Source organism: Hakea prostrata, chromosome 3 (genome assembly GCF_041222555.1).
Source record: "Hakea prostrata isolate BN-2017 chromosome 3, UWA_Hpros_2, whole genome shotgun sequence".
Lineage (NCBI taxonomy): Eukaryota > Viridiplantae > Streptophyta > Magnoliopsida > Proteales > Proteaceae > Hakea > Hakea prostrata.
This window is the reverse complement of record NC_142602.1, coordinates 22,328,065-22,388,140: the sequence shown is the minus strand read 5'-3', so window position 1 is coordinate 22,388,140 and position 60,076 is coordinate 22,328,065. Positions and strand designations below refer to the sequence as shown.

The window sequence follows — 60,076 nt, the reverse complement described above, 5'->3', positions numbered from 1 at the left end:
TTTTATTTTTTGATAAACAGATTTTTAATTAGAAGACGGGCAAGAAAAAGCCCAATACATCCTGACAAACTCTTTTTTGATAACATGTCTAACTTATTTTCATTTTTATCAAAACCTAAATTTGTGAAAAGGTTTCTTCATCAGCATTTTTTGTTTCTTTTGATTTCTATAGGCCAAACCAAATGAAATAATAATAATAATAATAATAATAATAATAATAATAATAATAATAATAATAATAATAATAATAATAATAATAATAATAATAATAATAATAATAATAATAAAATAAGATAAAATGGAAAATAATAAAAACACTTGCAGAAGATGAATTGAATGTGGAAGAATTGTTTATTGAAGAAACCTGATCAGTGGTAGCCTCGGTGAAAGCGAATCTTGTTGTCTCTTATGTACATCGAAGTTGAAGAGCCCTAGCCATGAGTTTTTTGTTTTTTAGTATTTTTGCTGATAACTTGTCTTTATCCTGTATTCAAATGCATTCGATTCTACTTGTATTGAAAAGTACAGATGGAAATGAACTATAAAAAGCATATTAGAGTGAGGAGTTGACAATTGCAGGAAGCGAAAATACTAAAAAACACCTTGTTAGAGAAAAGATGAGGTGAGAGACAAGTGAAAGAAAATAGATAATATGCTTACTTAAGTTTGAATTTTACTTTTCATTTACGGAATAATATTTCAAAAATTGAGCAAATGACGTTAAACTCAAGAGAATCTATGCGGAGGAGGGGAGAAATAGATGAAAAGCGGCACCCTTCTCTGAGATTTTGAATGTGAAATGTTTAGAATTATAAATGATAAATAACAAGAACAAGATGAAACAAAAATTTAAAAAGCTCACCAAAAAAAAGTTTCTATGCGTTCTCTCTTTTTTCTGGAAAGAGCGTGAATTTATTTAAATTTAAATCCCGAATTTAGAACCTAAATTATCAAATTCTCATGCTTTTTCGGTGAGTTTGGATTCCCATTGATGACAATATGCTTTATTGTTATTTTTTTATTTTTTATTGTGTTTGATATTTATTTTAAATCTTCTTTTTATTTAAAGACACAAAAATTCTCCAAAATCTATTATAGACTTTTTGTTTATTACAGATTCTGGGTAAAAAAGACTTATTGTATTCATTTTGTACGAGCTACAAAAAAGTACAAATGCAAATTGAAGAAGTTGTAGTAAACATATATTATTTTTATGAAAACCTTATTTTTTTTCTCCATTTTCTTACTCCCAAACCATGTTTTCAATTTATATTATCATATTCTATCAAACTTTTTATTTTGATATGTCTAACTTATTTTTATTTTACAATTTATTTTAGTCAAAATTATCCAATAATTTATCATCTTTTTACCAAAGATTATTTTTTATATTTATATCTAAATTAAAATTTATATTTATTTCGTTTAGATAGGCAAAACAGAGAATGATAATTGATTTTCTTTTTATTTAAAAAGGAAAAAACCCTATATCTGCAAAAAGGTTTCTCATTTTTTGTTTCTTTTGATTTCTATACGCCAGACCAAATTAAATAATAATAATAAATAATATACAAATGGAAAATAATCAAAACAATTATAGGAGATGAATTGAATATGGAAGAATCATTTCTCGAAGAAACCTGATCAAGAAGGCGAATCTGGTTCTCTCTCATGGACATAGGAGTTGAAGAGCCCTGACAATGATATTTATTGCTTTTTTCAGTATTTTTGCTGATAGCTTGTCTTTATCTTGGATTCAAATGCATCCAATTCTACCTGTGTTTAGAAATTACGGATGGAAATGAACTATAAAGGCATACTAGGGTGAGGATTTGACAACCACAGGAAGTGAAAATATTGAAAAAAACCCTATTAGCGAAAATACAACGTGAGAGATAAGTGAACAAATATAGAAAATATGCTTATTGAAATTTGAATTCTTACTTCCCATTTAAGGAAGATGATTTCAAAAATTGAGTAGACAACGTTAAGGTTAAGAGGATCTATGCATAAAAGGGGATTAAAATATAAAAAACGGCACACTTCTCTAAGATTTTGAATTTGAAATGTTTTGAATAAGAAATGACAAAAAAGACGAAGAAGATGAGGTGAAATTTTGAAAAGCCCAAAAAAAATAAAATTGTTTCTATGCTTTTCCATTTTTTCTGAAAGAGCATTAAGTTATTTAAAATTTAAATCTTGAATTTAGAACCTAAATTATCAATTTCTCATGAGTTTGGATAACTTTCTCACTGACTACAATGCATGCGTTTTTTTTAACGCTTTTTTTTTTTTATATGAGGTTCATCGGGGTCAGTTTGCGTGCACCATGATTACATCATCAAGGGAGCTTTTAACCACACAATAGTGGTGGATTCACATAATTTAATCTTTGATTTATTTTATTTTTTGGAATAAAAATAAACATTATATTATAAAAAGTAAAATATATAATACATATAGAAGTTAACTATGATAAACAAATATATATATGACGATTATGGTCTGCATCAATTATCTCTCTGAGCTCATCGAAGAGGTAAGGAACCAAATAGGAAATCTCTATTTCTGTCGTAACATGACTTGCAAGATAGTTAGCAACAACTTGCAAGTTATGAACGAAAACACATTGGTCCATTGTAAAGCCCCTAAATATCTTCTAGCATATCACGAACCAACCAAGGTATATGAACAAGAAAATTAATGTGGTTGATTGCAACGAGTTGCTGATGTGCACCTTCACATCTTCATATCATCGTTTTGTGCAGTTCTTAGACCAACGATGATCGACTTTAATTCCATCCGAAGCACACTGTCGGTGATAAGCCCACTAGCTACAGCAAAGAGAACCTCGCCATGGCAATTCATCCTAAGATCCCATATCCTCTATGCGCCCTATCAAGGAGCCATCACAATTAACTGCTATCCAACATTCGGAAGATCTACCCCAAATTAAAGGCCACTCCAGAGGAAGGTAGGAGACAAACCTTGATATTCAGTATTCATGTATAGAGACTCCACAATTCTTGTGTGATAGAAAAACATCAATTCTCTAGCTCTATTTGGATCGCAGTTGAACTTTTCTTAAAAAAATCACTTACGCAAAACAAGAGGTTACGATTTCATCTCGATCACAAGTTTGGATCTAGAACGTACACTGCACAGTGGAGCAATACCGAAGCAATTTCATCAATTCTCACATGAGGGGGAGATAAATATTGAGGAATATTGTTAATGGGCCTTCCAAGTGGCAAGGCCTCCATAAAGGACGGAAAAGAATATGAGAACTTCTCAGGATCTGCCGGCTCAGCCCATGTGATTGTTTGTATGCGTAGACTGTAGAGTGTCAAATGCACGTTTTGTCTACCTTTTGAAAATTACACGTTTGGGCCACTCTGTCTCATAAACCTGCTTATTTACGCAAAGTGCCTGCCCTTCCATGGAATGGAAGTGGTCCATAAATCTCCACCAGAAACAAAGAAAACAAGAAAGAGAAGAACCCTAGACTTTCGGTTTTGGACTTTGGGACCTGTTTGCCGACTTGAGAACGAACCAACACCCATGGGTCTGGGCTTTTAAAACTTCGAGGTGGGGCCCAATCGCTGCTCGGAGCGACTCCAGATCATTTCCTTGTTTAATGCTTTTTCATCAAACATATTATGTGGGGAAAACATCCTCTATTGTGCACAACACTGCATTTTTGTACCAAATGGAAATTACTGTTGCTCTCTTATATTATAGCTTAACGACTAAAAGAATCCTACTCTTTATGAAATTAGTATTGCCACCCTTGATTCTAACAGTGTTAAGTGACCGGTTGAATATTTAATGTTTATTTTGTATTTTTTACAATTAAGAAAATCAAAGATAATATATTATTCTTATTTAGCAAAAAACTATATGAAATAATTTTACAAGTGTATTTTTATCATTTTAAATAAAAGAAAAGAAAAAAAGAACCTAAGAACTCCTAAAATTGTTAACATAAAATTAGACAATAAATAAATAAAAATTTATTGAAAGTAGAAATTTCTTAAAATTGATAACATTAAGTAAATAAAAAAAATTAAAAATCACTATTCTTATTACCAAATTGAAAAGTGCATATATAAAATTTTAAATTTTGATTAAAATAAAAATATTGTGTTAATTAAGTTTAAATTTTATCTAATTACTTAAGATAAGAATATAATTTAATATAAAATGTAAATAAATACTATAAATTTAATTTGTTATTTTAGATAATAAAATATGAGATATTTTATTTAACTGATGAAATTTAATGAAAGGGGACAATAATAATTACAGACAAAATTGAAAATTTCAAAAAATATAGAAGATACAGTGGAAATTAAATATAAAATGACAATAATAATTATTTTATCATATTTAGATGTAGCCCATTCACTAAAAAAAAATGTAGACCCCGCATAATATGTGTAATGAAAAAGCAAGCGAATAGAATGGACAATCCTGAAGAGAAAGGTGACCCAGACTCAATCGGAGCCGGGTCTCTTCTGGCCGTGCCTGCCCGCCTGCCAGCTAGGCGTTCCCAGGTTCAAGCAAAGGTTTCCACTTTTGTGATGTAATAAAATAATGATAATTATTTTTACCAAAAAGATAATAATATTGCATTTATGTCTTTATTTATTAAAGTATAAATTTATAAAAAAGACCCGAAATGGAGAGATTCGATTTCGAAAGGGGGAAGGGAGGAGGACGACGTCCCTTCACTTACAGCCATCGTCCGACGAAAGTCTACTTCGATCTTAGCCTTTTGATTCTCTCTTTCATTTTTGGATTTCAGGAACCCTACTTCTCTTCTCTGTGGATCTCAGATCGGTTCAGAGTTGCACAGCTTTAACAGTTTCTTCTCTGGATTTGTTTTCTTTTCAGGTTCGATTTGATCTATACTTGATTGCATTTTAATCTCTAGTCTGAAAGTAATTCGCGTAGATTTGGTAGGGATCTGTGAATGATTCATCGTGGTCTCTTAAAATCTCGAATTTAGTATTTTATTTGATTTAATTTCACGTATTCACTGTCCAGGTGCATTGGCTGGATTACTGAACAAAGGAAAATTTGGGAATCATTTGGTTCTATAACAAGCAAGCTTTCTGTTTCCTTTATTTTCTGATGGGAAAGAAACGATAGATATAACTGAGGACGCTTAGAGGAATATGGCTCCAGCCAGCAAATCCGACAGGAAGGCTGCCGGTGATGCAGCCTCATGGATGTTCAATGTTGTCACTTCCGTCGGGATTATTATTGTCAACAAAGCCTTGATGGCCACTTATGGTTTCAGCTTTGGTACAATTCTTCAACTCTGATTTTGTATCTAATGGTTAATTTCTGTTGCTGTCCCTGTTTCATCCTTATTAGATCAAGTTCTTAGTTGATTTAGGAAGTTGAATTTTTAGGTTGTGATTTATGAAATTATGAAATTATGTTTCATCTCACTCGTATTTGGAGCAAGTAGATTTGTCATTAAGAAGGTGGTAATTGCACTCTTTTCGTGTTGATGCCAATTAAGTTCTTATGTTTCTTACTCGCAGACATAAGATTTTGGGAAAATTGTTGTTGGCAGTAAGACAGTTGATTGTATAGAATAAGAGTGTCATCATTATTCCAGTACTTTTCCATGCCCTGGAATCCACACTGAAATGCCCAAATTAATTTTTCTTTTTCAGATCAATTTGGTCCCGCCATATGAATTGTCATTTTTTTCTTTGGCATTTATTTTTGGATTGTGAATTTATCAGAAATCTTATTACTAGACATTTTCGACCAAACCTTTTTTGCTGGTTTAGTTGGTTAAGGATTCTTCATATTTTGTAGTCAACCGTCTCAAGCTGTTAGTGGTATGCTTTAATTAATAATGTGTCTGCTTTTATATTTCTCCTGCAGCCACCACATTAACCGGTTTGCACTTTGCTACAACCACCTTGATGACCCTTGTTCTCCGTTGGCTGGGATATATCCAGCCCTCACATCTACCATTGCCCGATCTGTTAAAATTTATCATCTTCGCTAACTTCTCCATTGTTGGAATGAACGTAAGTCTGATGTGGAACTCCGTGGGATTTTATCAGGTCAGTTCCATTGCGCAATGCCTTTAGTGTGTTAATTGATTCGAATTGTTGAAATTGCCAACTAATATACGTTGTGTATTAAAAATTTGTTAGATTGCAAAATTGAGTATGATCCCTGTATCCTGCCTTCTTGAAGTTTTCCTGGACAAGATTCGATACTCTAGAGATACAAAACTTAGCATAACCGTGGTTTTGCTGGGTGTTGGAGTATGCACTGTCACTGATGTGAGTGTTAATGCTAAAGGCTTTATTGCTGCTTTTGTGGCAGTATGGAGCACTGCTCTGCAACAGTATGTAAGTTATTGCTGAAAATAAGATTATGTAATTATCTTCTACCCCTCAAATTCTCAAACTATATCTTCTATTCTCTGTCAAATGACTATGTTTATTTTGTGTGTAGTATGTACATTTCCTCCAGAGGAAGTATTCACTTGGATCTTTCAGCCTACTAGGACATACTGCACCAGCTCAGGCTGCTTCACTGCTGTTGGTGGGGCCATTTCTAGATTACTGGTTGACAAACAAAAGAATTGACGCCTATAACTATACTACAGTGTCTGTGGTAAGTACTACTTGTATGAAGAAGATAATAACTTACCATTTTGTCTTTTCATTTTCTACAAATTTGTATGTCTCTCTCTCCCCCTCTTTTTGCATGTGTTTGTCTGAAGTTTTTTTTTTGGTGGTGGGGGAACTAGCCTGAAAGTCATTTTACTCCACAATTTTAAAAATTATACACTCTCCTGTTTGACTAATGGTATAAACTTATAATTAGAAAAGAAAAGGACTTTTGACTCTGTTATATCTTTATGTATAACCCATTCCATAAGTTAGAAAACCCCATTCACTTGAAGACCTGCAACACCATCATTCTCCCTCTAACAAAGGTAAAGAATCTAATCTCTTGTCTATCTGCACAAGAGATGGAAAAAGTTAGATTGTTGGATTGTTTTTTTTTGCTATAGCTTATCACAACTCAAAATGGACTAGGCAGATAACTGGATAGTGAAGGCTCAGAAAATAATTTCTGCTATTGAACTTGAAGTGGAAGAATCCATGATGCTGACCAGTTTTTAGACCAAAGCATCCGAAGAAGCTACACATCTCCCACCAAAGAAAGAAAAATAGAAAAATACTATTGGACACTACAGAGCAGGTTAAATATGCTATTGAATAAATCGTTTTAGTGTTACTTAATATAGCAACAGGGCCTATGGAAAGGGTTCTTCCTTGTAGTACTTAAACTTCACTTGTTGGCCATCGCTTAGTTTTGGCTGTTACAGTAAGAAAATTGACATAGATACTTCTCTGTCAATCTATATGAGAGGTTTATATCTTCAGATCTCCTGACTTTTAAGGGGGAGAATGGGTAATGAATAAATTGAGTCTGTTGCTAATTGTTTTAGCTAACCTGGATAATTAAGTCCATTCAATACAAATTGCTGTTGGACCATGTACTGAATAAAATGTTCAAGATGTTTTTTAATTGCAAGCTTTGCTGATTGAAAGTTGACCTGAAGTGCTTGTTTGGATCGGAGGCATAGTCTACTGTTATCTTCTCACCAATTAGGTAAAATAGAAAATGAACCATGCCCCTGAACTAAATAAAGAGAAGTGAAAGATTAAGTGCATTGTTCACATTAACTTTTCACTTGTACTGCTTATTGGGATGTGTTTCCATTCCTTCCCCCCAAAACCAACAAAAAAAAGAAAAAAGAAAAAAGAAAAATTGAACCTTCTCACTTTAGAGTATGTCTTTTTTTTTTTGGGTAGAAAGAGTAGTCTTTTTATAGATAAGAAATTTGGTGCAGATTTGATGCAAAACCCTACTGGAGGGGTTGTCTCACACTTGAAGTCTGTTCATAGGCTTGCCAAATACAAAGTGACGTATAAAGTTAAGAAGTTGGATTCGATTTGATATGGTATGTAAGTCAAACCTGGAGGTGTGTTAGGAACTGTAAATTTTCATATGTTTTTCTTCCAGTATTTGGGCTGGAGATAAGGCTTTGATGTTTCTTCAGAAAATGTTGGGGATTGTTCTGGGATCGGTTGTAGTGTAAGCTTATTTGGTAAATGTCAAGTAGATGATTAAGGTACTAACAGATGCTCCTGAGGTCTGCTGTCATTTACTGGTGACATTCAAGCCAAGAGTCGGAGGGTGCAGCTTTGGCTGCTGTATTTTTTTCCCCCCTCAACAGAACCCTTGCGGCTTCTGTTTTTGATGGGTGAGAGGTTATGGATGGGACTTCTCCAGCTTATGAATTTAATCTGACCTTCTTCTCAGAAAGTTTGGCCCATTTAGCAAAGTAAAATCTGATGATTTCATCAACAACGGTGTCCGGCTAATGGAATTTATCACTCTAATAATTATTAATACGTAAAAAGTGGGGGAGGTATCCAAACATGGGGATGACATGATTTTCATGCTAGCTTCACTTTTCCAGTGGAGCTGTGGAGGTGCATAAAATGTAGTCCCCTTTTTTTTATTTTATTTTTTATTTTATGTAAACTACTTAATATAATACATTGTATAAAAAGTATGATAATGTGGATACAACTTGCTATGATGAAGCTCATGTTTTTTTTTCATTGAATGCATTTTACACACCGCACAACCTGACCCCAAAAAAATAAAGAACTTACATTTTCATGTGCATGTGCAAATAGTCTGAAGCTTCTAATCCAATGTGAGCAGTTTGTAAATTATTATCTTTTGATTCGGGAGTTTTAGGTATGCATAACATTTTTCTAGGTGCCTGTAGGATGTAGGATGTCTTATGGTTTGATTTCAGGGCTATGCCAGTTTGGGAGTTCAAATGACCGTACATTGTTGGAAGCCTTTAGTACCTAGTTTGCTTTAATTGTGGACTTCTCAAAGTTACTATTGTTTTTCTCCTGTAGATTGTACTATTAAAGTCCACAAAATGGATATGCATGACTTGTTGGTCGTGTTTCTAAATGGTGTTGAGCACTTCACTTTGTTATGCATAGGTGGATGGCTATGTAAGTCATTATGTGGAATGAAGTATTTCCACAGAGAAAGAAGAAAGAGTGGGATGAAGTATGCATTGTTTGTGTAATGCTTCTTTATTTTCTGTTTTCACTGCTGGATAACACCTAACGTGCTTGTATGTGAGAATTGAACATTTGCTTCTAGTACTTGACATCAAAAACTTTTCTGGTCCATGCAGATATTCATCATATTGTCATGCACAATTGCAGTAGGTACCAACCTTAGTCAATTCATCTGCATTGGCAGATTCACAGCTGTCACCTTCCAAGTCCTTGGTCACATGAAGACCATACTTGTCTTGATTTTGGGATTCATCTTCTTTGGGAAGGAAGGTCTGAATTTACAAGTTGTTCTTGGCATGGTCATAGCAGTTATGGGGATGATCTGGTATGGCAATGCATCATCTAAACCAGGAGGTAAAGAGCGTCGGTCTCTTTCTATACCTATCACTCGACCACAAAAGCATGGCGGGGTATCCGAGGCCGGTGAACTTGAAGGAAAAGCCTTGAGTTAACACTAGATGATTATTTGATTTCCATAACTTCATTTGCTTTTTGAAGGTCAGAGTTTCGGTTTCATTAAATTTTCTTTTAACATTTAAATTTTGAATCATTACTTTCCTTGATCTCGTATTCGTTCAAGTGAATGAGTACTCTTGGATAGGATGCAGATTCCTTAAAGCATTCCTTTTTGTTAAATCATTATTTATAGAAATTTATTCTCTTCCACATTTATTAGATTATATCCTGTTCTGCTTTGAACTCCCCATCTTGATATAGTATCTCTTTTGTAAGTGATGGTAAAGCATAGGTATTTTAAGAGAAAAACAATAGCAGTATATTGCTATTACTGGTTCTATGCATGTTTGTATTCTCTTACCTTCCAGCCGTTCAGGTAAGATTTATTGATTGGACATGGTAAAGGATAGGATTCCTCACTTCTTCGAAATGTTCCAAATCAATATGGTAGCTGGTGGCTTGATTAGAAATTCTAAGATGAACTTGTTCCAAGTTGGTCAATTTTGATGTCTTAAGAGTTTTCCTACATTAAATGATTTACAAAAATCAGCCAGTGGAATTTATTTCTTTTCAAATTTACTACAAATCACAACTGTTTTATGTTCAATGTTCAAACCCCGCTTCTCAAATATTTGCTTTAAATCTCTATTGAACCCAGTAACAGGAGTAACTTGAACTTGGGAATGAATCTACTGTACAAATATTTTCATGAGAACTCAGGATTCGAATTTTTTTTCACTTTAGGATGCCTTGGTATTGTAGTTTTGGGCCATTTAATTTGTTTCCTTCAGTTTCAGGGAATAATAAGAAAGTTTTACTTAGATAATAAAAAAAGAAATCCTTTTTCGTCTAACTCATGATGTCCTCTTTTGGGCTTATATTTCGTCATCCCATTCTCTGTTGCAGAATCTAGCTCAACTTCTTTTAGAGGCTATTTGGGAGGAAAAGCAATGTAAAACCCAATCCAAGGCGGTTCAATTTTAGTGCTATGCATTTAATATGCAACGAAGATTGAATTGAGTGGTGGAGGTCGAAATATCGACCACCTATTTTGTAAATATTGTTAAAAAAAAAAAAACTAAATGGATGGTTGAGATTTTGACCTCAATCACTTATTTCATTCTCACCGTACACAACTTAGTTTTGTACAATTAATTCCACAGCATTGAAGCTCTGTCCATCGAAGAACTCTTGTTGGAGCCAAAGATTATAGATGTTTAATGGACTAATTCATCTTTGGCATTTGAACTATTGAGGGCCTGAGGCACGTTGGTGAGAAAAAAACAAGTTTTTATTCTAATAATCGAATTACTATTATGCCTTTTGCTCCTCCTAATGTTCATTACTCAGTGTGGTCTGTTGACTCCTAATTTACATGATTGAGGAGTCAATGTCCTGCTGAGCTTCACCCTTGAATGACATGATGATTTGGATTATTTACGCATAGGTATGTGCTCCTTCATGCTTTCCACCACACATTAAGGGTGATGCTCACGATAGAATGAATCAAAAGTGAGATCCCTAGTGATGGAGGAGCGTGAGGGGAGCTATTCTCTGGCTCTCCCTTGACTGAGAGATGAGCTGGACTCATGTGGCCCTTGATGAAGAGATGATCTGGACTCGAGTGGGTCAGTCCTCTAGAGACGTTGTTCATAAATAAATTCATTAATCAAAAGGAAGACGAGGAGAATGAGAAGAGATATTTGCTTTCACTAAGGTGGTGTATAGACAACGAACGAGATGTTTCTACTCCATTTTTGACCGTCTTTACGATACTTCTAGTAAAATGTTTTGTTTTTTTTTTTTTTTTTTTTTAAAAAAAAAAAAAAAAAAAAAAAAAAAAAAAAAATTTGTGTGTGTTGGTGTTTCAGCGGGGGGTTTTTTTTTTTGGTAGGAAAAAACATTTTATTAAAAAGAAAAACCACGATTACAACCTACAGATAAAACATCAAATAACATAAACAACCTAATAGAAGTAGGGGGGGTGTGAACATGTAGAAAAGCATCCTGGGATAAGGCTCCTTCCTTAGCCAACACATCAGCAACAAAGTTGGCTTCCCTTGGGACATGAGTGAAGGAAATGGATGCAAATGACGCTGCCAGTATGGTGATGTCTTTGATAATTGGATAAAGTTTCCAAGGCACGTCATGGGGAAATTTTTGAATGATAGCTATCAAAGCTTGATTATCACTCTCCATCATTATTCGGGTCACTTGGAAATCTTGTGCCCATGTCATTGCCCTTCTCATTGCCAGTGCTTCCAAGGTCAGAATATCTTGTGATTTAGAACCCTGTCCAAAGGCAAATAACATTTCTCCCAAATGGTTCCCCGGCAATGCCCCCATATCCTGCTTGTTGCTGTTCCTTATAATATGAGCCATCGACATTGAGCTTGATACAATGAGGAGGAGGTGCAATCCATTTTATAACTCCGTAAGTTGGAGATGGCGTAGGAACTCGAGGCTCAGGAGAAATGTAAAATTGTAAGCCTTTCCAAATCTGGAAAGCTAGCTGTGCTGGTTGAAGAGAATTAGGCGAGGAGATTTGACTCACATAAGACTTCCAAAGAAGCCATAATGCAAGAAGAGAGCTAAGAAATATGTCTGCGCCTTCTTTCCTTAGAGCTAGAGCTACAGACTGTTCCACCACATCTTTAATGGAAGAAGCTCCAAGCAGGGCCGAGAAATGAAGATCATGCCATATTGCAGAAGCATAGTGGCATTGTAGAAAGATGTGATCCGGCGATGCCTCCATATTACCACAGAAAAGACATGCAATTGGGATATTACAACCACGCGCAGCAAGAAGATCAGCGGTTGGAAGCTTTTGATGAAGGAGTTTCCATAGAAAATGTAGGGCCCTTGGTGGAAGTGATAATTTCCAAAGGAGGCTCCATGTGTTAATCTGCCTAAAATTGTGATTTTTCTGCTGAGCACACGCTATGTTGTAGGCGGATTTCACTGTAAATTTCCCCGATGAAGTCCAGCTCCAAATGATGCGGTCCTCCATATGAAAAAGAGGAATTTGTATTGATAGTATTTTCTCCACCACTTCACTCGGCCACCATTCCTGTAAGAGAGTACGATTCCATGAGCGAGAATTGGTATTTATCAGCTCAGCTACCTTAATCGGACCTTTCCATGCTAACGGGTAACAACCCCGATCCATCAAAGTATCTCGGGATCCAATTTGCCTCGCCAAGGGTGAATACGTTCTCCATTACCCACTTGCATGAACAAACCCTTTTTCATCAGATCACGTCCCATTAGTATAGATTTCCAGCCCCAGGAATCTGTGACTTGAGGGTTAACTTCAAGAAATGAAGAGTGTTTGCAATATTTTTGTAGCATCAATCGACCCCACAGAGAAGATGGATTCTGGAGTAATTCCCATGCCTTCCGAGACAGAAGAGCTAGGTTGAAATTTTGAAGATTGCGGATGTTTAAACCGCCGGCAGATTTTGAAGCACACATAGTGTTCCAATCCACAGTATGTACATGTTGTTTATCCCCAGTTGACCAAAAGAACGATCTCATTGCTTGTTCCATACGCACTAAAGAGCTAGCCGGCATCTTAAAACAAGACATAAAGTGTGTAGGCATAGCTGCTAAAGTAGACTGTATAAGAACAAGCTTACCTGGTGCTGAGAGTAGCTTAGCTTTCCATCCTTGTAAGCGTTTATTTACCCGGTCAAGGAGTGTTAGACAGTGCTTCTTTTTCAATTTTCCGGTTAAGAGAGGAATTCCCAAATAAATATCCATCTCAGAAGTGGGAGTGATGTGAAAATGAGTGGATAATGCACGTTTCATACTCGCAGTGGTACTGCGGCTATAATGTGCCCGTGTTTTTTGTACGTTAAGCTCTTGGCCGGATGCGGAACAATAGCGCTGTATAATCTGGGCAAAAGCACGAGCTTCTGACTTAGTTGCTTGACCAAACAGAATTAGATCATCAGCAAAAGCAAGGTGCGATATCTTCTCCCCGCCCTGAGATAATGAAATACCCTTCAGTTTCCGTTGATGAACTCCTAGCTCCAAATGAGAAGATAATAACTCCGCACAAAGAATGAAAAGATATGGCGATAAAGGATCTCCCTGTCGAAGGCCTCGTGAAGGGGTAACACAATCAGCTATGGAACCATTGACGAGTAGAGAATAATTCACTGTTTTAACACAAAACATAATCCAATCAATCCACTGAGCTGGAAATCCATAGGCAACAAGAGCTTTCTGAAGAAAACTCCACTCCAGCCGATCATAAGCCTTGCTCATATCCAACTTAACCGCCATGAGTCCAGTTTTTCTATTGCGGTGTCGATGAATTTTTGTGAGAAGTTCGTGTGCAATCAAGATATTATCCTGTATGTGCCTTCCTTTAACAAATCCATTCTGTTGAAAAGAGATAAGCTGGGGTATAATATCTTTGAGCCGATTGACGAGCAGCTTGGCAATTATTTTATAACTGGTATTGCACAAGCTAATTGGCCTAAAGTGACTCACTTCCTGAGGAGCTTCTATCTTGGGGATAAGAGATATAAATGTGGAATTGTGAGCTAAAGAAAAAGTACCAGTATGATAAAACTGCTTCACCATAGCCTCCACATCAACTTTTATTACCTCCCAAGACTGCTGATAGAAAATCCCTGGATAACCATCCGGACCTGGAGATTTTAAGCCATTGAGACTGAACACTGCAGTCTTGATTTCCTCATCAGTAAAAGGGCTCACTAAACTCGCTTTTGCAGCCTCTGAGATACGATTAGATATGGGTAAGAAATAGTCATCATAGGTCATTGTCTGTGTAGACGAATATACCTGTTGAAAATGATGTTGAAATGCAGAAGCAATATCCTTAGGCTCAGATAAAGAAATACCATTTTGCATTATTTGCCTAATTTTATTTCTTGCCCGACGAACCATAGTACTTTGATGAAAGTAGCGAGTATTCCGGTCCCCTTGAAGGAGCCAATCAGCCCTTGATTTTTGCCTCCATTTTTCAAATTGCTGATGGAGGTTTAATTTGAGCATTGCCATTTGTTTTTTTTCCTCGCAATACCAAACGTTCGTTCTGTCTTCAAGAGATACAGTTTCATGCTCTGTAATAGAGGCACGGATAGCAGTCTCCTTTAGTTCAAGCCTTTTCACCGTGTTATGATTCCAAATTCGCAATACAGAAGAAAGCTGAGATAATTTTTTTGCAAAGGAATATGAAGCAGACCCCGTGACATGCATATTCCAAGCCTGCTTAAGAGTTTCAGAAAAAGATTCTTCATGAGTCCAGAAGTATTCAAACCTGAAAGGACGCGGGAGAATAGAACCAGGAGATGATATCTGAAGAAATAATGCTTTGTGATCCGAATTGGCTATAGTAATATGCAAGATACTAGCATCTGGAAACATAGCTAACCAATCTGTATTGCAAACGCCTCTGTCTAATAGCCCTTCAATGCGATGAGGGTGCCTTTGTTTGTTTGACCAAGTGTATTTATAACCAGAGGCCGGAAGTGTAAGAAGACCAAACTCAAGCATGAAGTCCTGAAAAGGCCGCAAAGCAGGTAGTGTTAGGGGTCTGCCCCCTACTCGATCTTCCACAGATAGATAAGCATTCCAATCTCCTCCCAAAAACCAAGGTTTATCAATAAAAGAGCCCATATTTTGCAGTGTTTGCCACTGATATTTTTGAATTTGTGGAAGAGAACTTAAGTAAACACACGTCAAGTACCAAAGACAGTTTGATTCACCAACTAGAAGGTGTACACACCAAGAAGAGTACCAAACAACATCAACTTTGACCTCAGCACTCCAACAAAACACAATGCCTCCAGCACGCCCTTCAGGAGGCATATGAACACACTTAGGAAACCCTAACTGATAACAAAACTTACTAACATCCACACTGACAGACTTCAATTCAGACAAAAACACAAAAGAGGGCCTTTTCTTCTTAACTACATCAATAACTTCATGTTGAATCGAGGATCGGCCAAGTCCTCGACAATTAAGCATCAAGCCATTCATTTCCCCTTGGATGACCCTTCCCGGCTGGTCATCAAAGCCTCAGTACACTTTAGAAAGTTCAGATCATCCATTGTAATCTTTTTCCTTTCGTTCTCCTCATGACAGTGCAAGCGCTGAGCCTGCATTGCAGGAAATTCCATTTTTCTTTTACAAGGTAATTCTAAAGGTGTAACAATTGATTTACCTTTAATTTTGTCCTTAGGAACTCGGACAAATGGAAATTGAGTCACTAGTTTTCTGTTGCATGGGAGGATGCTGGAGAGCTCCTTGAAAGGTATCTTGCCTTTGCTGTTTGCTTGAGGTGGATGTTTAAGATTGGCAGTCCATCGAGCAATAAGCTCAAACTCAACATTGACCTCTCCATCAACTAGATGCATGCCATCAATCTCGAAAATATGGGGGTTTAAGGCTTTGGTGGTAAAGATAAGATCAAACATCGTGGCTACAATGCCAACAGCTACCCAGCCCAATAGAGTAAACTTGATATATTCATGGACAGCAAGCAGCGTATCTCTGGTTAAAGAAATGTTATCCATAGGACGCACAGGAATTTCTAGCTTTGCAAAATCATATGCAAGTCGCTCAGATGAGAGGGGAGTAGAGGAAGAAGAAGAACGACGGGAAGAATACATAGCCTTTATTGCGTCACGAAACTTAGTGATAATCTTCAGTTTATGGTGAAAAGCTGATCCACAGTGCTCACGGACTTCAGAATCACTTAGAGTAGGTGAAGCAGTGACTGGTATCTGAAGAAGGTAAGAGATGAGTAAATATAGAAGAAGCTCACAGAAGACCTTGCTGATGAAGTTTGCAAAAGCATGCATATTGCCATTTGTCGCAGATATAGAGAAACCACATGAGACAAATAGATAAGCTGTTGCTGTAAGAGACGGGTTCACCGAGATATGAAAAACTCTTGATTGTACTGGGAAAGCTGAATATACATGGGAAAGTCCGTCTGTTGTCATCAACCAATTTTTGGTCGAATTAAGTTGACGAAGATCTCCGGCAGAAAATAGCACGAATTGGGGAAAAGATGTGAAAGAGCATGCATGCTGCTGCCGATGTGATTTCCATGTGTATTTCAGTTGACAGATAGGAAATGTAGCAGTAAAACGTATACTGTTGTTGTGCCATCCGTCATTTACCCACATAACGAGATGTTGGGATGTGATAAAACCAAACTGAGTTGAAGAAATACTGAGAGTTTGACCGATATTTATGAAAAGAAGAAGCTACTGAAGCCACTTCGCATCCATGCAGCAATTCAGATTAGATGGAAGAATACATCTGATCATATTGTCATTTCTCTCAGCTCATAGTTTTGTTGCATGCATAAAACTTTCAGCATAGCTACGCTGCAAAGGATCTTACTGATGTGATCCGAGACCTCAAGAGAAGCAAAACGTTGTGTTGAAAGACCCTTCCCAGAAATAATTTTGTCGCTCACTACTATTATGAAGAGCGGATCTGATAAAGCTTGAAGAGGATAACTGATTCCGTCACTTGCAATTGAGAGAGGTTGCATGCAGAGCGAAGAGAGGAAAAAAGAAGGAAGGAATCCTTCTAATTGATATGAGCAAGGGTCGGCTGTTGGTAGATAATCCTGAGTGGAGAAACAAAATACCGAGAAGATAGCAAGCATCCACTGAAGTAATAGAACATCATATAGGCTAACACATGGTAGCATCAGCATAATAATAACGTAGATCAGCCATGAAAAGATGAAGCCAAAGGACAACCATGATTATATAACCAAAAGGGAGATACTTGAAGCTATTGTCCAATACGTTACAGCTGAAACCCTATAAAAGTGAAGAACATGCAGCAATAAAGGAGGAGAAAGTGTAGAGTGACCTTAGTTCTTGGGCCGAAGAAATTGAGCCGCTTAAACAAACCTCAAGAAGAAGATTTGCAAGATAGAGCAGCAAGATCCTTCACCATGCATGAGAAAAGAGTAAGGCGGAAGAACCAAGGGTAGGAGTTGCAGAGCTTCTCTCTCCTCACTTCCTAAAAGATCAACCGCGATGTCTCGTTATACCTATCAATGATCCATAGAAATATTAGTACGCTCGGTTTTTAACTGTTCAATAATATTTTAATCATTCAATGTAGTACAAAAATTAAGAGATTTCATAAATTATATAATCAATAAAAATTATAATTTTCTGATTTCTAAAAAAAACTTGTATCTTATCCATAAAAACTCTTAAACATAATACAAGAGGAAAATGTTATCTATAAAAACAGTTTGGAGTGGGAAATGTGAGTAAACAAATTCAGAACTCATATTTCTGTAGCAGGTTTGTTCTTGAACTAGTTCAACATATTTTTTTTCGTCCCTCCAGGTCAACTAAGCCTAATGACTATTCACCCTTTCAAGATGTAATCTTACAATTCAGCATTATCACAACTTGGAATTTAGTGGAGAACTTTCTTCTCAGAAAGACCCAAATGATGTTTGTTCTTCCAAACCAAGATCTTCATGCCCTGAACCCTGAATCAAACTCATATCTCTGCTGGAGGACAATTGCACAACCCAGGCCTACCAAACATGTTTGAAAGGACCAACTTATTGTAGCTTGATTATATACCTGTTTCCTCCCAAAATGCCTTGTTTGTTTGAATTATCTTCATCATTGAACCTATAATATAATAAAAGATCAATGAATCAATAAAAATTATATTTTATAAAATAAACTAAAATTTTATTCTATAAGTAACTCATTAAGCAGGCGAATACAGGAAGAAGATTATCAAATGAAACAAGTGTTTCTTGTAAGTCAAGTTTAAGTTAAATCAACTTATGGGTAGAAGTTTTAAGTGGAAAATTCTCCACATGAACATTGGAATAGATCAGATTAAAGTTTGCTAGCTGCGCAACCCCAATTATGAAAGCACAACCTTTTCAGGTGGACAAGATCACGATCCTTTTTTCTTCAGCACTCATATTAACCAGGAATGATAAAAGTTATAGCAGAAGATGATGAATTTGAATCCTCAAGCTCATGATAGGAACAAAACGTTATATCCCAAATCTTCTTCTTTTTTATTTTTTTATTTTTTTTTTTTTTTATCATAGGGATAATCTAGATTGAAACACCTTGTGAAAATGTAACTCACGGTAGATCTTAACAATATATTACATGATGAACATAATGGTGAAAAGGGAAGAACTAATTGATAGATTTTGATCGAATATTCTAATTGTTTCATGTATTTAAGTTCTTGAATTCCTATTTCTTTTATTGGAAAATTAGAGAAAAATTCAATCAGAGGAAGAACTGTGTTTGAAAAAGCTATGAAAAAACTCAATTAAGAAAGGAAAAAAGAAAAAATCCTTTAGAAACAATCTCATTACAGATTAACTCTTAAAACGAATTGGTGATCTAATCTATAGAACATTTTAATTCATTTACTACATGTTTTTTTTTATTAAAAATCTTATTGTCAATTGGTCGTGAAACTTCCCATAGATATATATTAAAAAAAGAACTTATTAAAAATAAAAATCATTTTTCTTTATGATAATAAGTCCATATAATCATTAAGTGTCATCGCCACCTCTCCAAATAATTTACAAATTATTTGCTTACATATTTTTAATATAGTGGAACATATCCTCAGGATATAAGATCAATTTTAAACTAAATATTTTCACTAAATGAAATAAGATTTTTATATGCAATTTGCAAGACAACATTGCAAACTCCAAGAATCTTTTGAACTCAAGTAAGAAAGATACCCATTATATGTTTATTGGTTTCCCTCCAATTTTTCAGAATGATCTATTTTCTTTTGTCCAAATAATTATATGATATATGAAATTCAACATCGCAAATTAAGGGTGTTAAGAGCAGCTGGTTTGCAGTTGGTACAAAGTCTCACTGACGAGGGATTTTCTTTTGGTTGGTGCAATTTAAGGAATCTAAATTTTAGATATTTTCTCTTCTCTAATATATATTGAAGTGGGAGATAAATAGCAATCTGGTCTTGAAGGAAGGTTTTTTTTTTTTTTTTTTTTTTTTTTCAATAGAAGGAAGGGTTAGTTGCATAATTTGTGAATATATTTATGAAAATCAAATATGTATGCTTGGAGAAAGAACATGGATTGTGCATGATTAAAATAAAATACTTCGTAAGCCAAATAAAATACTCATGATGCCCATTGGTGATTAATGAAGTGGTAGATAAGGCTATTAGATGAGGAATAAGGCAACACAAATGTTCTTCATCCTAACTATGGCATGCTAAGGGTGTCAAAAACTAACCCGAAACTGTCCGAACTAAAGTTTAATGGGCTGAACAACCCGCATTGGTTCGGGCTGATCCGATCCAGCCCATGTGTGGCCAGCTAGCTCGAACTGGCCCAAACCAGCCCGTTAAACCCCGTATAAATAAATAAAATAAATTAAAGTTAATGTAAAAGATAGGAAAAACCCCAAGTATCCATTTTTTACTTAATTGTTTCGCTTTGGAATACACAAACAACAAGCCTCTCAAAGCCTTTACCATTTGAAGATAGGCTTAGTAAATATTTAGCGAGTGTATTGTCATTTGAAAATCTTTTAATGCTTTATTTTGATCCATTTTTACAAGTGTCAAGAAGGGAGAAGAGAATAAGCAGAGACAACCCACTAAAATTCATCAAGATGCCAGCTTTTTTTTTTGTATATTAGTTTTATAATTTTTACTTCTTAGTAGAAAAAAAAACTTTTGATTTTGAACATCCAACACAAGGGACTTGGAAAAAAAAAATTAATGCTTATATCTATTTACATGTTCTTGATAAATTACACACATCAACAAGATTTTCAAAACATATCGCTAGTAAACCTGAACCCAAATCGTTAGTAAACTCAATTCTAAACTGTTAGTAAACCTGAACCGAAACCGCACTGACCCAAAATTGGCCTGAAATTGTTATTTTCTTAATGCGCCGTGTTTGGGTTGAGTATTTTTCAGCCCAAAACCACATAAGTGCCCTAGGAATCAAATTTCCGGGGTTCTGGTGCCCTAGGATCCAAATTTCTGAACTTGAATTCTAATTCCTAGGATTCAGATTTCCAAAAACAACTATCTGGGTTTCTTCCATGGAGATAGAGCAACTAGAATTTCTCAAAACCTCACAAGATTCGATTGAGAATATCATAACTTAGCCAATTGAAACAGTTTCTTGGTTTCCTCTAATCTCTCATAATTATTCAATTCCCCATATCGATTGTTTCTCCAATTATTCGTTCACTGAGGTGCTATAAGGGTGTAGGAAGGTCTTGTTGAAGGTGATAGGTGGCTTCTCATGGTGCTACTATTAAAGATGGCGATTTGAAGATCACTTCGAATGGGTAGTACTGGTTTTGAAGGTGGTGGTGACAAGGGTTCAGGTTGGTTACGTGTTGCTCTCAAGGGTGAACTATTTAGTTTAGGCGACGTAGTTTGGAGGTTTAAGGTGTTAATTGGATTGGTTCAAAGAGTTGTATCAGGTAGGAGGACATCAGATGTCAAAAATGGCGGAGTTTAATAAATTTATTTCATTATATATATATATATATATTTTCAGATTTGATGGGTGATAAAGTTTCTTGAAGTTAAAAGAGTAACTTAGACAAGAAGATCTGATGAATATGAAATCAAACATGAATGCTTGGGGAATGAATGGGTCTCCTACCCAAAAGGAATGAGTGAACATGAACTACGCATGGTATATACAACATTGGCTAATAGCATAGCTCCCTTGTTCGAGGTTAATAAAGGCCTTGCCTCTCCCAACAAGGTTGGTCCTTCGCTCAGATTTTGCTTGGGTTCTATGCAATAATGCGCAGCACCATCGTGCAGCTTCCGGTCAAGATTGAAACTTGTGATCACTTGTTTCGCAGTTAAACTTACTAAAAAAAAAAAATTCATTTATGCAAAATGAGGGATCAAGATTTTGTCTTGATCATAAGTTTCGATCTGAACTGTAGGTTACATGGTTAATGTACAACACTGAAGCAATTCGCCCTTCGCTTAGGAATCTCAATCTAACCAATGGGTTGATTTGAGCTTGGACTTTGCTAAGAAGACTCAAGGTTGGGTTTGAAGACAATATGGTTCTATTATACCTGTACTTAATATTATAATGTGTTAATTTGATGACTTATTTATATCCAACAAAGGATTTAAATATCAGTACCGACTTCCAAGTATTATATCAATTAGGTGAATTTAAGAGATGTATTATCTCGTATCGAGTATTATAACGTCAGGGGCGGAGCCAAGATTTAATATAGGATGGTGACAAATAATGATTATAAAATTTCTACCACTAGTATTTAAAAAAAATAAATTATTAAGCCTTAATTAAAAATCAATATTAGTTTCTCACAAAAACAAGAACAAGTGAAAAACTACAAAAATACAATGACCTTTTTATATTATTTTTATCATTAAAAAATTTTCCAAGGTCACAAATGTTAATATTTCACACATGGAAAGAAGAGATTTACAGAATTGAAAGAAAAAGGTGGTAGTCCTAATGGCTTAACAGAGGTTATTGAGAGCCGAGAGCCATTATGACTAGTCTTAGATGCTTCATTTGAGAACATAAATCATTCTCTCTTTTTCTATTTTTTAAGAGTACAATAAATCCTTCGTTAGGATGATCAGGATTTGTCCATAATTTTGTTAAATTTCTTGCACAACAATTATATTGTTGTTATCAGGCCACTCAGTCTTAACAGAAAATTGGTTCATTCACCTTGTTGCCATCCAAATTGAATTTTTAGGTATTTGACTCATGATGTAGGGTGGAGATGTTCCGATTTAGTTGCCACTGTTCCAAGGTTTGAAATTTTCTTTGACAACATGCATGGGAGTACCTGTTCCATACATTGCCAATGGGTGAGAGTAAATCATTGTGATCGGCTCGATGGTTCTGGTTTATACTAATTACCTGCTTGATTCTATTAAGCATGAAGACACCTTCAAAAATAGTTAGTTTTGTATTACCTTTTTTGTTGTATAATTTAAAATTTAACTCAAAGCATCATGTTAACATATGACACAGAATTTTAATACCCCATAATTAAATAGAGGACTGGACTCCATTGATTCTTATCTGAATCAGTATAATTTCAATTTAAATTGGCCCAGCATCATTAGAACCCTAAAAATGTATATATGCGGATTTATATTCCTACATGAATGTGGAGCGAATCTTTTATACTAACAAATCTGGAAAAAATCACCATTTTATAATCAAATAAAGCATATACACAATATTGCTTACCAATTTGTTAGTTTCCTCCAATCTCTCATAAAATTTTCAATTCTCAATATAAATTGCTTTTTCAATTATTCTTTCACAGAGGTGCTGTAAGGGTGTAGGAAGCTCTTGTTGAAGGTGATGGGTGGCTTCTCATGGTGCTGCTGTTATACATCGTGATTTGAAGAGAACTTAAATTAGGTGGTGCTGGTTTTGAAGGTTCAAGAGTTGTTGCAGGCATTAGAAGTCCAAAATGGTGGAGTTTAATAAATTTATTACATTGAGGAAGATTTATTTTCAGATATGGTCGGTGATAAAACTTAAGTGAAGTTAAGAGTAACTTGTACTAGAGGGTCTGATGAATAGCAAATCAAACATGCATGCTTGGGGAGAAAAAAAGAGAGCACTCCTAGCAAAATAAATGAAGGGTGTACATGGACAATGCATGATATATACCAAATGTATATTATGTCCATGGATAAAGAATAAAATAGTAATTATAAGTTTTTTTAGTGGTAAAAATGGTAATTATAATCTACAATTACTATAAAAGAGTTTGTAGTATTTTTCTTCCTCATATTAGTCAGTTTAAATATTTTTCGGGCCCACTATAACAAATTGACAGATGTGAACCTCCTGGTCATATGGTTTTTGCCCTACTTATACTATGTCTGTTATTGATATGATTATTTTGTTTTGGGTGTGATTAATACTCTTTCTTGTATTGTAAAGCATTGTGCTGTTTTGTCGTTCCTTTGCCGGTTTGTGTCTTCATTCATTCATCCATTAATGAGATTAAATATTTCTTTTTGATGTTGTATCCTTCCTCTTTGGTTTTTGTGTTTTTGTTGAGCTAATCTTATCTGGTTTTAGGTTTGTTTGTTGAGATATGATGATTTGGTTTGTCATGTGTTTTTTTGTTTCTTTTTTAGTGAGTAACTGTTTGGTGTATATATCTGGTCTCTTGTAGTAGATGAAAGATTCAAGTGAATTCCAATTAACTGAGACATCTTGGATCTTGGGTTTTTTGTGTTTTCTTTTTCTTTTGTTTTTGGCTAGTGGATTAACTAGGGACAACTACATTCTAGATATAAAGAAATCCTTTTCTTTTTTCTTGTCTATTTGTCATACAGAGTTTTTTTACTATCAGATTTAAATTAAGAACACCCCAAATCATCCACATCTTCTGCATTTTACATAAAACTAAAATTTATTCACTTGTTATTAAAATATATAAGTCTTTGGTTAGGCGATTTTACCCAGAATCAGCTGGTACAGGCCCAAGGAATCAGCAAATACATCCACATTTGGAGCACCTGTGTGTGGCGGCCTGGCTGCACTTGTTATTGCCAATGTCTCAGCAGCATAGAGGGAATGTGAACAGATCAGTGATCGGCACCATCAGGCTTATCTTGCAGCAACTGTCCCCTACCTAATCCAGAGCTCCATCCAATCCTGCTTTCTTCATTCATTACTTGTGATGGGCTTCTGGTCGATTGCTCTTGGGATGGGCCTGCAACTTCCCAAATGGTAGTCCTTCAATACAGTTGCAATCAGTCATATGATGAACATCATCTGTCTTCTAATTTACAGAACATTGAATTTACTATTGAAATTAAATGGTGACTCCAAACCCATTTTAGCCTGAATTTTGATTGAATGAAATCCCGTTCTTTGATCTACATCTCATCAAATCAAAGAAGATAAATATTCATCATATGTTTTAGGGATAATTATTATTGTCCCCTTACACTTTGGTTTTATTACTAATCAAACCCCATTCTTTGTGAAATTACTATTGCCCTCCTCACTTCTAAAGGTGTTAAGTGGCTGTTAACATCAAATATTAAATGTTTATTTTACCCTTAAAAATAAGAAGTAAAAAATATGACATTACCCTCATTTATAAAAACTATATTGCATGTCAATTATATCCTTAAAATCTTATATTTTAGAATTAGTTTTGGATTTGGTGGGACCACATACTTATAATTGTTGAAACTTCACATTCCATTTAAAATTTTCATAATCACCATGATGGAAGTTTTACAAACAAATTAGGTGATTTTCAATTTTCAGCTTTGAATTAAATTTGATATTTCTTAATATTTTAGTTTCTATTTAATTACATCTTTCCTTTATTTGGTAATTTTTTTTTAGAGAAAAAAAAAATCACATCTTTCCTTTATTTGGTGGTTTCTTTTTAAAAAAGAAAAGTGAAATTAAAGTTAATTTTTTTTCCCTATTAAGGGTAGTATTATAACTTGAAAAAGAGCAAATAAGTAAAAAGATAATTGCGGGTTTTTTGGGATTTTGAAAAATATATAGATACCACATTATCGATGAACGAGGGCTTAACGATGGGGGCATTAGTAATTGTTGACAAAGTTAAGTTTGGAATAGTAATTTTAAAGTACGGGGATAAGTAGTAATAAATCAAAGAGGCTAATTATCCCTATGTTTTATGGTTTCCTTCAATTTTTTTAAAATGATTTAATTTTGGGATAATTACTGTTGCCCCCTTGTACTTTGATTTTATTACTACTTTATCCTCTGTACTTTTTAAAATTACTATTCCAACCTTTAATTTTGTCAACAATTACTAATACCCCCTACCGTTAAGCTCCATCAGTTTACTAATGATGCGACATCTATATATTTTTTCAAAATCCCAAAAATAAGCCAGCTATTATCTTTTTACTTATTTACTCTTTTTTCAAGTTATAATACTACCCTTAATAGGAAAAAATTAACTTTAATTTCGCTTTTTTTTCTTTCTTAAAAGAAACTACCAAATAAAGAAAATATGTAATTAAATAGAAACTAGAATATTAAGAAATATCAAATTTAATTCAAAGCTGAAAATTGAAAATCACTTAATATATGCTGACTATTATGTATGTTACCAAATTTTCTATCAATTAGATCTTATATGCTAGTTTGTTTGTAAAACTTCCATCATGGTGATTATAAAAAATTTAAGTGAAATGTGAAAGTTTCAATAATCATAAGTATGTGGTCCCACCAAATCCAAAACTAATTCTAAAATATAAGATTTTAAGGATATAATTGACATGCAATATAGTTTCTATAAATGAAGGTAATGCCATATTTTTTACTTCTTATTTTTAAGGGCAAAATAGACATTTCATATTTGATGTTAACAGTCACTTAACAACTTTAGAAGTGATGGGGACAATAGTAATTTCACAAAAAAGGGGGTTTGATTAGTAATAAAACCAAAGTATAAGGGGACAATAGTAATTATCCCTTTAATTTTCCATATCAACGTTCAATATCCATATCTATCAATAGTCATCTTATTTGTTGTTAAGGGTGTAGAGGGTGTCAATCGGTATGGTACCAACTTTAAATACCGAAAACTAGAACTGTACCGTACTGAATTTATACGGTATGATATGGTTTCGATATTAAATTGGTGTGAAAGATGGTTTAAACACAATATTATCGTGCGGTACGATTTTGGTGCGACGCCACTTTTATTATTAAAATTCATTAAGATCCTATTGTGCATCTCTATCAGTGCTACACACTCTTTACCGACATACAGGCCAACTTGCGGAATGATAAAGATAACACCGTTACAGCACGCCGGTTAACCAACGAAAGGTCTGAGAGACGGTTTTTTTTTTTTTTTTTTTTTTTTTTATTATTATTATTTTTCCGGCTGAGAGCATAACCTGACCAAGAAGAATTTCATTAGACACACGTTTCACTTTTATCTAAAAATTATGTGCAATAATAGATGGAAAAATATTTATGGATGAAATTGGGTGGAAAAAAAAAAACTTTAAACCAAGTTAGTTGTAGGAAATTTCTAGATTGCAAATTGATGCTAATGGCATGTAATGCTGGTATATAATTTTGTATCTTTTAGGCCGGTTCTTGCATTTACTACATTTTTTCTATTTATAAAGATCTCCTTCATTACTTCCCAGAATGTACCAAAATTTGTACAGAGAGAAAAGATAATTGGTTCAGCTTTGTGGAAAAAAAAACCAAAAGTATAACCAAAACAGAAAAAGACCTCTTTTACGTCCTTACTTGATAGGCTCGTACCTATGTGTCCTTGAGTTCTAAGGAGATAGGAACCTAAGAAAAAGACTTTTTTTGGTTATGGAGTATGTGGGTAGCAGAGATGAGGACCTAAGAAAAAGACCCCTTTTTCTGTTATGGAGTATGTGGGTAGCTGAGATGAGGGTTCCTGAGATGCCTTTCATGTTACTCTGGATTTGAATGGATGGATTGTATAATAAGGGGACTATGAAGTCCATTTTTGTGAAAGAACCTGTCAAAGAATTCATTGCTGCTCAAATTGCTTCGATGCTGCGACAACACCGTTGCAGTCGCCAAAACTCTTGGTCCAAATGAATTTCGACCGTTCGTTTCACCTCGTTTCGCATTAACGATTTTTTGGTAAAATTTAACTGTGAAATGAGTGATCGATATTTCGTCTCGACCACAAATTTCAATTTGAATCGTAGATTGCACAGTGTTGCACAGTTGTCATGAATGGGAGAATGTACTTTCTAATTTGATGAACTTTTCTCATCTGCTTTCCACAATTCCAGCTTGCCTAGAATGCAATAAAAACCAGCCGAAATACAGCTTGCTGCTTTTACCTTCTATCACTAATATGGCCAGGGGCAAACCCACATTGCATAGAAGTTTGCTACCTTCTTGCCATATAAAATACCACTAAACAGCCAAGTCAAAGACAACTAGGAATGAACAGAAAGAAGCCAGAACTCTGGCCTGGCTGGAAACACCTTCAGTCAACACCTACCTACACTTGGGGTCCCATTTCTTAAGCAATTCATAGCCTATTACCATGGATGAAGTTTAATTGAGTAGCTGAATTCTTGGCTAGATTTACGGAAATTGTTGTGTTATCAAACATAGAGTCAGTGTCGGTCACTTCATATCCATCCAAAATCATGTACATAGTCTTAATTCATGCTAATTTTGGTTTCAAAACTATTAAGTTTTAAGAGTATTATTTCAAAATCTCATAGCCGATCATTCTCGTCCCTCTAGAATTTTTTGGGGTAAAAGTAGGGTTCACATCCTCTACAATTCTCACCTCCTACAATGAAATGTACAGTTTAGATTATCAATTAAAAGTCTTTTGGAACCAAGGTGAGAATAGTATTATATTATACTAAGAGAGAATTACATAGCGGAAATCTTCTATCTAGTTTCTCCTCCCAAACAAAGCCTTGTAGAGTAGAAGGAGAGCCTCAACTAGATCTTGTGTTAAATGATTTAGCTTACATGCAGTAGACAATAGACCTATTTGGAAGATTATCACCCAAATATTTTTAATATACAAAAATTTTGTTGGAACTTATGAACCTTAATTGGATGGAGGATGGAAAAGGAATTCCTTTTCAATGAAAACAATCTTGGATTGTTGTGGCCAGCATCACGGTTTTCAAATCACGTGAAAAATGGCCAAAACCATCGATATCACCGGTCTTTATGGTATCAACATCCTCCAAGGTATATATGTGGGTGTTGACCCACTCACTAGTTACTAGTAATTGATCTGTTGGTTGGTGAAGGACTAGATGAGAGAGAGAGTGAGTGATGTACAGTGAATGATGCTGATGTTAAGGTATTTAAGTTATACTTAACTTATGTTCTAATATAGATCATCGGATTTGTTACAACCAACGGTTTAATGGGTCTTATCGAAGAGTCCAATTAATCATAGAATTAGTGTTTCTTATAAATATTAACTGAAAGCAAAAGTATGAATTTTTCAAACTAAATAATTAGACTATTTGATGCCAAAACCACAAAAAAACAAGGCCAAACAGAAGAATGAATAGGAAAATGAAGAACTCTGTCTCTCAAAAGTTTTTTCATCAGAAACAACAATATTCAACTACTCTCCAAAAGACACATAAAACATGGCTTTATAGTGCCAAGAACCTTAAAGCGATGAAACATAAAATTACAAAAATGTCATTAAAACAGTAAAAGCCCAAAACACCCTCAAAAGGATCTCAAACGCAAAAAAATGACGTTCATCACTGTGAAGCTAGGTGTCCTTCTTACGAACTAGTTTCAGATCAACGTGACTAATTTTAGCATATTCCTAGTTTGGGACCCCGAAATACCTCATATGTCACCCCATATGGATAGATGGATTCTAAAGACTCTACTATTTCTATATTAACAAACTTGTTAACTTTAATTCTTGGCCCTTTCACACTTCTGAAAAGGAAAAAAGATGAAACAAAATGAGTTCACAACAAGGCTTGACTGAATTTGACTTAGAACCTGTGGGAATGCAAAGAACCTGCACATCTCTCTCCTACATTCTTTAGATAAAGCTGATGGCATCTTCTTACTCTTGTCTCAAAACCCATACCTTCCCAGGCTGCTACTTCTCCGGTATTTTTCACTCTAGCTATTCTCTGTGTTTTGTTCTCAAGAATAAGTTCTTATTTAATTCACTGCACAAAATAAATTCCAACTTTACAAATGGCAGACTTTTCATTCCCATGCTTATCCACTTCATTTCTCGACTCAAACTGGCTTCCAGACTTTCCGAATTCAGTCCTTCCAAGCTCATCAGGTTTTGCTGGAGACTTAGGAAACAGTTTTTTCTCATGTTACTCGTCCGATCCTCATCACGATATTGCACCTGATGTAACAGTTGATGGAGGAGGTTGTTCTGCAAACAAATACAGAATGATCTCTAGTGGTGGCGATATCAGAGAATCTTCAGTTATTGAGCCTCAAAGGTCTGATCAAGTCACTCTGAAGGAAGCCCAAATGGAAAAGATTAAAAAAAATAATGATCACTTTAAGGTAAGTACTGAATACGGGATTCAGCTTCAATTCATTTCATTCCTTGTTGGTATTTTCATCTTTTATTTATTTTTGCTTTAGTAGCTAGTTTAGTAGTTTCATCTCCATATTGCTTGATTGAAGGATGTGACACAAGGTAAAGACAAGAAAAGAAAGCATAATATAGACACCCCAACAGACTATGTTCATGTCAGAGCAAGGAGAGGCGAAGCAACAGACAAACATAGCATTGCAGAAAGGGTATAATAAAACAACTTCCACCAAACCCTACCAGAATGGGTAGCTTAGCTAATAATTTTTCTTTATCTGGGTTTTCAGGCAAGAAGAGAAAAAATTAGCAAGAAGATGAAGCAGTTGCAAGCTCTTGTTCCTGGTTGTGATCAGGTGGAAATTGAGCTTCAGGAGAAATTTTATAATTATTATAGTTTATTTTTCTTTTGGACAATGTGATATTGTTAATTTAACTATCGTGGCTTAATTGCTAGTAGATGAAGAGCAAGGAACTTGTGTTGAATGCAATAATCAACCATGTCCAGTCCCTACAGAATCAAGTTGAGGTAATATATAGCTTCAATTCCTTCAACTATTAATTACTACTTCTGCTAAAACAAGAAAGAGATTCATTGGTGTTTCCTTCTTGCAGTACCTTTCTGAGCTTCTGTCCATGAATCATATGCAATATGGCTTGGGGGAGGACATGGATGATTTTATGGTAATTTGTTGGAAAGCAAAACATATTATCTTAAACCATTTAATTAATATTATGATAATTAATTTTCATATATAGTGCATTTTCAGAAATTTGGCAGTTTAGCTGAAGATGCTGCAGCTATCATCACCACCCCATCAAATAACTACCCTACCATGGACAGTACTGTTTGTTTGTCACTGCAAAAGAGGCAGAGGCCAATTGTCATATGTGAGGTATTAGAAGACAACTCGCAGCAGTTACAGAATAATGTTAGGAGTAAAAATTAAGGTTTGCAACGCTTATATCTTAACTTACAGAGCTTATCATCTTCATTTTTTTTAGGATAAGGCCGGTCTATTCATTGGAGATGTAGAGGACCAGAAACAAATGTCTATAACTCGATCATCACCTGGGTTTGATAACTCCTGTAATTTCTGAGCACGGGAGAAGTTTAATTACAGAGAGAAAGCTGCCTGAGCCATATGTTAGAACTTAGAACAAGCATTAATCTCATTATCCCAAAAATAAAAAATAAAAAAAACATTTATCTGCTTCTCTGGAAGTCTGGATATTTTTGTATTTCTTACTTTTCTTTTCTGTTGATGTAATGTGCTCTAATTGGTTTTTTTTTTTTAAAATGAAAAACTTCAAGTAGGAGGTGAGCATTTGAATCTCCACGTGGTCGCTTTACATTATGTATTATCTTTCAAGGTGTACGAGGTTTAGGGTTTCAGCATTTAAAGGTGATTTCTTAGAGGCATTATGTACGTTTGTCAATGTATTTTCACCCCATAGGAGATCTCGTTGATAAAATGGATAACTAAAGTAACTAAAGTGTGGCATTAATTTTAGGAGGTGTGCCCTAAAAACTTCTCAGTTTTTAATAGGTATGGTATCCTGAAAACTTATCAATTTTTAATGATTATGGTATCCAGATCCCCTCTACCCATTAAGTTCTATTTTAATTAATTTATTTAAAAAATTAATATCTTGCTTTATGATTGGATGTGTCATGAATTTAATCATGTAAATTAGAAAATTTCGCCAACACAAAGCCGTTCTAGTGGTGAAATCGACACCTCTCAGTGAAGAGGTCGCGTTCGACTCTTATTGATGCAATATTAATATCCCCATCCCTGGTTTAATAAAGCCCTTTTGTATATAAAAAAAAATATTAGAAAATTTCTTCTTAATGTTAATAGAGGTTGCTGATTATTCTTTTGGGTAGAATTTATGGTATCTTTACTTTTTTTTTTTTTTTGGTATGGTTTAAATTTAAGATTATCTAACATATATAAATGCATTTAGTATGATTTGTGATCCTATTTTTCATTAAAATAAATCAAATCAAACCTATTTCTCATTAAAATAAATCCACTTAAACATAAATTCATATATGGGAGAGTCGCTTTTCTTCTCCATCTCTTGCTTTCCCTTCTCACTGCATTGATTGAATCCATATTGTTAGAGAAATGTGACAAGTTTGGTTGGGCTAGAATAAACCTTCACCGCGGTCACTTTTCTCTTCACCAATGTTGAGATTGATGAGAGAAAAGAGAAATTTAGACTTTCAAATACAGACAGTTGGATTTGGGTTTGCAATTGTATATGGGTCTGGGCCTGAGTGACTCAAACCCATTAAACAGAGATATGCTTCTACTTTCATGAACTTGGGTTTCGTGGGTTTAACATTCGCATACCCGAAAATATCGCAATATTATCGATAGTAATATTTTTCTTCATAAAATATAAGTAAATTAAAGCAACAATTAAAAAAAAATAACAGATGATGAACCCTAAAAAGTTAGATGCAAACTAATGGTAGTCAATTACCTTACTAACTATAGATTTTATTCACAATATAAAATCAAATAACAAAAATTGTAAAAAAAAAAAGAAAAAGAAACAGATAATATAAAATTAAATAAAAAAAGGAGAAAAGATAAATAAAATGAGAAATTGAGAGTACCTAATTTTTCTTAATCCACATTTATAGAAAGAAAAGAGAATAAATAGGAAAAAAAGAGAGAGGATATAATAAATAAAGATTGAAGAGTTAGTTTCTAGTTAGAATGACATTTTGAATAGCTAATAAGATTTTTTTTTTGTTTTTTATAAAATTTTATTGGCTAAAGTGTGGTTGAACGGACATGTGAATAGATTAGATGAATGGTCCTAAATATTCATTGTTAGATTTGTTAAACTAAATCTGAATCATCCAATAAAATACATATTTTTCTTTCCAATATTTATGGGTTAGTTAGGTTTAACTTAATATCACCAGTTGTGGATTCTTATTAGCTGTAACGTCTCTTTCTTCTTCTTCCATTCCTTCCATATGGCTTCACTGAAAAAACCTTTTCACTTAGGTTTATTAAGCTAGGAGTTCATCACTGAAAATCTATGATTATAATACTTCTTTTGTTGTCGTATCAATGAAGTGAAAAATAAATCTTATTTCACAGGTACCTTATTTTCTCTTGTATCACTCACAAACCCTCTTGATGTTTCTCTCAACAATGATCATCGCTATTTTCCTGTCTGAGATTCTCAACTATCTGCAAACCCTCTTGATGTTGTGAGAAATCGCTATTTTCGTGCTTGAGATTCTCAACTATCTTTGCTATATTTCTCTATTCTCTTACCTTCTATTTTATTTTATTATTATTATTATTTTTTTGCACTTCTAGTTTTCTATGGTGAGGGAATGTGTGGTGAAAATATTTCATGTGAAGAAATTCTAATATGGAGTCTTCTATTGTGAAATTTATAATTTTGTTATTTTGTATACATACATATTAGATGTTTATACAATCAATTAGAAGAGTTGTTTTGCTTGTTATAAAAAGTTAACTTAACTAATTCATAAATAATGGGAGTAAAAATAGGAATTTTATTGGACGATTCAGATTTAGTTAATAGATCTGATGGTAGATATGTAGAACCTTTTAGCTAACATATTCACACCTCTCGTTCAACTATCAAATTCTCAATTTCATTAACCCATTTATAAAAAGAGAAGAGAATAAATATGAAGAAAATATCAAAGAGAAGAGATGGGAGAATAAATAGGGACTGAGGAATTAGTTTATAATTAGGAATGACATTTGTATCATATTATTTTACCTTTAAAATTTGTACTCAATATTGAGGGCCAAATATTGATATTTCAAATGTAAGAAGAGAAAAAAGTGAAAAAAATTAAAGAAACAGCAAAAAGGAAAAGAGCAGATTTTGTAGAAAACTTTTAAATGTAGGTTCCATTTTTGTTGTATCTTATATTTTTAAAAGTCTCATTAAATATGTGAGACTTTGAAAATGAATGGAATAAAAAAAGTAACACGTCACATTAACAAACCAATTTTTTTTTATTAAAGGCATTTCGTTTGCCCTTGTTTCACCCGATTGAAATATTGAATAAACAAGTGAGGGATTTTATGAAGAAAAATTTATAATTTTCAGTGGAAGGTTGGTGAAGTGGTAAAATTCATATTTTTCAGTGGAGATGTTGTGGGTTTGACTTTTATAGACGGCATTTGATTTTCCATATTAAAAAAAAAAATGCACCTAACACAAATTTTTTTTTTTTTCTTTTCATGAAACACCAACACAAAATAAAGCTGTGCAGCACTTAAACTAAATTCTTTTTCGCATGAAACACCAACACAAAATGAAGCTTTGCAATAATTAAACCAAATTTATTTTTTCACATGAAACACCAACACAAAATGAAGTTTTGCAGTAAATAAACCCTGCATATCTTCTTCTGTTTACACTTCTCTCTCTACCCTATATATAACGACACAAGCAACAATATTCCCACAAAAAAATTTTGAGTTACCATATTGCTGATTTCTTGTAGAAGAATGTTAGCACTTGCTCATTTCTCTCTCCATTATTTGCTTGAAATACTCTTCTACTTACCTTTTACTTGGGTGTTTCCGTATAAAATTTGATATATTAAAAAGATGATCCTCCTATGTGGAACATATGGAACAAATATTTTTGGGGAAAAACTCGAACTTAAAAATAGGTATCTGGAATCTCCTAAACAATTGTTCTTAGTTGTTTATACATGAATATTGTGAAGATTGAAGAGGAGAGAGGGAGACATGCCAAGGTTATATTGGGTCTTCCTTTTATTTTCTCTCATTTCAGATTTTGTTTTCCTTCACTTTAAATACTCTGTAGCTAGTCTTTCCTCGTAGCAGATTACACTCAAATACAGCTTCAGATCTACATTTGTATGCCATAAAAGCAAGAAACAGAATACAAGCTACATGTACCACATCAAGAAACAGGCAGCATAGCTTGCTCACGGCTTGGTTACTTATTTCTTGGTTTACTCCAATCCCTCATAATTGTTATTCTTTACATATACATGTAAATCATGATATTTCATTGTAGTAGTCTTATTCAAATCTCTTCTAATTTCCGTTGGCAAAACTGCAAATGGAGATTGAAGGAGTGTAAAATAATGTGAAGAAGGAGACTTGGTGAAGGTGCTGCTAAGTATGTAGGATGCTTCTCCTGAGTTGGTATGCAGTTTTTGATAATGTTAATTGGTTTTAAGTTTTTAACTAGATCTGCTGCTGGGGGTGACAAAGGTTCGAATAGAGAAATTATTGAACTAGTGTTGGTGGGAATTAGCATGGTAGGTATGGGGGTCGTAAAGAAGGCACAAATGGTATTAGAATCTGGAAATGGAGTATATGAATCTATTTCTTTCTGCAATCGATTAATGCAGTTAATTGAAAGAGCATGGAGGTCTCGTCTTGAATGTGAAGAAGGCCAAAGGTATGGGATGGATGAATATGAAAATCAAGGTAGTATGTGCTGCTCTAATTATTGAACATGAAATGCACATGAGACATACAAAACGTAGGTCAAGATTATAAATGGAGAGGAAGTTGGTTCCATCAAGACCGGGTTGAATTGAGGGTTATAGCCGAATCCAATCCAACCTTAGCATCAATGATCCATCGATTCAGTTTTGAAACTATGGTTTGATTCTAGAAATATAATCACTTGTGCACTTCAGATATTCAACGAAAATCAAACGGATCATTCGTCGAAATCAATATTTTAACTACATCAATCATTAATGAGTGAAATAGATGTAGAGTAAAAATTCATCCTATTTAAATTTCTACCAAAGATATCTATACAAAATGTGTATTATATTCATAGATGAGGAATAAAATGGTAATTTTAAATTACAAGTTCGTACTAGAGAAGAACTTGTGAGATTGTGCAGTTGATAAAAGACCAATGCTGCATAATATAAGGTCAAAAGTTCGAATCTTTTGAGAGCTAAAGGCAAAATCTTGTCTTATATTTAAATTATATGTGAAAACTATTGCCCTAGAGATATAGTCAAGATGCACTAGACGAACCTCAATTCCATAAAGAAAAAAAGGTAATAAGGAATAAAGTGGTAATTTTAAAGCTAGTAATTTCACCCCAAAATAAAAAATTATTAAGCTAGTACATCACTACAAAAATTAGGCAAATGTGACATTTTTTGTGGCTATACTAATAAATTACCTTAGACATAGATCACCTTATACTACAAAGATTGACAACCATGGTATTAGATTGATTATTTACGATGGAAATAACAATTGTCGCATATAGTTAATCTAGTACCACGAGACTAACTCCCTTAGTTTAAGATTGATTGTATGCAACGGAAATTGACATTGGTCGTATGACAATACCTATCTTAATTATCAATCACACAAAAATTTTCAGCTATGGCAATTTGTAATAACTTGTACCCCTCATTGCTCCATTTTCTACGAACTTTAGTGCTCTTGGATCACCAACAAAATGGCATTTAAGGGTTCTGTTGTACTCCAACACTGTTGTGTTCTTGCTTTGTTTAATAAATTCACTTTTATATCTTCTGCTTCTTTTATTTTTTTTTTTTTTTATTTTTTTGGACCTATGAGATGAGTTGATCAAGGTTTGTTTTGAGTTTCGAAAATCGTGACCCAATATGATTTTCTTAGGGCTTGTTTGGTTATTTGAATCCAGAGATTTCAAATCTCTAGATTCATGAATATGAGAATTATACCCGTTTGGTTGTAAAAATTTCCAGATTCATGAAATCTAGAGATTCAACTTTTTACACTAAAAACGTGAATATGTAGATTTATGGGTAAGAGGTGAAATCCAGAGATTTCAAAAAAGCTATACATTTGCACATTCACAAAAATCACCTCGATCAAATAGTTTTTTAGGATGAATCCACAAATTTCATTCAACAACCAAACATTTAATTTTATAAATTATGACTCCACAGATTTGAAATCTATAGATTTGAAATCTCTAGACTCATGTAACCAAACAGGCCCTTACACCAGTACTTAATATTATAGTGTTAATTGATGAATTATTTTCACCAAAAAAAATTAATGAATTAAAAAGTTGGCCCCAAAAGGTCCCTAGTGATAGGATTAACAAGATCTGTGCAATTTGATTCTACAAGGACATTGTCTACTCCTTCACCAAGGGTGTGGAGGAGAGCATACCTCAAGGCTAATGCCTCTCTAACGATCACCGATTTAAAAGGGGTAGGCTCCAACCCCGCAAGATGAAGTGCCCCTGTGTGGTCTCCAAGAATGAAGCCTAGGGCCCCAATTGTGTTCTTCAACGAAAGTGCCGCATCCGCATTTTGTTTCATGACCCCTCTAGGCAGCGAAATCTACTAGCTAGGCCATGGACTTGGGTCCATTTGTATATCCAACTAATGGTCCCTGGGCTTCTTCGATTTCTACTTGGCCTTTGAAAGCCTCTTCTGCAACTTGCTAGAGAGTCTGGACCCTCCTCTTGAAACTTGGTAAAAGGATTTTCAAGTTGGTGACTCCAATCCCATTTTAGGCTGAATTTTGATTGAATGTCATTTTTTTACTGGAATTGACGTGGTGTGTGTTATAGAATACTGTTTTCCCAAGATCTACATCTCATAAAACCAAAGAAGATAAATATTGATCATATGTTTTATGGTTTACTCCAATTTCTGAAAATGATTCAATTTTCCATATGAATTTTCAATACCTAGGTCCTAGGCCAAATCCATTAATAGCCATCCTATTTCTAGTTAAGGGTGTTGAGAGCTCTTCCTTGTAGATGGTAAGCGGTTGATGGTCTTGGATTTGAAGGTTTTGACATTTTTGTTGGGTTAGGGATTTGAAGGTGGTCAACTATGTTAAGGGGTTTTCTTGTTGTCTGCTACTAGTTTTAATCCAAGAAAGATCAATTTTAGAGCAACTTTCTCTACGTTTTATGTAATTTATATAGAAAGGTGGTTTTTTTATGGAGTATTTAGCAAGTAAGGTATCGATTGGTGAATATATATACCTGGAAATCATGTATGTTAGGAAAATGAACATGGAACGTGAATGATTAATGTAGTGGGCTAATCTTAAATTTAGCCTTGAGGTTGAACCAGTGCCAAATCAACCGGTTCAAGCTGTGTGTATATATTTGTATTGTGGTTCAGTTTGAAACAAGTCAAGTCATTTGTTGGTTTTCTGGTTTTGAGCTCTGTTCTCTCTCCTCTCTCACGCGAATGGAAGTTCTTACGTCGCTGTTGCCGCTGCTGGTAGATGTGATCTTCTCTGGCGATTATGATGTGGTTTCATGCATGGATAACGTCAGAATGATCGCTGCAGTTAGCTCTCTCACAACAGTTAAAATCGATAAATACATGAAAATCATAGTTAGATGAAATAGTCATATACTCATATGAGTCATATCCAAGTATCCCAAGGATAATAAATGAAGAATGAAAGAATATGAAAAAAAGTTTTATTTAGTTGGTGACGACCATGACCTGACAAAGAAGAGTTTCATGGAGTCACGTTTCACTTCTATTTAGAAATTATGTGTGATAATGCCAATAGATCAAGTGTTAATGGATGAAATGTGGTGGAGAAAAAAAAATTAAACCAGGTTAGTTGTAGGGAATTGCAGAATTGCAAATTGTAAGAGATGTGAATGGCATGTAATGCCTATTTTTTAATCTTTTAGGCCTGCTCCTTCATTTACTACATCTTTTTCCTATTTATAGTGACCTTCTTCATTACTTGCTAGAAAGGAACTAAAATTCGTACAGAGGAAAAATTAATTGGTATATGAGGTCCATTTCTGTGTTAGATATGACTATCAATTTCCCTTTAGATGGAGGGCACATGTCCAGTCTATTATTGTGAAGGAACATGTCAAAGAATCCATCTTTGCTTGGTTGGATTCCCAAAAGTAAAAACTGTAACCAAGAATAATCCTCGTGATCATTTTGATGGATATGAAGAAGGGGGAATATTGTAATTCTAATTTGATGAAGCTTTCTCATCTGCTTTCGAGTCCATTTTTGTGAAGGAACTCGTCAAAGAATCCATGGAGGGGCCTCCCCAAGTGCACAGGATTGCATTGATTTTTATCTTCTTTCCAGATAAAACTCCACCAATTCAAACAGACAAGTCAAAGACAACTAAGGACGAACATGACTGTAAACACATGGTGTCCCAGCACCTTCGGTCACCACGTACCAGCCATATATCTAGAATGACTAGACATATTTTAGATGCAACAGCTACACTTGGGTGTCATTTCTTAAGCAATTCATAACCTTCTACCATGAAATTTGGGTAGCTGGATTCTCAGCTAGATTTGGGGACATTGTCGTGTTATCTACATTGACTAATTGCTCGATCACCAAAATCATGTAGCATAATCTTAATTGATGCTAATTTTGGTTTCAAGACTATTAAGTTTAAAAGAATATGAGATTTTTTTTGGGGTAAAAGTAATAATTTATCAAAACATAAAACTACGAGGAAATTTACAGCCAAGATTAGGACTAAAATTGACCAACACAAAAAGAAGGGGGGTAGAGAACAATTAGAAAAACTTTGCTAATTTCTTACACCAAACGTTGCTAAAGAGTTTGTAAGATTGTTTCTTTCTCGACGGGTGTGACCCAAGTTAGTGTCTGGAATCCTAAATTGAGATCTATAATATGATGACTACATAGATGATCTTCCACAGTACTTGATGGGAACAAGATTTCGCCCTCAAGAGATGAATTAGGAACATGTTATCTCCACCTATAATAACTTGATCTAAACCCGTCTTTCACTCGAGGTATGGTACTTTGAATGAGACACCTTGATTGAGGTGGATACGATGGTACATGCATGGATTTAAGATGGGATCATTTATGGTAGACCCTAAAATGAATTATTGATTTTCAATTGGAAGTTGGCTAGCTTCCTCTTGAGGCTATCCACAAGGGATGTTGGTTTGGTCTTATCAGCTTAAGATGGCTCAATATCCAAAATGGATGTTTTTTCATCCTAACTTAAAATCAAGTTGAGCCAAGGTTAAGGCATTGGTTGAACCAGCTTGGCCTACATATTTTGTTAAATAGTATATGATACAAGAAGATGAATGATATTAGGCAATTTTTCTTTAGACAAACCCAACCTTTATGTAACTCTAGTGATACATACAACAAACACCTTGGATTTATGGCACAAGCTAGTGGAACTAAAAATGCACGCCACTTCAATTTAACATAGATCTTCTTTATGTCAAGTAAGCAATGGACGTATATGAAAGATTATCACCCCAATATTTTGAAGAACATACAAAAAAATGTATAGGAATTTATGAACCTTTAAAATAATACCTAGAAAGAAAAAGGATACCTAGAATCCTTGGATTGTTCTGGCCAACTTAATGGTTTTTAAATCACATGAAAAATGGGCAAAACCATCAATATGGCCGGTCCTTGGTATCAACATCAGTATTGGTTTGTATGCGCCATGAAGAAGAACGAGGTCAAAAAGAGAGTAAGTCATGTAACATACCTAGTGTTGAGGCATTTGAATTAAAGGTATCCAGCTAATGTTTTAGTATTGACCATTGGATTGGTTAATTACAATCTAACATTATAATGGACCTTATGGATGGAAGAGTCCAATTAACCATAGGACCTAGTGCTGTTTATAAATAAGCAAGAAGTAATGATCTAGATATTCTAACTTAGATACTCAGAGTATAATGCTTTAAACAATTTATTGTTAATTTAGAAACCCTAAATTATAGTTCTACCATACTCGACGAGGTAAGATGATGCATGGAATTCTCACGATAAGTGGATTCTTTTTTTTTTTCGGTAGGAAGGTGGATTCTTTTTAGCACACTTGCTAAATTTCATTCTTGGCCCTTTCACACTTCTGAAAAGGAAAAAAGATGAAACAAAATGAGTTCCCAACAAGGTTATAGAGACTAGAGAGAGAGACCGACGGCTACAATCTTTGACTTAGAACCGGGGCGAATGCAAAGAATCTGCACATCTCTCTCCTACAATCTTTATATAGACCCTTATAAATCTCATGGCATCTTCTCTTGTCTCAAAACTCAAACCTTCCCAGGCTGCTACTTCTTCAGTAATTCTCAATCTAGCCATTGTTTGTCTTTCGAGTTCTCAAGAATAAGTTCTTATTCAATTCACTACACAAAATTCAGATTTGATTCCAGTTTACAATGGCAGACTTTTCATTCCCATGCTTATCCACTTCATTTCTCGACAGTCTCGACTCAAACTGGCTCCCCGACTCTCCCATTTCAGTCTTTCCAAGCTTATCAGGTTTTGTTGGAGACTTCGAAGACAGCTTTTTTTCATGTTACTCGTCTGATCCTGATCACGAAATTGCACCTGATGTAACAGTTGATGGAGGAGGTTCTTCTGAAAACAAATACAGAATGAACTCTAGAGGTGATGATATCAGAGAATCTTCAGTTATTGAGCCTCACAGTTCTGATCAAGTCACTCTGAAGGAAACCCAAATGGAAAAGATTAAAAAAAATAATGATCAGTTTAAGGTAAGTACTGATTAACACCGGCTTCAGCTTCAATTCATTTCATTCCTCGTTGGTATTTTTATCTTTTATTTATTTTTGCTTTAGTAGTTTAGTAGTTTCATCTCTATATTGCTTGATTGAAGGATGTGAAACAAGGCAAAGACAAGAAAAGAAAGCATAATAAAGAGACCCCAACAGACTATGTTCTTGTAAGAGCAAGGAGAGGCGAAGCAACGGACAAACATAGCCTTGCAGAAAGGGTATAATATAACAACTTCCACCAAACCCTACCATAATGGGTAGCTTAACTAATAATTTTTCTTTACTGGGTTTTCAGGCAAGAAGAGGAAAAATTAGTAAGAAGATGAAGCAGTTGCAAGCTCTTGTTCCTGGTTGTGATCAGGTGGAAACTGGGCTTGAAGAGATACTTTATAATTATTACAGATTTATTTTTATTTTGGACAATGTGATATTAATTTAATTGATGTGGCTTAATTGGTAATAGATAAATAGCAAGGTACTTGTGTTGGATGCAATAATCAACTTTGTCCAGTCCCTACAGAATCAAGTTGAGGTAATAATATAGCTTCCTTCAAGGCTTCAACCATTTTTATTGCTTCTGCTAAAACAAGAAAGAGATTCATTGGTGTTTCCTTCTTGCAGTACCTTTCTATGAAGCTTGCGTCCATGAATCACATGCAATGTGGCTGGGGGGAGGACTTGGGTGATTTCATGGTAACTTTTAGGAAAGCAAAACATGTTTTTAACACTTAAACCATTAATTAATATTATGATATTTAATTTTCATAGTGCATTTTCAGATGCTGCGCAGTTTAGCTGAAGATGCTGCAGCTACCATCACCACCCCATTAAATAACTACCCTACCATGGACAGTACTGTTTGCTTGTCACTGCAACAGAGTCAGAGGCCAATTGTCCTATGTGAGGTATTGAAAGAGAACACCCAGCAGTTACAGAATAATGTTAGGAGTAAAAGTTAAAGGTTATAACAAAGCAGCCAATATCTTGACTCACAGAGTTTATCATCTTCATTTTTTTAGGATAAGGTAGATCTATTCATTGGAGATGTAGAGGAACAGAAACAAATGCTCCTAACTTGATCATCACCTGGGTTCGATGTCTTCTGTAATTTCTGAGCACTGCAGAAGTTTATTTACAGAGAGAAAGCTGCTGCTTCTGTGGAAGTTTGGATATATGTTTACTTCCTACTTGACTTCTTTTCTGCGTTGAATAAAGAGAATACTTTATGCTAGGGCAAAGGCCCTGTACATTATGTATCATCCCTCAAGATGTACAATTGTGTTCTTGTCTTTTTGAAATAATTAATTTACTTACATCAGCACTTAAATGTGATTTCTTAGAAGCAAGAGAACTGTGCAACAGAGGATTTTCCCCCCGGCCAAGATATAAGATGGATGGATGTGAAAATCAAGTAAGTATGCACTGCTCTAATGACTGAACATGAAATGCACAAGAAACATTGGGTCAAGATGAGAAATAGAGGAAGTTCATTCGATCAAGAACCGGGTAGATCCAAACTAGCTCATCTTAAAGCTTTTTTGTATGTTGCGTAACCATGCATGAAGATTTTTGTCTAAAATAGAAGAAAGGCCGAGTGGAAAGTTTGCTCAGCTTTTGTGATGGCTGATTGATAGAACCCAGGGAGATTTGAAATTTTAGCTTCTTATTTATGAAGTGCTGATTTTTGTCAATTAAGTTAATCTCTTGGGGTAATCAATGGTATAGTTGGTTAGAGTTCTGTCTGGTTACATGAATGCAGAGATTTCAAATCTTTGGATTCCCGAATGTGAGAATTATACCCGTTTGGTTGTGAAAAATTCTAAATTCATGAAATCTAAAGATTTATCTTTTTACACTAAAAATGTAAATATGTAGATTTATGGGAATAAAGTGAAATTCAGAGATTTCACCCCTACTATAAAAGTGATAAACATTTGTGCATTCAAAAGAATCACATCGACAAAACACTTTTTCAAGATGAATCCACAGATTTCATTCCACAGATTCAAGTTAATCGAATAGTTAATTTTATGAATTATGACTCTAGATATTTGAAATCTCTAAATATTATGACTCATGTAACCAAATAGGCCCTATATAATTGTTCAAACTTAATTTATAGATAATTTCAATTAACCAACTTAACCAAAGTTGAACCAAGGGTTAAATCCGAATGCCATCCAACCTCACCAAGACTACTTATTTTGTGACCCAAACTCAGCATTGGGAAAAATCTGAACTGAACTTGAGCTTTAACTGAGAGCGAATTTGGGCTGACTTGGGCCATGGAAGTGCTACTTATGTGAACCCTGTCTTCTGTTATTGACCTCAATTAAGGATATGAGACACCAAATCCTGATCAATACTGAACATCTCAGTATTTATAAATTACCTACCTTAGTATCTCATGTTTCTCAATTCGGTTAGTGATTACGCCATGGATTAGTAAAACCATAGTTGTTAAAAAATAAATTTATCATATGCTTTTTTAATTAATAATTTGTGTATTTTTTTTTGTATTAAGAAAATCTGAATCAACTTTGACTAGTTTGACAAGGTAACCGTAGGTTTTTCTTGAAAGATTGGTTAGAACCTTACTCTTTCAACTCTTTGGATTCATGAATGCGAGATTTATACCTGTTTGGTTATGAAAATCCTAAGATTCATGAAATCTAGAGATTCATCTTTTAACACTAAAAATGTGAATCTGTAGATTTATGGGTATGAGGTAAAATCCAAAGATCTCACCCCTACTATTAAAACACTATACTTTGGGCATTCACAAAAACCACGTCGATCAAATAGTCTTTCATAATAAATTTCCACAAATTCAGGTTAACCAAACAGTTAATTTTATGAATTATGACTTCATAGATTTAAACAAAATTCAAACGACTGATCATTAGTCATCATGAATACTTAGCGGTATCTAGAATTATTGATGACTGAAATAGAAGTAGAGTAAAAATTCTTCCTATTTATTTCTTGGATATCCAAAAATAAAATTATCCATATTAGTAGTTGCATCTGTTTTTGCATCATTGAACAAAATGATCCATCAATTCAATTTTTGAACTCTTGGGGGTGAAAATGCATAACCGAATCTGCTTTCAAATTCGCATCCGCATCCGTTTAGAGGTATCCGAATCCGTCTGATTACTAATAGGATGCGGATATAGTATACCCCTTTCTTACCGATCCGTCCGATAAGATTATCCGATTAAGTTACTTATTTATTTTTATAAAATTTTTACTTGTGATATGTGACTATTTTGCTAGATTTTCTACTAAAGTAGCTATCAAAATTTGTGTTTTTGTGTCATTACATCAATACAGGAAACTGAAAAATTGGAATATCTTTCATATGTGGAGAGAGTTACAAGAATATTTGTTGACTATAGATTGGAAGATTTCATATTGCTATCGTGAAACTAATACAGTGGCAGATTTTTTGGCAAATTCGGCAGCTAGAACATGAACTTCTGATATTAACATTCATTGGTCAGCTTCAATCTTTAATGAACTTGATGTGGATGCCTCTAGACGTCCTAGATCTCGTTTTATAAGTTAGTGGTTTTCTAATATGAGTAGGAACCAGTGAGGAAGGGTGTATTGGGGGCAACAGTTGTTGCGGATAAGAGAAGTTGGTTCTTTATACGGTATTAATTGATGTACTTTTAATATTTATTCTTCGCTTAATATAATGATCCTTTTAGCGAAAAAAAGGGAAACTGAAAAATTGAGGTTGCATCATTGTAAATTTGTAATTTTCCGTTGGGCCTTCTGGTTTCCTATAAGTATACATAGGAGTTAATTTGAAGCACTACTAAGGTGCTCTAGTTTTTGCTATTACTTGAACAAATGAAAATATGAAAATAAAGGTAGATTTTTATATTTGTTAGATCTGTTGATTTCACTAACCACGAAAATACTATTAAATCATGTCTTCTTTTGATCTATAATGGATTGGAGAGCACATGACTGCTCAAAAATTGATTACAAAAATGCAATCTACCAAAAGTCGAAGTCCGGTTTGTCTTTGAAGTCAAAAGAGGGGGGAAGAACATCGGAGGTTACTAGGTAGCTACAGAAGGCAAAGCAACATTACTCTTGCCTGGGTTGTGAGATTGTCAAATTCTAAGCTAATTTCTGAAATGGATTTTGAGGCCTTCATCATGGCATTGCTCATATGTGTCTTCAATAAAATGTCCAGCAATAGTGTATTTATTCTGTCAATTTTTTTGCTTATAATATTTATGAAAATAAATTAAAATATAAATATATTGTCTAAATAAAATAAAATAAAATTTCAAAAAAATTTATAATTAAATTATAATATATTTATTCTCTTCTATTTTATATAACCAACACTAAATTTCAAATGAATAAAAATTAAAATCAAATACTTTTTTTTTTTTTTCAATATTGAACAACTTTACATGGCATAACATTCATTTTCTTTTATTTCAAACAACACTTAATTCTATTACCAAAGAGGTATCAATTTGGATTTAGGTTGGGATGTTTGTATTATTTTAGGTGACATTTTACAATTTTATCAAGATATTGATGCTTGTAATTTTTTTATTTATTTCAAGAGTATCTAATGTTTTAGAATACATATTTTTATTTCAAGATTATCTAATGTTCTAAAAATCTTGATTTCATTATCTCATCTCTCAAGGTCCCCAAAAACCCCACCAAAATAAAACTTCCAAAGATATTTTGCCAAAAAAAAAAAAAAAATCAGATAATTTTTGCCAAAAGTTTCCAGGTTTTACACAATTCATTCCACCGTTTCTTTTGTTGAAAAAAACGTGTCTTCAAAAAAATCGTGTACAATGGAACCTTTATTTATTTATTTATTATTATTATTTTTTAAGAACTTTACCAACCAAATTTTGGATTGCTCGTCACTGAGGTTAATACCTTTTAGTACAGAGATGAGAGATCGTGATAATGACATATATAATATCTCTATTTTTTAAATATAAATAACTTTGAAAAAAACGAAAAATCTTGTCAAATTCATCTGCATATAACAAAAGCATGAAATCCAATGATGAAATCCGTCAAAGAGGATGAAAGAGAGAGAAATTTGAATGAAAAGAGAATCGTTGAGATGGATGAAAGAGAGAGAAATTTGAATGAAAAGAGAATCGTTGAGATATTCTAGATTTCTAGGATACTGTTTGAATTTAGGAAATTTTAGAGATTGTTTAAAATTAAAAATAGATCGTTAAATTCGAGTGTGAGATTTTTCTCTTAGTATATAAATGGAATATGAGAGCTTGAGAAGATATAAATCCGAAATGCTGGGTTTAGTTTGAGTGGAGATTTTTAAGGTTTTGATTAATTGGATTTTCAAAGAGCTTTTTGGATATAAAGTTTGCCATTAGATTTCAATTAGGCAGACATTTTTAGGGAGTGATTTGTAAACCAAAAATCTGCCATTTTGTTTGTTTCAGTGACACTGATATAAACCGCTTCTTCAGGCGATTCGGGTCTGTTGCCTTCATTATCTGCTGCAATTTCCAGTCCAACCCAAACCTCAAGCTTCCCTGAATCCTCGGTGGGATCCTTGAGAAAAGGCTTGTGAATTATTCTAGTATGATGGTGGTGCTGGTTGTTGGATATCCACTGTTTCCTCTTCCATGGTTACACCTCTGTCGCTCTCTTATAAAATCAGACTCATTTCACTGTTTACGTTCCAGCTGTCCTGTTTTACTCTTCTGTCACCATTGTTGTGATCAACTGAGTATTCTTAATTCTCAGATTTGTTTGTTTGTGGGTTTCCTTCAATTTGCCTTTGATCATCTGGGTTTATCTTCAACCCATGAGATTCTCTTAGTTTGCACTCATAACGACAAACAAAGGCTTAAGGCTATCTTTTCTTCTATATTGAAATGGCACTGGAAAACTCTATTTTTCTTCATGGAGGAAACTACCTTCAGCCTAGACCGGCTGTTCTAGTTCCTCGTGGTAGAAGTTCTTTGAATCCTCATCGAAATGGTTCAAAAATCTGGTATCTTAGGTCTTCCAATAAAGACCAAATTTCTGGTTTCTATTCGAACTCTGGGGAATTGCTTAATGCGCATAATAGAGGCCAGCCTTGGAAGGTGTGTCCTAAAGCGGTGGGCAGGAACCCTGGTGAAGCAGAGAGTGGTGGAGCAGAGAGTGGAGAAAAGGTGAAAGACGCAATTCATGCCGCTCTAGAACAAATCCAGAGAGTAACAGATATGCAAGAGGAGCATATTCAAAAGGTATTAGATTTCCCCCATCTTTCTTCCCGAGCCAAATGCTTCTGGTACTGAATGATGTTACTCTTGTATGTCTTCTTTGAGGTCCCTTAATGTTGATTTGGTTCGAGTCTTACGTTTTATTCTTCCATAACCACGATCTGGGACTCTAACAAAGCTATGACGGGAATCATGTGTGGAGTCTTTTAATTATTAATCCGAAACTATTTTCACTTGGCTAACAATTGGAGGACATATCAGGGGAGGAGGGCCACATGGCTTAGGAGGTATGTCTTTAAGTACAAGTCATAGGCATCAAACTCCCTAAGAATAATGTTAGAGGCTTCCTCATTGTAGCAGGAGTGTTCGCCTGTCTGAGGCTTGAGAAATCACCACTTTAAGTTGAGAGGAATGGGGAATGCTACTTAGCAGACGTTGAGTTCTTGCAATTTGTGATAGTCTAACCTAGAATGCAATAAGATTACCCTTCCAGGGGTTGAGTACTTATCCCTTAAAAGCAAAAAATATTCTTACTCTTCTTCCTTATCTTTGAAGGTTTTAAGACCAGGCAATGCTATGGTAGATGAGGCTAATGTGAAATATATCCTCTTTGAAAGGGATGATAGAAAGAAAGAAAGTCAACTATCTGTTGTGATGTTGACTTTGCTGTTACAAAGTAACTCAACATAGTTGTTTCTCTGGTACTTCTGCATGCTAACTTGTGAGATTTGATAATTGCCTCTTGTGTCTTCATAATATATTACATTCCTGAGTGTAGAATAGGAGTTACAAATTGTTTCTGGTTACTAGTAGAGTCCTCCACAATTAAAACATTCTAATGCATTGTTTTGGTTGAACGATTTTTTCTTCTTTCAAGTTCTGATACTAAGTATTTATATCATATGCTCGCCTTTGATGCTTGCACTCATGTATCCATAAGTAACTTTAATGTTCTATCATATTACCCTGCTTTTGATGTCAAAGATTGTACTGGTTGAATGTATAAAAGTATTTACGTCAAGTATTTCCTTTTAGTGCTTGTACTCCTCAATCCATAATTTACATTATTGACTTCATTTCAAATTCCTCACTTTTGTGCAGATTGTAGAAAAGAGAAAACTTCTGTCATCATTAATAAGAGAACGCAGTGGAGTTCCTTATAATGAGACTGATAACTCTTTTCATAATCTTGATCTTCCTATGGTTGATGCTGAAAGTACTTATAGAGAATATGCTAATGATAATGAATTTCTTCCTGAAAGCCATGATCGTTCAACCTCTGTTGAAAATTCTGACAACCAACCAATCAGTATTAGAGGAGGGTTTAAGAGAGAGAAGAACCCCGGGAACAATTTACCCCTTGAGAAGGTTTCTTACGACGTGGGTTCTTCGGGCAAACTTGAAGAAGTTAGCTCATCGAAAGTTGAGTCATACATTCCATCTTTTCTTTCAAATGTTTCAGGATCACATGATCTTGAAGATGAAAAGGTAGAGAGGATAATAGAAGAAGCTCTGGAGGATGTAATTCCACAGGATGGAAATGTTAAATCCCCTCCTTTGGCTGGGGACGATGTCATGAACATCATATTGGTAGCTGCTGAATGTGCTCCTTTCGTTAAGACTGGTATGTTGGTGCTTTGAATCATTAACTGACATCCCATTTGTGGGATAATTTCATTTGTTTTCTGGAAACGTATGTCTGTTGTTTCATTATAGTTATTCGGTTTTAACTTTGCAATTTTTTCCAGTTTTCTCCAGTGTATATATATATTTTTTATATAGTTAGTTACTCCTGGGTGAACAATGAGAAAAGCCTTGAAAGCCAGAACATTTCAAGGGACTCACGTTATGGGTGTTTGATGTCCTCATTCATTTGATTGACCCAAATATCTTTCTGGCAAAAACTTTTCTTGTTCAGAATGTCACATTCTTTTGGTTTGTGAAAAGATGGGGAAGTGGCCTGGGGGAACAAAGGAAGGAAGAACTGATTAAATGGAATTAACACTAGATCAGATTCTGTGAAACCTTCAAGATCAAGTCAGCATTTGGTTTGGTGTTCTCAGATAGCCAATGTGGGGTATTAGCCAATCTGCTCTCTCTCTCTCTCTCTGCTTGGATTGGAGTGGGATGCTAGCGGCAGGAGGCTGGGGGTTGATACTGTTAAGTTGGCCTTGCTGGGGTTACCATCTCAGACCTCATATCTCATATCTGTTCTTAATGCCAACAAGAAATAACTTTTGGCTTGATTGGGCACATGTCACTTTGATCATGTATGATCCTATCTATTTTTCTTGACCCAAGTACAAGGATCCTGATACTATAGCTGTCTTGTTGGGATTGGCATCTCATATTCCTGTTTCTGTGCTCTTTGCTCTTTGCTGTGAAGTCAGTTAATTGACCACATGTTGCAGAATGTGCTTATTTGCAACTTCCATAAGCTCCCATTGTGAAAATTACAAGTTTTATCTTAAAAATTATAACATTAGTGTTAGTCAGACGTGGAAAAGAAAAAAGAATTGGAAAATGAAGTGCCTATGGTGCTTAGATGTATAAACTGTAGTCTATACTTTAGAGACCACAACAAGATGAGGATTAACAAAAAACTATTCAGCTTTTGTGTTTCATCCAGAGACTGATTTTTTTGAGTTATTGTAGGTGGCCTTGGAGATGTTGCTGGAGCTTTACCAAAGGCTTTAGCTAGGCGTGGGCATAGGGTTATGGTAAATGAGATTCATTTTACATTATTGATTAGTTGAATTTAAGTATTTGTTTACTAATTTGAAATCAATTGTTCCTAAATTATGTGGTCCAATATAACCTGCAAGCTTGAGCACTGAAATGACTGACTAAGCTATTGTTGAATATGCTAATCTATGTACCAGCAGCTCAAATAAATTGTAGGTGTCATTTTTCTGTTATCCCGAGTTCTAGTTTCTTTGAGATTCTGATAAACTGATGCATCCTGCCAACCTAGGTTCCAGATTAGGAATTATAGATCATATCTTCTGCTTCACAGCCAGATCTATACTATTTTTCGTTGAAACATGGTTTTAAAAGGTTTACTGATTTGCTGCATTAGGAAAGATAGAAGGACACCAGGAAAAGATATAGGTATAGCTATGGGAGTATGAACATTTACATGAACAGTATCCATAGTTATCAAGGCAGTGAGGCGACCACAACATTTAAGGGTTTCTCCAAGCACCCTGGCGATTGGCAGCCACAAGGATCACCATGGCAAACAAAGCGTTCTTTTGTTCTTGTTTAGATATAACAATTTAATTTGGTACAAATAGAATGATGTAACCTAGGGTCTGGGTTAACCTCCATGATGTTTCTTTAATTGGAACCAGCGAAAAAATGGCTATCAAAGGGTTAGGATTTTATTGATGGGTTGGTTTGGTATGGTTTTTGGGATGATGGAAAGTTTATGGTATTCTATGGGGTAGTTTGGAGGAATCTTGGGTATGTTTAGGTTGACAAAACTTATGGGATGTGTTAGGGTTTTGTAAAGGAGGTATGGGATAAGTTAGGGTGTTACAAAGCAATATGGGTTGGTTTTGAGATACCCAAAATTACTGTAGAGCTGAAAGGAGAGTCTGGGGTTGGGTATGGGAGGGTTTAGGGATGTTGTGGGTTGACTTTTGGGTGTAGAACTGATTCTTGGGTAAGTTGCTTTGGATCTTGGATGAATTCTGGTAAGGTGTCTTGAATTCTTGGTTGGATCTGTAATCTTGCCTCTCTTCTTGATCTTTGCTCTCTTCTTTTCTTTCCTTCTTCTCTTTTTCTCTTCTTTCTTTTCTTTTCTGTTCTTTCTTCTTCCTTCCTTCCTTTCTTTTCTTTTCTGTTCTATTACTGCTGCAAGATCCAAAAGAGGGGCGGGGGGTTGCAGGGTTTTGAAGGGGGTGGGGGTGGTTTCTTGGGCATGCTGCAGGGTGGGGAGGGGCCTGTAGGGGGCTCCAGTGGAGGGAAAAGGGAGGGGAGGCCACTGCAATGCAGGGGGAGGGGTGTGTGGTTCTTGCGTGGCCTGTGGAAGGGGGAGAGGGGCTGGAATGGGAGGGGAGGGAGGCTGGGATTCACTAACTGGTTTGGGATGCTGCTGTGCACTTGAGAGAAGGAGAGCACCAAGAACAATGCTGTGCACCAAGGTTTAGGGTTTCACCAAGAACAATGCCGGAACTTTTGAGAAACACTCATCCCAGGTTGTGTGGTACTGGTACCTTGCATGACTCCAAGCCTATTAATCTTCAACTGAATTTTACAAGATAAAGAACTTATTGGAGTCAATCTTGAAAACCGAATTGGACTCAACCACAAAAAAGAATTTTAAGAATAGCTATAGACTTCTAACTATTTTTCAATTAACTAAGACCACAAAAAATAACAAAATAAAATACTAGTTATTTATAAGGAATTTGCAAATGGATTCCAACTTGGACTCCTAATTAACTTAACCATGACATGAGCAATTAAAGAAAATAAAATAACACTAGACTCCTTAAGCCGTAAGGAATCTAACTGTACCAAGGACACCTCAAGGGGGCATGACAGATGACCAAAATACCCCCTAGGGCATTTGGCTAGGCCTGGTTGCCACAAGCCCAGGGGGCTGTTTTTGCGCCTAATTGGGCCTGCTGACCCTGGTTACATCATAGGAAATCAAAAATAAAATGTATGGTTCTACTCTTTTGTTAAATAAATATTAATGAATTGTACCAATGCAAGATATTCAAAAAGTAGAAAAACTATATTTTATCATATTATTGTAGCAATGTAGACTATAAATATGTTCATCTCTAAGAAATTTGGATTCTCAAATAAATTCATTTTCCATTAGACTTTTTTATTAGATAGAGCATAAAAACAGCTTTCCAACAAAGTCCGAGATTGTTTAAATTTGATTTATAGGAGTTATGTCCCAGTCAGACCTTTGTTGGTTTACATGAATGTTGTTAATATTCGTCAGCATGAAATATAAAAACAAATGTTTTACTGCACTTCGTATTTTAGCATGTTTCAGCACATTAAGATTTATGACTTTTTAGACTTATGATTTATGAACAACTCCATCAGGAGAAAGTTTGAGATTCAGCTACTGTTGGAAATCCAGTTTTTGTTCTTTACCTAGGGGAATGGCTTTTTTATTCTTTTGGAGCTTCATCTTTTAACTAATTTTATCTGATTAAAACAGGGAGTTTTTTTTTCTTCTTTCTTATTTATGAATAATTTATTAAGTTAATGAATTTACTTAAATGATGTTAAGCATAAACAATATTTGGCACCAACATAAATAGTGTGCAAAAAGCAACCAACTCCCAGCCTTCTGAAAAACATTTAGCTGCTAGGTGGCACCTTGATAACTATGATATTGTTAAGACAAGGTTAGGGAAGAAAGTAGAGAAAGCAGGAAGCCAGCTAAACTAACTTCACTATCAGGGACTCTAGAATACCTAAATTATTAGAATTGCTGAGGCTTAAGCCTTAAAAAAATTCTTGGACCTACTTCACAATCAAAATATGGCTCTTCAATGACTAGATTTAAGCCAACCACATTTCCTAAGGGGTTGCACTATTAATTAAATATCTACTTTTGTACACCCTGTGGATACCTCCAACCACCAAAAAGAACCTTCTGGACGTATAATTCAGCCCAGTACAAATAAAATTAACGAATGAAATCATATACCTTATGGTATTGGAATAGGATAAGTTTTTGAGTGGGCATGCATTATTCTCCCTTTTGCCCTGAAAAAACTTGTGTCAAGTATTGTTGAAGGGTAGGAATAAGAACACTTCGACGGAGGTTGTAGCTCCTTCAGCTTGAGCAATATCTAGAATATGAAGCATTGTTTGCATGTCCACGGTCTTAAAATGTGTGAGGAAGAGTTAACTCATGATTTGTAGTAACTTTCACAGTAGGATCTTTCATAAACTTGCTTTTACTTGAAGAAGCTTGACTTCCTACATGTTTAAGTGATGCAGTTGAATTAGACATGAATCTTGTATGGAGGCCTTTGTGCAAGCTTGGGAGGCCCCTAGGGTGCTAGCTGCAGTCCGCTGGATTGAAATTGACCTTTGGGTCTTTTTTTCTTTTGGTTTCAGTGTAATGATCCTAATTTGTAAGTCCTTAAGTGGGGATGAAGCATAAACAATTGGTATCTGGGTGTTTGAGTTAGGTTTGGACTTTGGATATTGCGTAGAGTTTTGATTTGAGTTTATTTACTTACCAAGTGCATTAGAGTATTAGCAGTCCTTTTTTCGAGTCAATTAGGAATTTTAGAAGGTCTTTATATATTGAATACACCCTCCCATCAATTGGTGATGATTAAAAAAAAAAAAAAGGGCTTTTTCTTTGTTGATGTTAAGTCATGCATATGGTATTAGTATCCTAGTCTGATTTCTTCTCCTCTCTTCCCACCCATTCGATGGATCTGATTTCTTCCATTAACGGTGCATTTACTCCCTTTATATTTTATGCTGTCACTGATTTTATCATTGGGTTTGCTTGTATTTTACATCCATAATCTGAATTATTCAAAAAGTGTTTGCTAGGCTTAACAAACCCTTTTATGGTTGTGCTGTTGCTATTGCTTTTTGTTAGCTTTAAAAAGAGTTCAGGTTGCAATTTTTTCCTAAGATGAAAGAGATTTAAGATTCATGAGTTCCCTTCACAATTTTCTTTCATCCATGATTAACCAACTATGATGACATGTTGGAAGAAGGAAGCATATAAGACCCAGCACCATCACTGTAGGATTAAATTGAAATTCCATTAAAATAACACCAAAATATGTGATGAAATCGTGTCTTGGGCAACATCTTGACCATGGACTGTGAGACCAGATACTCAGGCCATCCTTTACCTTGAGTGGTGAAGAAGTCTTTCCATTTGGTAAACAGTACTCAGTATTGGAAATAAAGGTAGTGATGGTTACATTAATCTCTAATACCAAGTTGATGCAACAGTCCAGTCTAAATTCTAGTTTAGGGATAAAAGGTCAAGTCATTGGCTCCATAGGTCCAGATCTAAACTATTGTTTGAGAAAACAAGGTTGACATTACTGGTTTTCTGGGTTCAATGCATTGGGGAAACAAAGAAAAAAACAAAGAGAAGAGATAGGGTTTGTTATGGGACTATGAACAATTAACATGTCTTCTGTGTTTTCTGTATGTACTTCTTTGATTCTTTTCTTTTCTCTTTTCAATAATTATCTGAGTCTCATTCTGATCCAGTTAGTTGGGATAAGGTTATGGTTGTTGTTGTCGAACAGTAATGAATGGCAACTGAAGAAAAAGGAAGAGAGCAAAGAGGCTTGGGAGAAATAGGGAAAAAGAGGAAGCCTATTTGGTTACACAACCAACTTCTGCATTTGATTCAATTCCCCATGTTATGGTGGGTGGCTGCACACTTAAAAGAAGACAAAAGAAAACTTCCTAGGTCTAAGACTCTTAATCAACCAGACCTACTTGAGTACTTGACTAGCAAGGTTGCTAAAATACTTAAATAATTAGAATTGTTTGAAATAAGTATTCCCAGTAACTTTGGTCCCATGCAACAGATGAAACCACTACTAATTGAATATTTATCTGCATAAGCCCCTTTTGAACCCTAGTTTTTGGCCTTTATAATTCAGCCCATTATATATAAAACCTAGAAAACTGTATCCCTTACCCCATAGATATTGAAATGGGATAAATTTTTTGATTGAAAGTGCATCATTAATACCGGTGGGGGGAGGCAACAAATATGTCAGCCTGATGAAACAGTAAAGATGTAAGAACTCTCAAGTAGCTAATGTCTTAGCCATAGAAGTAGAAGCTAAAATTTTGAAGACCATGAGTTAGTTTAGTAATCTTAAAGTCTGTTTTTAGTTTCTTTAGTTTGGTAATCTTAAAGTCTATTTTTAGTTGGTAATCTTTAAGTCTATTTACTTAAATTAGGTTGTGCTGCCACGGTACGGTAACTATGGCGAAGTCCAAGATACAGGTCTGCACAAGAGATATAAAGTGGCAGGCCAGGTATGCAAACTGGCATCATTTTGCTGCAATTTGGATTCTTTTGATTTCTGGAATACATTTTCGAAAATATTTAGTTTTTGGTGCATTTGTACAGGATATGGAGGTACGCTACTTTCAAGACTTTATTGATGGTGTGGATTTTGTCTTCATAGAAAGCCCTGTGTTTCGATACCTTGAAAATGATATATATGGTGGAAAACGAGAGGTAAGCATCGTAATTACTTTAGGCTCCTTCCTATTCAACTCAACATGGCTTATCATTTTTGACCTTGTATTTGAAGATTCAGACTGTAATTGTCATTGGGATGGATAATTATGTTCTGAGTCTGAATCCACATCATTTTGCATCATACCGTAGTTTACATGTAATGCATATTCTGGAGAGAATTTAACATATGATGGGTGCACTGAGAATGTCTTTTTTTTTTTTTTTTTTTTCGGTATGAACTGAGAATGTCTTTTAAGTGTTAAGAAAACAATAATCGAATTGAATATGGTGCTCTTATCAGCTGACCTGTTTCTCTCTTCAGTTGTGTGTATGGGTATTGTTTCACTGTGTCGAGTGTGATATTATTTACTGTATGAATGATATCATTTTTTTTTTGAGAGTGATTATGGATCAATGGACATGAGAGACTTCCTTGTTTTGCAGCTGTTGACTAGTGGGCCACCACCTCTTTCACTTTTACATGCTTAACATTGATATGTCTGTGAATGTGGCCACTGTTTGTGTTGGTTTATCTTGTTGATATATGCTATTATGTCCAGTATTGTTTTATGAGTGTTATCAATATCTGAAGTCAGATTTCTCACGGATGCAGGATATTCTAAAACGCATGGTATTATTTTGCAAGGCTGCCATTGAGGTATTATCTCACCCCAAAAAGCATTACTCACTGAGTTTTTGTTCCAAGCCCCAAACATAGTTACAGGTCACTTGTAACAAAACCTGTTGCTAGACCATCTAAATATTAGTTAGTATACTAAACTCTTTATCTATGAAACTATACTAGGTTTCCATCCCTTCAAGTTCCCTGAGTATGGCATCTTTTATACTATTTTTCCATTGGCAGATCATTTTTGTGCATTACATCAAGGATCTGGACCAACCAAAATGTGGTAGGAAGAAGTATAGATTAACTTTTTCTTTTTGGTTGTTTTTATATTAATGTAGTCTTCTTAGAATACTGGCAAGCATATCACTAAGAGTATTAATAGTCCAAAGCAAGTGATACTATCTTTAAGGTCAAAGGGTGTCTCCTGTAAAACTTCATAAATGTGACATTTACTCTTCCCATATGGAAACTAAAATCTACGATTTCAGGTTCCTTGGTACGTCCCATGTAGTGGAGTTTGCTATGGAGATGGTAATTTGGTTTTCATTGCAAATGACTGGCACACTGCATTGCTTCCTGTTTATCTGAAGGCATACTATCGTGCAAATGGCGTAATGACATTTACACGTTCTGTTCTCGTGATCCACAATATAGCTCACCAGGTTTGTTCTTGTATCCTTCTCTGTTTAATTTAATATACTGTAGAACCATAGGAGGTGATAGTGACGTGATTTTTCCAAACAAGTAGTCAAGTACATTAATCAAATAATTCTGTATGCTGTGATTGTAACTGATACACTTCTGTAAAATGCTGAAATGATCCAGACCATCTAACCAGGGGGAAATGATAATGACTAACTTTTCAAGTCAATTATATTATTTATCATCAGTCTGCACTCTGCACTTATGCATTTTGTGGCAATGGGCTGATTTAGGTGAGTGTTTGACAATGTGAACCTGAGCATTGAGAAATGACAGCCCGAGTCCAAGAGTAGTTCAAATGTATCATTCAATTATTTAGTAGATCAGGCAGTTTCAGGTTGAGGAATTTCAAAGTTATTTGGACTTCAGTTTTTTTTTGTCCAGGAATTATTCACTATGGTTGCTCACTGTATGGTCAGTCTCCTACAGCTTCTGCTATGAGCAGGGGAGTTCTAATTGTCTCATATTGGTGTTTACTAATAGTGGCATAATTCTGCGAGGAATGGGATAAATTCTAAATTATAGATGTTTTCAGAATTATGTACTCATCATTGAATATGTTCATGCTAACATGTATCAATAGAAGTATTGGAAGTTTCAAAGCTGGATTTGTACCCAATGTGCAGTTTTTTATTGATCAGGAATCTCAAGCGTAAATAGAATTCCTTAATTTTTTTAACAGTGGCTTATTCTTTTACATACTGGATCCTGATTGTAAATGCACAAAACTTTTTTTCAGTATCTAGATTCCCTTAAATATAAATGCTGATCATTTTCCCTGTTGTATCATCACTTGTAGAATAAACTTGTGCCAACTTTTTGGTTAATTTACTCAAGGTTTAGTTGAGGAGGACTTGGGAGTCTATATTTGATGAAGTTTTTTGGATGAAATAATTGGCTTGGAAATCCAGAGAACAAATTATTTGATAATTCTGATGTACTGTGTGTATCATTTTTATCAATGTGGAAGCTCAATATAAAACCTTGAACTGTATATATTACTAAATTATGAGTTCGAACTTGGAGCCCGCATGCAAGGTTGATTCCATTGAATATTAATCAATATTTTTTGTGCAGGGTCGTGGTCCAGTGGATGATTTTGCTTTTGTGGCTCTTTCAGAAGACTATTTGGATCTTTTTAAATTATATGACCCACTCGGTGGTGAACATTTCAATGTCTTTGCGGCGGGCCTAAAAACAGCAGATCGCATTGTTACTGTGAGCCATGGTTATGCCTGGGAGATTAAGACTCCAGAAGGTGGCTGGGGCTTGCATGAGATCATAAATGATAACGATTGGAAAATGATGGGCATCGTTAATGGGATTGACACAAAGGAGTGGGATCCACAAATGGATGTTCACCTAGCCTACGATGGTTATACAAATTACTCCTTGCATACCCTTCAAACTGGCAAACTCCAATGCAAAATGGCTCTACAAAAGGAGCTCGGTCTGCCTGTTCGGGAGGATGTTCCTCTGATTGGTTTTATTGGGCGACTGGACCACCAAAAAGGTGTTGATCTTATTGCTGAGGTAATTCCCTGGATTGTAGATCAGGATGTGCAACTTGTCATGTTGGGAACTGGGAGACCTGACCTGGAACAATTGCTCAAGCAACTCGAACAGCAATACCATGGCAAGGTTAGAGGATGGGTTGGTTTCTCTGTTAAGATGGCTCATCGGATAAATGCAGGTGCAGACATTCTACTCATGCCATCAAGATTTGAACCCTGTGGATTAAACCAGCTCTATGCAATGAGATATGGGACCGTACCTGTTGTCCATGCTGTTGGGGGACTCAAGGATACAGTTCATCAATTTGATCCTAATAATGAATCAGGGTTTGGCTGGGCTTTTGACAGGGCTGAAGCAAATAGCTTGATAGATGCATTAGGAAACTGTTTTCTCACTTACAGGGAACACAAGAATAGTTGGGAGGGTCTTCAGAGACGTGGAATGATGCAAGATCTCAGTTGGGACAATGCTGCTCAAAATTATGAACGAGTCCTTGTCGCAGCCAAGTATCAGTGGTGAGTTTGATGAAATAAATATGTTAAATATCACTAGAAAGCTCAAAACTCCCTGGACCCTTGGGTGGGATTTCAATACTTTAATATGAAAGCTTCCAATAATTCTTAGGAACAAGAATTCAAGGTTTGAAAAGTGCATCATTTTTGTGGGATGCTTCAGTAGTTTTCTTTGCCAATTACTCCTGCTGCAAGTGATTTTTTCTTTCTTTGCCTTAAGCTTTAGTTACTGCTGTTTTCTTCACAAAATTAATCAAATGCTTACCTACATTTGCCTTCCTCATTTCTTGGTTTCTTCTAATCTCTCAAAATCATTCAACTTATCCTATTAGCATGAGAAAAGTATTTTCAACTGGTACAATCACCCAATGAAAGAACTATAGGAAATTTTCACATATGTGAATGATTTGAGGCATCCAAATAGAATCCAGTGAGACTAAATGATCGTTTCCATCTGAATGCCTCACATTCATTGAGAATAATGTTTGTTCTCTTTAATCTAATTGCATGTAATGATGAGATATCCCAACTTCACCTTAACACACTGGAGCTGAACCAGGGGGACTTAAATTATGTTGGGCCCATAAATATAAAATATTTAAAAAAAAAAAAAAACTTCATCACCCTAACCTTGTAGGCCCCTGTAATTTGTGGTCAACGAACATCACCGGACTCATTCAAACTTGGGATGTATTTATAAATAACCAACACTTTTAAATATCAAATTCTTATTGTTCAAGATATTAGACGTTTTCTTTCTAAAGAATTTAATCCATATGACCATATGAAAAGTCGATATATATGAAATTAGCTTATGGGTGAGAGACTGAAATGGTTTTGGATTCTTTTTATCGTCTTCAATATGAGACTGTAATTGATATTTGAATGATTTTGAATTAATCAATCAGTTTGCAAGAG

At 34.9% G+C, this 60,076-nt stretch overlaps 4 protein-coding genes across 4 annotated transcripts; all 4 read left to right on the top strand.

Moving 5' to 3' along the window:
• Positions 1-4,691: 4,691 nt before the first annotated feature.
• On the top strand, positions 4,692-10,577 carry LOC149021610 (UDP-rhamnose/UDP-galactose transporter 6-like). The gene is made up of 6 exons (XM_089149833.1): positions 4,692-4,896; positions 5,050-5,310; positions 5,908-6,092; positions 6,186-6,386; positions 6,493-6,654; positions 9,284-10,577. Exons 2-6 carry the CDS (start codon positions 5,181-5,183, stop codon positions 9,617-9,619), a joined length of 1,014 nt encoding a protein of 337 aa, XP_089005959.1. The 5' UTR covers positions 4,692-4,896; positions 5,050-5,180; the 3' UTR covers positions 9,620-10,577.
• An 18,820-nt stretch (positions 10,578-29,397) lies between these two features.
• On the top strand, positions 29,398-30,856 carry LOC149021609 (basic helix-loop-helix protein 80-like). The gene is made up of 7 exons (XM_089147468.1): positions 29,398-29,727; positions 29,851-29,967; positions 30,046-30,111; positions 30,216-30,284; positions 30,371-30,439; positions 30,526-30,651; positions 30,761-30,856. The coding sequence occupies exons 1-7, from the start codon at positions 29,398-29,400 to the stop codon at positions 30,854-30,856; spliced, it is 873 nt and encodes a 290-aa protein (XP_089003594.1).
• Positions 30,857-40,975: 10,119 nt separating this feature from the next.
• Positions 40,976-42,414, top strand: LOC149021608 (basic helix-loop-helix protein 80-like). Its single transcript, XM_089147467.1, has 7 exons — positions 40,976-41,314; positions 41,437-41,553; positions 41,631-41,696; positions 41,799-41,867; positions 41,957-42,017; positions 42,104-42,240; positions 42,355-42,414. The coding sequence occupies exons 1-7, from the start codon at positions 40,976-40,978 to the stop codon at positions 42,412-42,414; spliced, it is 849 nt and encodes a 282-aa protein (XP_089003593.1).
• Positions 42,415-46,482: 4,068 nt separating this feature from the next.
• LOC149021607 (granule-bound starch synthase 2, chloroplastic/amyloplastic-like) lies at positions 46,483-59,727 on the top strand. Its single transcript, XM_089149832.1, has 8 exons — positions 46,483-47,598; positions 48,676-49,198; positions 50,230-50,294; positions 55,516-55,593; positions 55,688-55,798; positions 56,415-56,459; positions 56,918-57,091; positions 58,209-59,727. Exons 1-8 carry the CDS (start codon positions 47,242-47,244, stop codon positions 59,163-59,165), a joined length of 2,310 nt encoding a protein of 769 aa, XP_089005958.1. The 5' UTR covers positions 46,483-47,241; the 3' UTR covers positions 59,166-59,727.
• Positions 59,728-60,076: the final 349 nt, after the last annotated feature.

Bases quoted from the DNA above. Each gene is read 5' to 3' on its own strand.
- LOC149021609 (XM_089147468.1), top strand. From the start codon at position 29,398: ATGGCAGACTTTTCATTCCCATGCTTATCCACTTCATTTCTCGACTCA. The intron at 29,728-29,850 runs GTAAGTACTGAA...GCTTGATTGAAG, and splicing joins AAAATAATGATCACTTTAAG to GATGTGACACAAGGTAAAGA. The intron at 30,112-30,215 runs GTGGAAATTGAG...AATTGCTAGTAG, and splicing joins TTGTTCCTGGTTGTGATCAG to ATGAAGAGCAAGGAACTTGT.
- LOC149021607 (XM_089149832.1), top strand. From the start codon at position 47,242: ATGGCACTGGAAAACTCTATTTTTCTTCATGGAGGAAACTACCTTCAG. The intron at 50,295-55,515 runs GTAAATGAGATT...TACTTAAATTAG, and splicing joins GGCGTGGGCATAGGGTTATG to GTTGTGCTGCCACGGTACGG. The intron at 55,594-55,687 runs GTATGCAAACTG...GCATTTGTACAG, and splicing joins GATATAAAGTGGCAGGCCAG to GATATGGAGGTACGCTACTT.
- LOC149021608 (XM_089147467.1), top strand. From the start codon at position 40,976: ATGGCAGACTTTTCATTCCCATGCTTATCCACTTCATTTCTCGACAGT. The intron at 41,697-41,798 runs GTGGAAACTGGG...AATTGGTAATAG, and splicing joins TTGTTCCTGGTTGTGATCAG to ATAAATAGCAAGGTACTTGT. The intron at 42,018-42,103 runs GTGATTTCATGG...TAATTTTCATAG, and splicing joins TGGCTGGGGGGAGGACTTGG to TGCATTTTCAGATGCTGCGC.
- LOC149021610 (XM_089149833.1), top strand. From the start codon at position 5,181: ATGGCTCCAGCCAGCAAATCCGACAGGAAGGCTGCCGGTGATGCAGCC. The intron at 5,311-5,907 runs GTACAATTCTTC...TTTCTCCTGCAG, and splicing joins CACTTATGGTTTCAGCTTTG to CCACCACATTAACCGGTTTG. The intron at 6,655-9,283 runs GTAAGTACTACT...TGGTCCATGCAG, and splicing joins ACTATACTACAGTGTCTGTG to ATATTCATCATATTGTCATG.